General features: G+C 56.1%; 1 protein-coding gene across 1 annotated transcript; it reads right to left on the bottom strand.

Moving 5' to 3' along the window:
* Window positions 1–20,607: 20,607 nt before the first annotated feature.
* On the bottom strand, window positions 20,608–47,215 carry EPHA2 (EPH receptor A2). Its single transcript, XM_029229140.1, has 17 exons — window positions 47,026–47,215; window positions 42,297–42,364; window positions 39,877–40,546; window positions 31,409–31,564; window positions 30,971–31,303; window positions 30,319–30,434; window positions 29,705–29,858; window positions 29,123–29,222; window positions 28,611–28,666; window positions 28,239–28,364; window positions 27,960–28,145; window positions 27,744–27,805; window positions 27,430–27,639; window positions 27,073–27,222; window positions 26,138–26,331; window positions 25,381–25,536; window positions 20,608–20,743 (listed from the first exon to the last, which is right to left on the bottom strand). Exons 1-17 carry the CDS (start codon window positions 47,108–47,110, stop codon window positions 20,638–20,640), a joined length of 2,928 nt encoding a protein of 975 aa, XP_029084973.1. The 5' UTR covers window positions 47,111–47,215; the 3' UTR covers window positions 20,608–20,637.
* Window positions 47,216–69,817: the final 22,602 nt, after the last annotated feature.

Raw genomic sequence — 69,817 nt, 5'->3', positions numbered from 1 at the left:
ACTCCCACTCACGGAGCTGTCCCTCAGTTTGGTCCCTCAGTTTCCTCCCTCGTCGCAACAAGCAGTAAAGCCAACTTTGTTCGGGTGTGTTTCTGGTGGTCTCTGGCTGGGAGGCATTGACAAAGTCTTAGAAAAACTGCACAAGACATGTTTTGCTCAGCCCATTGTGTTGATGGCCCTAGAGCCACAGGCCAGGAACGTGTCAGCCTCTGATGAAGCATGACGGGGTGGGAGAGGAGCCCGTAATCTCCCTCTGTTCCCAGGAGGCCGACTTTCAGGCTCTGGGGCTGGAGAACAGTTAACTCCTTGGTTAATTCCTGCCATCCCAAATGTGAGCCTTGAAACCTCCCCTCCCCACACCCCACCCTGGCAGGTGTCAGACATTTGGGCTGGGGGGGACCGGAGAAGGGAGTGAGTACTGGGCCAGGGGCAGGAGACCTGGGTTCAGCTCTTGCCTCTGCCTCTCATTGGCCATGTGACCTGAGCCTCCGTTTATCCATCTGGACAATAGGGTGGGGCTGGGTCTGAGTGGGATAAAGGAACCCCTCTCCAGGTATGATCAGTTACACAACTCCCTGCTATAACCCTTCAGTGGTCAGGACAGAGATCTCCTAGTCTCCCCTCTCAGCTCCTGGTTCCCTGAGGGTTAACCAAACTTCCCTTCCAGGCTTGATGTCTGGGTGACCTGGGGGCAGGTGAGGGACTGGGGGTCCTATATGTCCCCAGTCACTAGAATTCTGGCTGGATAGAGAAGAGCGTTACTCGTGACCGTTTCTGAGGGCTCAGGGCTTGGCCTCTGCACCCCGTCACACCCATCCCTCCAGGTTCCCTAGATCAGGGACCACATCCAAGCCAAACAGGACGGGAGGATGGAGCCGGAGGTGCCGCAGGAAGGGCCTCGGGGCCTGTACGGAGGACTCTCTGGCAGAGGCCGTGGAGGAAGACAGTCTGTGTAGCTTCATTCAGCTCTATATCCTGCTTCTCTTGCGACAAGGGGATGTGGCCATTCCCCATTCTGCCCCAGGCAGGAGGAGAGGAAGGAGGCCGAAGCTGAGGGATTGGGGCGAGCCAAGGATGGGTGACCTTTCCTGAAAGGGATCGTTTGGTGCGGAAGGTCAAGGGAGTTTGCCTTCCCGCAAGTGTGGGGCCCTCTAATCTTTGCAGCCCCATCTTTGGGAGGGGAAGAGGGTAAAGGAGAATCCATAAAGCAATCAGGGGTGCTGGAGCCACCTCCCAGCTTTACCCTGTCTCCTCCTCCCTCGCACCTCATTCTTTTTTTTTTTTTTTTTGTGGTACGCGGGCCTCTCACTGTTGCGGCCTGTCCCGTTGTGGAGCACAGGCTCTGGACGCGCAGGCTCAGCGGCCATGGCTCACGGGCCCAGCCACTCCGCGGCATGTGGGATCTTCCCGGACCGGGGCACGAACCCGTGTCCCCTGCATCGGCAGGCGGACTCTCAACCACTGCACCACCAGGGAAGCCCTCGCACCCCATTCTGATTCACCAACTCCACTCTGCACCTTCACAGATGATCACTCTGCCTGCAATGCCCTTCCCTGCCCCACTTGTATTTGCTGCGTAATTGCTACACAACCCTCAAGCTTCAGCTTAAATATTACTTCCTCTTGGAAGCCTCCCCTGGTTGAGTCTCCTTGCAATGTACTCCGTGGCTCCCTCTGCTTCTTCCTCCCAACCTTGATCCCACTGGGTTGCGAACAACTGTTTATTACCCTCCTCGAGGGTAAGGGGCAGCCTCTGTGTTGTTCCCCGTTGAATCCCCAGGGCCTAGGATGGGCCTGGCAAACTGTGGGTACCATATAAATGTTCGATGGTAAATAAATACAGTGATGGAGATATGGACTCTGGGTACCAGGGCTGAGAGCAAGTTACCTTGATTTGGGAGAGCCTCTGGTGGCAAAATTCTGGGTAGGGCTTTGAGAGTAAGAGTGCCTGAGATGAGTAGGGAGGGGGTACATCCTGAGCACAGCCTGGGCAAAGGTAAGGAAATGCCAGTGGGAAATTATGGATTTGCAGAGACTTCTGCCTCCAGTGATGGTGGGATATGTCATTTGGACCAACCCTCCTGCTGAAGACACGAGTCCCTAGATCCAATTCAGAAACATCATGTTCTTAAGACCATCGAACAATTAACAAGAATTCCCTAGTAAGAATCTAGGAGAAGGCAAAAATCCAGAGAGGAAAGCCCAGTGCGGAGATCACATTTGCCAATCTGGAAGAAAAAGCTTTGAAACTGAGCTGTGGTTTTGATGGCCTCAAGGGGGGCAGGGAAGGAGGAAGAATAAAAGGTAAGCCTAGCCTTTTGTCCAAGATGGGGAGCCTGATATCCCACACCTTCTTTAACCAGAGACATCCTCAGAATAAGGGTGAACCAGAAGAAAACCAAGCCTTGAGCCCAGTCACCCGGGTGACCCATGAAACTCAAGACTTGAACTTGAATTACAGTGGCCTTAGATTAGCAGTGTCTCCAGGTGCTTGGTAGAAGCAAACAAGACACTTGTCTGGAGGGAGGTGTCATCACCTTAGGCCTCATGTTATTTTCACAAATAATTTTCAAATACAGTGAGCTGAGCACAGTCAAAGATAATTAGGTACATAAGGAACAAGACACCACGAGCAAGAACCAGCACAAACAGAAGACAACAGAAACAATAATTATGTATCATGATAGAGGTGGTAACTAACACTATGGTGGTAATCGTATTGCAATATATAAATGTATCAAACCAACATCCTGTACACCTTAAACTTACACAATGTTATATGTCAAATATATTTCAATAAGCTTGAAAAAATATGACAGAAATAGACCACAATGACTTCATATATTGGAATTATCAAAAATTATGGCCTTAGAATCACAGGTTCAAGGACTTCTTTGGTGGCGCAATGGTTAAGAATCCACCTGCCGGGCTTCCCTGGTGGCGCAGTGGTTGAGAGTCCACCTGCCGATGCAGGGGACGCGGGTTCGTGCCCTGGTCCGGGAAGATCACACATGCCGCGGAGCGGCTGGGCCCGTGAGCCATGGCCGCTGAGCCTGCACGTCCGGAGCCTGTGCTCCGCAATGGGAGAGGCCACAACAGTGAGAGGCCCGCAGAGCAACTAAGCCCGTGCGCCACAACTACTGAGCCTGTTCTCTAGAGCCCGCGAGCCACAACTACTGAGCCCGCATACTGCAACTACTGAAGCCTGCGCACCTAGAGCCCGTATTCCGCAACAAGAGAAGCCACCGCAGTGAGAAGCCCGTGCACCGCAACGAAGAGGAGCCCCTGCTCACCGCAACTAGAGAAAGCTCGTGCGCAGCAACGGAGACCCAATGCAGCCAAAGCTAGGGGAAAAAAAAAAAAAGACCAAGTGTTCTGAAGCCAGACACCCCCCAAAAAAGATTTCTTACAACTCAACAGTAAAAACGACAAACAACCCAATTTAAAAATGAGCAAGGGATTTGAACAAATATTTCTCTAAAAAAGATATATGAATGGCCAATAAGTACATGAAAAGGTGTTCAACATCATTAGTCACAGGAAAATGTAAATCAAACCCACAAGTAGACACCATTCACACCCACTAAGATGGTTACAATAAAAAAGACATTAACAAGTGTTGGCAAGCGTACAGAGAAACTGGAATCCTCATGCATTGCTGGTAGGAATATAAACTGGTGCAACCACTTTGGAAAAGAGTTTGGCAATTCCTCAGAAAGCTAAATGTGATCCAGCAATTCCATTCCAACAGAGATATCCAAGAGAATGAAAAACATATGTTTACATAAAACTTCGACTTGAATGTTTATAACAGCATTATTCATAATAGCCAAAAAGTGGAAACAATCCAAATGTCCATCAACAGATATGGTATGTTCATACAATGGAATATTTTTCAGCCATGTAAAGGAATGTAGTACTGAAACATTGTAAATGAACCTTGAAAACATTATGTTAAGTGAAAGAAGCCAGATACAAAACTGTGTATTCCGTTTATATGAAATGTCCAGGATAGGCTAAGTCATAGAGATAGAAAGTAGATTAGCGGTACGTAAACCGTAGCAATATGTCTTTGGATCTGTTTCCTAAAGCAAAGGGAATAAAAGCAAAAATAAACAAATGGGACCTAATTAAACATAACAGCTTTTGCACAGCAAAGGAAACCATTGACAAAACGAAAAATTCAACCTACTGAATGGGAGAAAATATTTGCAAATGATATGACTGATAAGGGGTTAATATCCAAAATACATAAACAGCTCATACAACTCAACATCAAAAAAAGAAAAGCCTGATTTAACAAATGGGTAGAAGACCTAGATAGACATTTTTCCGAAGAGGAAATGCAGATGGCCAATAGGCACATGAAAAGATGCTCACCATTGCTAAGCATCAGGGAAACGCGAATTGAAACCACAGTGAGACATCACCTCACACCTGTCAGAATGGAGATCATCAAAAGGAGCACAAATAACAAATGTTGGCCAGGATGTGGAGAAAAGGGAACCCTTGTACACTGTTGGTTGGAATGTAGATTGGTGCAGCCACTGTGGAAAATGGTATGGAGGTTTCTCAAAAAACTAAAAATAGAGCTATCAGATGATCCAGTGATTCCAGTCCTAGGTAGATATCTGAAAAAAAACTAAACCACTAATTTGAAAAGATACATGCACCCCAACATTCATAGCAGCATTATTTATAATTGCCAAGATATGGAAGCAACCTAAATGTCCATCAACAGATGAATGGATAAAGAAGATGTGGTGTATATATATATATATATATAATGATGGAATACTACTCAGCCATAAAAAAAGAAAGAAAATTTGCCATTTGCAACAACATAGATGGACTTGGAGGGTATTATGTTAAGTGAAATAAGTCAGACAAGAAAGACAAATACTGTATGATATCACTTATATGTGGAATCTAAAAAATACAACAAACTAGTGAATATAACAAAAAAGAAACAGACCCACAGATATAGAGAACAAACTAGTGGTTACTAGTGGGGAGAGAGGAGGGAAGAGGGGCCAGATAGGAGTAGGAGATTAAGAGGTACAAACTATTATGTATAAAATAAACTACCAGGGTATATTGTACAACATAGGGAATATAGCCAATATTGTATAATGACTGTAAATGGAGTATAACATTTAAAAATCGTAAATCACTATATTGTACACCTATAACATATAATGTTGTAATATAAACTATACTTCAATAAGAAAATTTTTTAAATAAAAAAAGAAGGTAGATTAGTGGTTGCCAGGGGTGGGGGATGGGAGAGAATGGGGAAAAACTGACAGGTACAGGGTTTCATTTTGGGGTGACGAACACGTCTCGGAATTAGAGAGTGTTGATGATTGCACAGTCTTGTGAATATAGTAAAAGTGACTAAATTGTATATTTTAAAAGGGTGAATTTTATAGTATGTAACTTATATCTCAATTTTTAAAAAGATCCTCAGAGATAATGTTAGCTAATAATAAGGGCTAACCTCTGTGAAGCAGTATGTATCAGACCTGTTCTAAGCACTTTACATGTATTAATTCACTTATTCCTCTCAGCATTCCTGTAGGTAGGTACTGTTACTGTTCCATTTTACAGACAAAAACTCAGATGGAGTGAGGTCACTTGCCTAAGGTCATCCAAGTCAACCGGTCACTGTTCAAACAGGGAACCTGAGGCCCAGAGAGGGGCGATGACTCACCCAGGTCACACAGCAATGTAATGGCAAACTCAGAACCAGAACCCAGGGCTCCTGCATGGTTTCCTTCAGGAGGCCTTCAGAATCAGGTCTTGTTTGGGCTGGGGGTTGCCAGTAGGGTTCTGTGTGCCCCTAGAGGCCCCAGGAAAGTTTTTGCAAAGGATTAAAAAAAGGAACAGCTCCTGAGGCTGGAACACTTACCATAAGCCAGGCACTATGCTCAACGCTCTATGCCTCATCCCAGTGAAACCTCCAAAACCCCTGTTTATCTTGCCCCACATTTTTTTTTTTTTTTTTGGCTGTGTTGGGTCTTCGTTGCTGCACGCGGGCTTTCTCTAGTTGCGGTGAGTGGGCTACTCTTTGTTGCAGTGCGCGGGCTTCTCATTGTGGTGGCTTCTCTTGTTGCGGAGCACAGGTGCACGAGCTTCAGTAGTTGTGGCTCACGGGCTCTAGAGCGCAGGCTCTGTAGTTGTGGCGTAGGGGCTTAGTTGGTCTGCAGCATGTGGGATCTCCCCGGACAAGGGCTCGTACCTGTGTCCCCTGCATTGGCAGGAGATTCTTAACTACTGCGCCATCAGGGAAGTCCCACTTCCCCCTTTTCACTGTTGCAAACTGGGGCCTCAGAGAGATGATGGGACTTTCCCAGGATCACACAGCTAGTAAGTGGTGAAGCAAAATATTAACTCAGCCCTTGGGATTAGCATCCATGCTCTAACCACCACACGATGAAAGGATGCATGAATGAACGAATGAATGAATGAGAATTAAGGAGTTCCCTGGCAGATCCCAGGCCCAGAGTGTCACTCGATTGTCATCACAGATGTTGGGGGAGGGGACAGGACCAGGGAAAGAAGTTTTGGGGACATGGGACAGGACCATGCAGCTGCTGGTTGAGTCAAGAGTTACCAGGGCCTGGCAGAGAGGACCCAGCAATATGAAAAGCGGGGCGGTCAGTGGGCTCTGGACTGGGAGGGGCCTCCTGCTAGGAATCTGGGCAGCAAACAGCTCTGGGCAGCCTTCCAAGTTCCCCTCCCCGTCCCTGACAGACCAGGGCACCCACAGCTTGCTGGTGAGAGCTTCTTCCTCTCCCTGCCGCGATGGCCCCTCTAGGTTGTAGTTCTTCATTAGGGGCTGCCAGCTGGGGCAGGGAGGGCCCCAGTGGGGAGCTGAGCACAGCCCTCAGACTCAGCCCGGGCTCAGTCCAACCTGCCCTGCCAGGGAGGCACGAGGAAAGGGGACACCTCCTGTTCAGCGCCCAGGAGTGCCTGGCAGAGTCCACAGTGACTCAGGGTAGTGCATGTGGCCCCCATGTGGTGACTACGGGGGGAGATCACCACAGTGTGGAGCCCTCCTGTCTGGGTTCCCCAAGTCTCCTCATTGTAGGAATCTACAAAGATGAACCTTATCTCCCTGCTGACTTGGAGTGGAAAGAGCGCCCTGACCTCCTCCTTCTCAGAAGCCTCAGCTCCACTGACAGCAGCACCCTAGACCTGGGGTGGGGAGCGAGGGGACGGTGGGGAGCGGGGACGGTGGGGAGCAGGGACGGTGGAGCGAGGGGACGGTGGAGCGAGGGGACGGTGGGGCGAGGGGACGGCGGGGCGAGGGGATGGCGGGGCGAGGGGATGGCGGGGCGAGGGGACGGTGGCGGAGGATTTCTCATGGAGAGACGGGGGTCTGGATTGCTGGGACATGCATCCTGGTGACCAGTTCACACAGCCACTCAGCTCACATCTGCAGAGAGGCTGTAGCCTGGTGCCGTTCAGGGCGTGAACTCTAAAGCCAGACTGCCTGGGGGTTCAAATCCCAGCTCGGGCATTGGCTAGCTGTGTCACTTTGGGCAAGTCACTTGATATCTCCGAGCCTTTGTTTCCCCTTCTGTGAAATGGGCATCACAATGGTGCCTACCTCATAGGACTGAGCTAAGCAAAGTTCTTAAAACAGCCCCTGCTGTTGTAAGTGAGCTTCAATCCTTTCACCCAGTGCTCAGCATCTGGGTCCCGCTGGGAGCCAAAGTCCCCAGCCTTCATGGAGCGCACAGCCAAGTGGAGGGTAGACAAACTATAAATAAGGATTTGAATAAATAAACAAGATCTTCAGGATTTGGGGATAAGTGCTGGGAGGGAAATACTCAGAGGTTTATGATGGAGAGTGCAGGAGGGAATGGGGGTGTCAGGGAAAACCACTCTAAGGAGGGAATATTCAAGCAGATTCTGGAAGGATGAGAAGGCAAGCAGCTATGTGATGTTCTGGGGAGAGTGAATTCCAAGCAGGGCCAACAGCACGTGCAAAGGCCCCGAGGCAGGAACTTTGGCACGCCTGGGAACAGAAGGGTGATGGGTATGCTGGACAATTCTTGGTTGTACAGGCTGTCCTATAGGATGTTTAGCAGCATGCCTGGCCTCTACCACTAGACACCAGTAGCACACACACACACACACACACACACACCCCAATTCTGACAAACAAAAATGTCTTCAGACATTGTCAGATGTCCCGCTGGGGCAAAATCACCATGCTTGAGAACCACTGGGTTAGGGTAAGCACAGTGAGAAGTCAGCCAGGTTGCCGGGCCCATGGTGCCTCATAAGCCACTTAAGGGGTGTTGGATGGTGGGAGAGCCAAAAAGGGACTGGGGATGTGGCTGGTGAGAAGCAGACGCCTGGTCCCTGCCCCAGCCCTGCCAGGGTGTGGCCCAGACCCAGCTTTGCACAGCCTCCTGGATGACCCCCATGCTGTTCCTCCATCTGAATTGCCCCTCCTGTCTCTGCCAGCCTCCCCTCTTTGCCCCCCCATCCTCTCGGGGCACACTCTGGGACCACTCCCTGGCCTCCTCAGCCTCTGAGCTTTTGCTCCTTAAGGTAGACCACACCCTGGCATGCACAGATAAGAGGTCCTCAGAATATCGCCTTAGGCAGAAACAGAGACACAGATGTAGAGAACAAACGCATGGACACCAAGGAGGGAAGGTGGGCGCGGGGTGATGGTGGGATGAATTGGGAGATTGGGATTGACATGTTTACACTAATACGTATAAAATGGATAACTAATAAGAACCTGCTGTATAAAAAATAAGTAAAATAAAATTCAAAATAAAATAAAATAAAAATCATGGCTCTTATAATCCCCCCCAAAAAAATATTGCCTTAGGGACAGGTGATCTTAGACCCACTGACCAGAGCAAAAGCAGACATAAGGGGTCCTCCCTTGGTCCCCCACTCAGGGGAGGCATGGGTGGGAAGCTGCCTAGACTACAGCCCCCTTCCCTCCAGGGGAGCCCCACCCCTCCCCCATCTCTGCTCTCTGGCTCTCTTTCTCCAATTCGCCCTTTTCCTGGGCGAATTGTCTCTCCTCCACCAAACCGACATCCGCCATCATCCTGTCTGTCTGCCTCCCACCCCACCTCATCCCTCTGGCTCTGGCTCTGTCCTTTCCTGTTTCTCTCCTCGATGCCTTGGTCTCTTTCCCTCCCTCAGCACCCTCTACTCCCTGCCTCCCCCCACCCCGAGTCTGTCTCTCTCTCCCCTAGTGGCTCCAGTGGTTTGGACAAGCTCAGCTCCCTTCTACCCAGATGACCTCACTTCCCCACCACACGCAGGCACGCACACACTCACTGTCACACACAAATACAAGCTACACACACACATGCACGCACCCTGGTCCCTGGCTGGGTTTCCCTCAGAATCGGAAGGGCCCCAGCCCCAGCGCTGGTCTACCTGGCCAGGTCCGAGGGTGGTAGAGAACCATTCACGTGCCCTGCACCTGGCCTGCACCCTGCCTGGTCGCTGCACAGCAGTCCCTCAACCCCCGCCCAGCAACCTCCCTCCCATCTCCCCCAGGGGCTGCGGGGGCAGGCTCATGTTTCAGGGTCCCCCCTCCACTCCCCAGGAAGGACTAGCCAACTCCACTCTCCCCCACCCTCCCCTCTGCCTTCTACAAAGGGATCAGCCCTGGCCTGGGAGCTGGAAACCTGGGTCCAGCTGGCTTAGCCTCCAACACCCTGGGGGACTGTGAGCTCGTGCCTCAGTTTCTTCCTCTGTTGAATGGACCTTGACGTCCGTCTTGCAGTACTTCTGGAAGGATCAAATGTGCTAATTCAGCCTCGTGCCTGGCGCACAGCAGGCACTCGCAGACACAGACACGAGGATTCTGGGGACAGACGCCCGCCTGCCTGGCTCCCACCCCAGTCTAAGCCCTGGGCACCTCTGTAGTTAGCCCCCCACCAGCGGTCTGTCTCTAGGAGAACTTCCCGGCAGACTTGAGGGGTCGGAGGGAAGGGGGAGCCAGCCTCCTGCCTTCTAATTTAGATTCCTGGGTTTATGGCAGGAAGCACAGTGAGGCTGACGCTGTAATTAAGGCAATTCCTGAGGCTGTGGCAGGAGGCAGGGAGAGGAGCCCACCGCAGGGCTGGCCCCCTCTTCTCTCTACCCCTCTGCCAGAGGCCCCGGCCTCAGACCTTCAGCAGGCTCCTCGGCCTGCAGTCCCCTGCTCCTGCACTCCACTTTGCAGCCCGGGAAACCAGAGACGGGTAGCTGCATTCCAAGGGTCACACAGCACTCAGGGACACATGCCTGAGCCACCCTCGGGGGTTCCCCTCTGCCAGCTATGGTCCAGCCCAGGGTGCAGGGAGAGTCCAGACACGTGGCTTCTTTGTTCTGTCCACCCCTGGACCCCAGGCCCCATCTTCCCTGAGTCCCCCTCCCCCCACATTCCTGAGGTGTCTGGGCAGAATCTGGCCAGGGCTGTGGCAGGAGGGCAGAGCCCGCCCAGGGGTCAAGACCAGGGCAGCAGCCTGGGCCTGAACACCCGCCTCCCTCCTCCCAGTTGGGCCTGCCCTAGCTGAGGCCTGGGACTGTACTGGGGTCTGCGGTGGCCAGGGAGGGGACCTGGGGGCTCAGCAACTCTGACAATCCACCCCAACCGTAGGGCCCCAGGGCTGCAGCTCAAATCCTCGCTCTGCTCTTGCTGGGTAACCTTGGGCCACTCCCCTCCAAACCTCAGTGCTCTCATCTGTACAAAGGGCGCAGCCATTACCAGGGAGGCCAGTTCTCCCCCCTGCCCCTGGCTAGGCTCAGAATGAGATCCCATCAGAGTGTGTATGGCCTTCCCCGGTCCCTACGCTCCCTCTAGGCCCAGCCCTACAAGGCTCTGTGGCCCTGGGCAAACCTCTTGCCCATCCTGGTCCTCTGCATCCTCCTTGGGAAAAATAAGGGGCTTGAACAGAATCAGGCGCTCAGACCCTGGGATTTCACATGTCAATACCAATTCAAAAAATAAGGGCAGGCGTGGGTGGGGCTGTGACTTTTTGCTTTGCCAAGTTTGGATATTTTTAACAACATCATCAAGTGCAAAGACACAGGAAGAGCAAGGTGAGGCAGGGCGCTCACACTCTGTGGGCCCTTCTTCCTTCGTAGCCTGCTGCAGACATCTTTGCCCCAGACTGCCTCGGATTCTGGACTGGGCTCAGGGCTCCGACCCAAGGGCTGGGCTGTTTGGTGCTCGTGCACATGTATGTGTGTGTGTTTGTGTGTGTGTGTGTGTATGCTCGTGCGAGTGTGTGTGTGTGTGTGTGAGATGGTGGGCAGGGGAGGCTGCTGAGGGGCGGGAGTGGCACTCTCACACTGTAAGGGGCCAGCGCTGCCCAGAGGCTCAGGGCAGAGCCAGTGCCCAGCCTGGGCCCCATGGAGTGAACGCTAGGCCTCGGTAATAGATATTGATGGGGCGGGGGCAGGAGGGGGTGCCGGGCATTCTTCAGGCTGGGGAGAAACAGGACTTTGCTGTCCGAAACCAAGCTACTCCTGGCCTCTTTGCATGTCCAGGCACTCTGCCAAGGATGGAGAAACCCACTTGGGAGGCGGTAGGGATGCTGCCGAGGCCTCTCCTGGAGCTGTACCTACCCCCACCTAGGTGTCCCCAGCCGGCAGTCGAGGCCCCAGACAGGTTCCAGATGCCAGCCTGGAAGAGCTTGGCGGAGGGTTGAAACCCAAGGAGAGATGGAGGTGGGGCAGGGGTGCCAGGCCTAGGGACTCCCTGCCCCCACCTCCAGCTGAGGGTGCGGTGAGGGTGGGTTAATGATTTGGAGGAGAGTTCTGGGTGCTCATACTATCTCGTCCAGCCCTCAGGACAACCCCTGAGAGGGGTACAGTTAGTTCCATTCTATGGATGTGTAAACGGAGGCTCAGTGAGGGAGAGTAAGCAAGTTAGTGGCCGAGGAGGAACTGCAAACCTGGTCCTCTGACCCCAGAGCTTGAGCCTCAGGAGTCCTGCCCCCTCCTCCCTCAGGGACCCCTGAGTCCCTGTCCAAAGTGGCCAGGCCTGGGGTTGGTGCTGGCCACCACCATCCAGGGTTTCAAGGATCAGACGACCAAGCCACAGCACGGACTAGTATGGCTCTCAGTAGGCGTCATATAAATGTTCACAGATGCTGCTGGGCGACAAGCTCTGTCCCTCTCTAGGCCTCGGTCCTCCGTCTGTGCGCAGAGACTGCTCCCCCCAGGTCTGTCTTTCAGGGACTTCTGCCAGCTGACTCCAGCTGACTCTGCTCCTTCGCCCCGCCCGGGGCCCCCTGGAGCCCCCAGGGCCTCCCGTCCTCATCTCAGGGTGACTGTCATGTCAGGCGTCCAGGAGGGTTTTCTGCCTCTAGCCTCCTCCTCACAGGTTCTGGCCCCAGAGCTGAGGGCGACCTGGGGCGGGAGGTGCAGGGCCTGGACTCTCTTTATCTCTGCTGTCCTACTTGCTGGGAGCCCAGTGAGGAGCCCTGGGGACATTGAGGCAGCGGCTGGTGGTGGCAGCAGGGCCTCCAGCCCGACCTGGAGACCCAGCTAGGGGAGGTGGCAGGCTCTGGAATGCACAACCTCTTGCTGTCCCCTCCCTCTGCAGCCAGTGACTCGCTTCAGACAGGGTTAAAGTACAAAGCGCCTTCCTTTGTCCCCAGCCCGTGCTTAATGGGATTGGGCAGGGGGTGGGGAGCGGGCCTCTGGGGGGGGGGGCACCTCCCTCTCCATGGCCACAATGAGGCCCTGTGACATCATGCTGCCCCCCGCCGTGATGTCAGAGGCCACCACAATGGACCTTCCCACACAGATGGCTGGGGATGTGGTGGGAAGGGTGTGGGACCGGGACACCTGCATCCTCCGGGACACAGTCCTGTTCTGGAGAGCAGGCCCTGCAGGGCCAGGCAGGCAGTGGCTCTGGTCTTACAAACGGCAGGCAAAAAATTTTACAAGGGGACAACACAATCCTGAAAAAAAAAAAAGTTGAGATTTTTCTTGCCCAACCCCCTCCCCCCATGTTAAGAATCTGCTCCTTGGTGCCACCCTCGGGATCGAAATTAAATCCCTAGCAGGCCAACGAGACCATCTCAGAAGGCCAGCCACACTGGCTGTCCTTTGGCTTCTGAGATGAACTTACCACCTCATCCTTCAAGTCAGGTTAGAGGCTGCCTCTTCCAGGAAGCCTTCCCTGACCCACCCCAGACTGACCAAGTTGCTCTTTCTCTGGGTCATAGCACACAGCGCTGAACTTTTGAGTATTCTTGTTTCCATGAGTGTCTCTCCCCAGGCAGACTGGGAGGTGGGGGGTTCTGTGAGGGGACCACTTGGATTCTCCCACTACCCACGCTTTCCCTAGTACCAAGAACCATTCACCGATTCCTACATTAAATACGTGAGGGCAGCCCACAGGAGTCAGGTCTGGGGATCCAGGAGCCACAAAACAGGCCTGCCCTTGCCCTCATGGAACTGGCTGGCGGGCAGGAGGTGGCGTCTATGACAGACGATTATCACATCATGTGAGCCTGTAGCTGCAAAGAGTCAAAAGTGCATGAAGGGGGCTTCCCTGGTGGCGCAGTGGTTGAGAATCTGTCTGCCAATGCAGGGGACACAGGTTCGAGCACTGGTCTGGGAAGATCCCACATGCCGCGGAGCAACTGGGCCCGTGAGCCACAGCTACTGAGCCTGCGTGTCTGGAGCCTGTGCTCCGCAACAAGAGAGGCTGCGATAATGAGAGGCCCGCGCACCGCGATGAAGATTGGCCCCCACTTGCTGCAACTAGAGAAAGCCCTCGCACAGAAACGAAGACCCAGCACAGCCAAAAATAAATAAATAAATAAATTAGTTAAAAAAAAAGTGCATGAAGGAGATATGGTGGGGGTCGTGGGTACCTTTAAGTTGGGTGATGGGGGATCCTCTCTGAGGCTGTGATGCATGCGTTGAAAGGTCAGAGGAAGCTGGTGAGTCATGCCAAGGGTGTGTGGGAAAGAGCTCCAGGCAGTGGGTGGCACAGAGTAGGCCCTGGAGAAAGCCTAGTCTCGTTCACTCAGAAACCCATCAGTGAATATGGGGAGGGGGAAGGGTGAGCTGTGACAAAGCAAGAGAGAGGCATGGACATACATACACTACCAAACGTAAAATAGATAGCTAGTGGGAAGCAGCCGCATAGCACAGGGAGATCAGCTCGGTGCTTTGTGACCGCCTGGAGGGGTGGGATAGGGAGGGTGGGAGGGAGGGAGATGCAAGAGGAAAGACATATGGGAACATATGTACATGTAAAACTGGTTCACTTTGTTATAAAGCAGAAACTAACACACCATTGTAAAGCAATTATACTCCAATAAAGATGTAAAAAAAAAAAAAAAGATTCAAAAAGAAAGAAAAGAAACCCATCAGCGGGGAGCAGGGCTCTGGGCCAACGTACCAGGTTCTGATCCTGACTCTGCCACTTGCCAGCTGCGGGGCTTTGGGCGAGCCTTTCCCTTCTGTATACCCCACGGTAGGGTGACCAAGTAAGTTATCATGGGCAAATGGGGTACACAGTCCGCCTGCCCATGGGGTAGATGGTAACAGTTCCAGTTCATGGAGTTCTTGAAGAAAGGGATACGGAGGGAACTTCTGTCCCTCACTTGCTCAGAGGAGCTAGTGAGGGACAGACGGACCCACCTTGAATGTCATTCCAGCCCCATTGTGGTCCATGTGCTGAAGCCGCATGGGAGAATGGGGCTGGTTTTTCCCAAATCAGTTGTAGCAGGAATGGTTCTGGAGGTCTCCTGGAGGATGGAGAACTTGAGTTGGGCCTGGAAGAGTGAGTGCAGTTTCCTCAAGCATAAATAAAGGAGGGGAGTCTGTGCAGAGATGGGGGAGGGCTCAGATGGGGAATTGCGAACAGGTTGGGGTGTCTGGAAGGAGCAATGGCAGAGGTGTGGAGTTTGGGGGAAGAGGCGTGTGGAGACGTCCTGGGGCTTTGGAGTGTAACTGTCTGGGCCCAGATGCTGGGACTGGTTTGCCTGGCCCCGAGGCTTGGTCCCTGGGGGAAGGACCCCTCCGCCCAGCAGGAGACCTGGTCACGCAGCTGCCTGGCTGCCAGACCAGAGTGGAAACTGCATCCGTCCATCCAGGCTGCCGAGGCCGCTGGGGAATGTGATGAGGCTGCGGAAATGGGGCCCCTGGCGGGGTGATGCAGCCGCGGCTTCCCAGAAACCCCGGTCTGGTTCTGCCAACAGAGAATAGCTGATAAGGTTTGCATTAGAAAGCCAGACCCTGAGGGGCTGGAGTGGGGCCGGCTGCCTGGAGCTGCCTGGGGAGAGGGTGCCAGGAGTGGGGGTGGACAATCTGTGGTTGGGGAGCAGGAGCCCCTCAGCCCAGCCTGGATGGACTTCCTCGCACCCTCCATATGACAAATGGAAAAACCGAGATGCAGCGCCCCAAGGGACGCGACCAGGGTCCCACAGCAAGGTCATCAGGAGGTGACAGAGCTCCCTTCTTCTTCTAGTCAAGGGTCTTCCTGCTGCCCTGCTTCCTAAGAACCCCACAAACTCCCAGATGTCACTCAGCAGCAGGCAGTGGGATGAGATAGCCCTTGTCTCATATTCTGCTCTGTCACCTCCTGGCTGTGGGATCTTGGTCTGCTACCATAACCTCGCTGAGCCTCAGTGTCCCCATCTGTATAATGGGGATAATCCATGCCTTGCAGAGTCACTGTGATCTTTCAACAAGACAATGTGGGTCTCGGGCTTAGCACACTGACTGGCACATAGTGGGTGCTCAGAAATGCTCAATCCCTTCTCCTTTACTGCTTGCGTGCGTGGTCCTGGCCAGCCAGCGAGCGCTGAGGCCGTCTGCATAGCCTGCCTCCCGGACACAACCCACACGTGGGGATATTGAATAATCTGGCTCCATATGGCTCCACTGAGCCCCCAGATCCCAAAAGCGTGGCCCCTCTCTCCTTCATTATTCGTTTATTGAGCAAATATTTATTGAGGGCCTAGTGGGTGCCAAACACTGTTCTGGGGAGGGGGCCACGAAGGCATGGCGATCATGCGCAAAGGCACAGAAGACCAGACGTGAGAATACAAGCACTTTATACACCGCAAGCATCCAACCCCTGTTCTAGCGGCATCTGTTGTGTACCAGGCCCTACCCTCAGCCCTGGGCCACAGCTAGAGGCGGGGAATGGGGCGAGGAGGAGGGGCAGAGAGCTTGCCCACTCCTCTATGATTTACTAATTAACTAGAAGACCCAAGGCCGGTACCTGGTGATAGTTTTGACTTGCCACCCAGACCGGGAGCAGAAGAGAAAGAGGGCAACTCCCCACCCAGCGTCCTTGCAGTTGCTGCCTTCGCCTCCTTTAGGGCTTTGTTGGGTGCATCAGAGGGCTGCCAAGGCCCCTGCAGCTCAGAGCCCAGGGAGGGCAGTGGGCTGCAGGCCCACTTCCCAGCTGAGATGACTGAGGCCAGAGATGAAGGTTCTGCTTGGGGTGGGAATGAGAGCAGGGCTGGCGACATAGGGCTGCTCGTGGCGCAAGAGTCAGGGGCCAGGGTGGCCTTGGAACCAGCGCAGGGCTTGTCCTGGTCAAATGAGGGAGACTCAGGCCCCACTCACAAAGGTCTGGAGTATGGAGGGCAGGGACAAGCTCTTCTGGGGACCCTTCTCTCCCCCTCACCTGATGGACTCTCTCTTGACCTTGGCCTCAACTTGGATGGCTTCTCTTCTTGCAAGAAGCCTGCCTGAACCTTCCAGGCTCAGTCAGGTGCCCCCCTCTGGCTCCTATGATACCCAGCTCCTCTCCTTCTTGGCCTGAGTCCTGCTGTGTTGCCACTGCTGGCACTGCCTGGCTAAGAGCTCCTTGAGGGCAGAGAAGGACCTTATTCATCCCTACCGCCCCAATGCCCAGCATGGCCCAGAGCAGGAGGAAGCAGCAAACAGTCTCCAACCTCTCCCCTCCCCACTCCAATCTGGGTGCCTGGGGCATTGGGCCCCTGTGGTATTTGGAGACCTTGGGCAGGTTATGTGGCCTCAGTTTCCGGAGGTGCCCATTATAGCAGAGAGAGGAGAAGGTCCTGTCTTGGCAGTTGAAGGTGGCAAACGGAAAACCATTTTGTCAAGGCCCCAGACTGCCTGGGCTCAACTCCTGCTCCTTCTGTGATTGAGCCAGTGGCTCTGGCGAGTTACTTAACCTCCCTGTGCCTCACTGTTCAAATCTATAAAATGGGATAATGATGGTACCTACCTCGAAGGGTTGTTGGAAAGATTAAATGAGTAAATATGGGCAAAGCAGTTGGAGCAGTGGGTGGCACCTGGTAACTCCTGTGTGTTTGCTGACATCCAATTCAAATTCAAGCAACATATTCCTGGGTTTGTTTGTTTGTTTTTACACTGATGATGTTAACCTAGTTATGGTGGTGTTTGCCAGGTTTCTCTACTGTAAACATTTTTTTCTTTTTCTTTCTTTTTTTTTTTAAACCCTTTTTATACTTCCTTTCTTTGGAGGGTTTCACTAGGTCCAGTCCACACTCAGAGAAGTGGGGGACTAAGCTCCACCTCCTGGAGGGGGAAAACCTACATGAATTATTTGAAATTCTTCTGTAAGGGAGATGTGTCTAGTCTCCCCCATTTATTTATTTCTTCAATCATTATATCAGTACGGACTCATGGATATTTATTTTATACTTTGGATGATAATCTAATTCTGTTATTTGCTCCGTTGCTCATCCTGGTTTAGGTTTGGCCATTGGGATCTCTTTCGGGTTGGCTCCTGTTCTGATATCCCACCACCTGTTTATTTTTTGAGCATTTCCCTACTCTCTAGCACTGCAAGATGCTCCAGACTCATCTTGCATTTTTCCCTGCCTCAGCCCTGGAATCAGCCATTTCTCTAAGGAGCTCTGACTCCTTTTATTAGAGAGTGGTGTTTAGGAACCAAGATCTGGGGGCTGGATGTGCTCATTGCTACCAGGATCTCACAGCTTCTAGGCCCTTTAGAGGGGAGAGCTGGGTTTGCCTTCACTTAAAAAATTAAGTTTCCCCTCTTGCCAATCGTGCGGTCTGTTGGAGGCTCCAGACGGCTGCCCACTGGCCTTTGACCCAGTCTGTAGGCCACAGGCCTGTGCAATGTCATAGGCCCTTAGTAGGCCTTACATCCGCTGTGAGGGAGTGAGCGAGGGAACACAGGCCGCCACCTCCGCAGCACGCGGAGCCACCTCTCGTGTCCACTGGTGCTCACCAGTGGGGCCATTGGGCGGCTGAGTCGCTTTGGGAATGGGACCGAGCCTGGTCTCAGGTGCCCTCACAGCCCAGACCACTGGGGGATTCTAGACTTGCTCCTTGCTGGACCAACAGCTTTGTCAACAGTGGTGGCAGCTGCCACAGCCCAGCAACAGAGCCACGGTGGCCACCTGGGGCACGACAGGCAAGGGTCAGGTCCCAGGAAGGCCTGACTCAGCCACCATGCCCAGCACACCCAGGTGGCCCAGTGCTAACGGGAGAAAGGTCTGGTGAGCTGGTCCCTGTCCTCTCTTACCTTTCCCAACCCCAGCCCCGCCCAACACTTCAGGAAACACTGATGCTCAGTGGGCCGGGACCCAGAGCTCCCCATGGAGGCAGCTCTCCTGCAGCTGTAGGGAGTCAGGGCAGAGTAGGCACCTTGAGGCCCCAAGGCAAGCTGAGCGCCCTCCCAACTTTGCCAGGATGTCTCCTGTCTCCCCATAGCTCTAGGCTGGGAGTCAAGAGGCCCGAGTTCTGGGCCTGCCTCTACCAGTGACTTCTGTTTGGGGCACTGTAATCACATCTCTTCCTATTTAAAATCTTGAGTGTCTCCCCATCGCCCTCAACTTAAATTCCCCACTCCTGGAACTGCCTTACAAGGCCCTGGAGATCTCTTCAGCACCCTACATCACGCCCTAATAACACCAAATTGCTTGTGGTTCCTCCTTACAACATCACTCGGTTTCCTACCTCCACAGTTTACTCTGCCTGCATCACCCTCTCCCAATGCTTCACTGGTTAATTCCTACTTGTCCCTGAGCTCTTAGCTCTGGATCACCTCCTCCAGGAAGGCTTCCTCCTGTGCCCCAGACCACTTCTGCTCATCTGGTCCTGTCTCTGGTCACCCGTGTGTGACACCTTCCTAAGGCCCACTGTGAACAACCTCTGGCATACCGGGCAGCAACCTGGTACAGTGGAGAAGGTTTGGGGTGTAATATCCGGGCTTTGGCTTCCCTCAAAGCCTCTGCTCCTTCCTGCTGTGTGACTTCAGGCAAGTCACTGCACATCTCTGAGTCTCAGTCGCCCCTCTGTGAGAAAAGCATCTAACTGGGATTCAAGGCCCTGCTTCCAAGTCTGGCCTCTGCCTCTAACTCACTGTGTAGCCTTGGGCAAGCCCTGTCACTGGGCCCGGCCTCAGTTTTCTTCTTCTGTAAAATGGGGCTACCCACAAAACTCGGAGTGCTAAGGCTCCAACAAGCCCAAACTTGTGAAAAGTTTTGTAAACCTCAGAGCCCTACATGGATGAAGAATCTATTTCAACAACTCCGTGATGTGTGGGAGGGAGGCTGATGGGTGTTCTCACCGTTCTCCCCCTGCCCCACCCCCACCCCCTACGCCCTCCAGAAGCCTTGAGATCAAAGGTGACAGAGGCCTGTTGGCATGGAAGCCAGACTCGGCAGGGCCCACTCCCTGGCCCTCCGCCCACTTTCCACCCACCCCATTCCCAGGGTTACATGACATGTGCACCTTGCGTAAGAAGCTCTGTTTAAACACTCTGGGTGGGGTGAGCCCTCCCCCACCCACTGCTGACACAAAGCCTCTCCAACCCCACTGTTTGAACAATCTGCAACTTTATTTCAGAGCAGAAATAAGTCATTTCCTAACAATAAATATAAAAAAATAATAATAAATTAAGGTTCGAAGAAAAATACGCAACAGAACAAAATCGTTAATACTGACAGAGTAGAAAATGTTGTCTAAAGGGGTGAGAGGCCGGATGGGCCAGCCCCCAGCCTGGGAATGTCTGACACAGGCCGTTGTCTGCCCCCAGTCCTAGCCGGGCCCCTGTCACACACACATTCTCTCCACAAAGTACAAAATATATATTTAAAAAAAAAAAACCCTCCACACAACCAAGCATCCTGTGAGGGCCCCGAGGAAGCAAGTGTTTGGCCCGTGGGGGCTGAGGATGGGGCCTGGGGGGCTGAGGAAGGCACTAGAGGGACGGGAGAACGGCTGTGGGTCTTGCCCAGCTGACTCTGCTGTTTGTCCTCTTCTCGTGAGGTACCCTGCTCCTGTGACTGCTGCAGGCTGACCGCCCCACCTCCTGAGACGGCGAAGGGGAGGTCAGTTTAGCAATGTCCCACGTGTGTGTCCAAAGGCCTTGGCGGGGCTCCTGCCCCAGGGGATGCTGGGAACACGATGGTGACTGCTAAGTGCTTGGCTGTCTGTCCTTTGTAGGTGAAGAGGCCCCCCTGCCCAAGGTCCCTGAGCATCTCCTCAGCTCAGGCCAAGGTATCGTCCAAGACCCCCCAGCAGAGCCCTCAGGGTGGCATCAATAAAGAAGGACTAGAAATAAATAAGGTCCCTGGTGGCCCAGCATGGAGCTGGCAGGAAAGCCAGTCTGTTTCTTCAAGTATTCTTGGCTGAGGGGGTCACGAGGTCTGTCAGGGCTCAGATGGGGATCCCCACTGTGTTCACCTGGTCCTTGAGGCCCAGCAGGCTGTAGGCAATGCGCTTCTGGTGGCCGGGCAGCCGCACCCCGATCCTCTTGATGTCGCTGTGCGGGGGAGGGAGAGAGGGAGAGTGAGGGGCCTGCTCTGGAGAGGTGGGCAGCCATGGCAGGGAGGTGAGGGGAGAGAAGAGGGAGCGGGGAGGGGGCCTTGGGTGCCTGGGGGGCAGAGCTCGTAAGGCAGAGGTCTGATGAGTGGATGCATATCTGGAAAGCCTGCCGACACCGACAAAATTCAGAAAATGATTGAAGCGCTGAATGCGAGCAGCTTTGTTTTTTTTAAATCAAATCTGCACAAAATCTATGGTAGGTGCTGTTTTTGCCCCCATTTTGCAGACTGGAAAACTGAGGCTCAAAGAGGTGAAGTGACTTGCCCAAAGTGACCCAGGCTAAGAGGTGGAGGAGCTGAATCAAGCCAGCTGTGAACAAAGGCTTCCCTCCCCCACCCTGGGGTCTGTCCCCAGGTAAGGCTCCTCCCCAGGCAGCACTGATGCCATCACCAGATGCCAGGGACCCTCTGGGGGTGTCGCTCAAAGCTCTCTGCCCAAGGTCTCGTCACAGCCATCGCCTTATTTCACCTCCACTCCCTCCAAGTTCTCAAAACGGAGGAAGGACTCAGGAGATCCTTGCTGAGGGACCATCAGAGGTTAAAGTTCTGCTGGTCTTTAATGGGAGGGCCTTTCAGGTGACCAGATCCAGTGACTAGGTTACCCTGAGGTAGGGGTTTTCCCTTTAGGGACCTCAATTTCCTCACCTGTAAAATGGGATAACAGTGCCTAAATGGAGAGTGGGAGATCCCGGATACTGGTGGCAGAGGGGTAAGGTGGCATTAGTACCAGATAGAAAGACGCGCCCAGGAGCCCATAGCCCTTCCCTGCCCCTCCTTTCCATGCCCCTCCATCCCCTTGTAAAACCACTTACACTCCAAGAGCCCTGGAGCGGACCTTACTGCTTACTCTGGGAGTTTCCTCCTTCACCATCCTCGTCCACCAGCCCAAACCCATGAAAACACCCAGGTTTTTACGGGCCCTCTCCTGGCTCTAACTAAAGGGAGCTAACTATATGGTGCAAGCTCCTATTTGCAGTTCCGGAGACATGACTTTCAGGTGTGTGGGAGGGCGGCTCAGGGACTGAAGCAGGAAGGCCAGGAGTCAGACATCTGGGAGAACTTCCTAACCCAACACTACAGCGCCATTTCTAACCTATACAGTTGAGGGTGTTGGAAAAGAAGCACTGTTTTCCCCATACCTGTAGGTGTCTAAGTGTGGCTCCCAGATAAGTATTCAGACCAGCAGGGAAGGAGGCACTTACTGAAAAGGCAGGATCCTGGGCCCAACTCCAGACTCACTGACTTTGAAGTTCTGAAGGCGGGGCAGGGAGTCTGCATTTGATCAGATCCCAAAGACCCTGATGTATGGTTTAAGGACCAGTGGGTTATGTTAGCTATAGCAGAGCAACGGTAGGGCCTAGTGCCCCAGGCTCATCCCCTCACTCCCAGCCCCTCCCAAGGTCCAGGATAGGCCTGGTAAACAGTAGGCCCTCAAGGAGTGTCTGCCGAATGAATGAATGATTGAATGAATGCTTTAGTGGCGACTGAGCCATTGCCCAGGCTGCCTGGGGCCCCTCTCCCAGGTTGGTGAAGTTAACCTGACAGGGAGGGAGCTGAGGGTGCTTCTGAGGTCCAGGTAGGAGGAGGAGTCCTGGGCTGGGAGGCAGGAGGCCGAATTCTAGTCCTGGATTCCACCAGAGCCTCGGGTGGGTCCTGTCCTGTCTTTGGGCCACAGTTTCTTTATACGTAAAATAGGAGGCTCTGATTAGATGCTTCTAAGCCACCTGCCCCAGCCCCAGTCTCTTCCAACACAAAGCCCCCCAAACCTTCCCTGCCTCACTTCCTAACTATAAACAGGGACACACACAGGATGAGGCTCCCAGACCGGCCAATGCCTGCGGCCTCTTGCAAGTCTGTTCCTGCCCCAGCCTCAGTTCCCCACTCTGAGATCCAAGGCAGTCACTTCCTTGGATCAACTCCCATCACAGGGGTGGGGAAGCACATGACTGAGGCCACCTTCTTCCTGAGCACTCGCAAGGCCAGCCCCGGCCGCAGGGAATTCAAAGGCCACGATCTCCCCGGTGAGCACCGACTGTGCTCTGGCCCTTGGTGCAAGGAGAGTGGAGGGAGAGGTGGCCTGATCTTTCATCCTCTCAGCAAACATCCCATCAGCGCCACGCCTGTGCTGAGGGCACTCGGAGACCAGAAGACCCATCAGCCAGTGTCCCCACGCCTTCTCGGGACGCTGTAGCCACAGCCTCGCACACTGGATGGGCCTTTTGTTGAACTGGGTATTTTTCTGGGGTGTAACATCCACTGCTTTCATTAGCTGCTCGAAACACATTTAGAACCACTCACTACTCCAGCTAGAAACTCAAGTGAGTCCAAAATAACACGGTGAATGCTCAAGACGAGAAAAGGTGGTCACTGTGGGACCACAGGGAACCGAGCGGCCAGCCCCCTGGGAGGGGCCAAAGGAAGCAGGGAGGCAAAGGCGGGGGTAAGGGCATTGAAGGCGAAATCCAGACCCCATCCCAGAAGGGCTGAATTCTGAGAGCGGCTCAGAGCCTCGCACTGGGATCCACAGCATGTGTAGACAGAGCTTTCGGAGTGAAAAAGCACTTTGAGAGCCCCCTTTCTTTCATTTAATTGAAGTACTGAAGGAGGCAGTGATGTGAGTCACACAGGCCCCAGATCTGAGCACCAGTGGAGCTGATGGGAGGAGAAGCAGCGTGGAATGACTTCCTGCCTTTATGCAGGCCTTTTCAAAACACAGCACACACACCCTCCACCGATCCAAGACAGCCCCGTCCCTGCTCCTTCCTGCTCGTGGGAAAGGAATTGGCCGAGGAGCACCCCGGGCTATTTCGGGAAGCTTCTACGAACATGTGTTTCCTGTATGCACTTCTCCGTGCCCTCAGCTCTGCTCACCCAGAAGAGACACTGTACTGTCCTCAGTGGGAGCTCCTAGAGGGGCAAAGGGGGCCGTTCCAGGTTCCCAGGTTAGAGGAGGGAGCCGAGGAACCCTGGTATTTGCCTGCAGGCTATGGGTGGAAAGCAAGGGCATGGAGGAAAAGGGAAGAGTGACATGGGTTAAGCCCTCACTGCGTACCAGGCATATCATCTGTATTGCACCCATGCAATCCCCACAATGGGGAAACAGAAACCAAGGTTCAAAGATGGAACCTAATTTGACCAAAACCACCGGCTAGGGAGTGGCCAGTGTGGGCTCGAACCCAGGTGTGACTGCAGAGCCCAAGCTTTGGACCCTGCAGTTGGCTGGAAACAAAATATATCCTGGGGCCCGTCTCTTCTCTCCACATTTCCGTGCTGCCCTCTGGTCAGCTCTGTCCCTGCCTGACTTTCATCCCAGCCTTCCCCTGGGACAGGCCGGGGCCTAGTCTGAGAGGCCTTTAGCAGCAGGTCAGAAGCCCAGTTGAGCAGTTTTCAGAGGCCTTGGAGAATGTTCAGACTCAGGCCCAAATCCCAGAACTGTGACCCAGAACTGTGGGACGCCTGGGTCATCCCTTCCCATGTGATTCCCAAAACCTCTCAGCCCCAAGGCTCATTCCCACCATGACCTTGGACCTTACACAAGCTGGGCTATTGGGAACTAACAGTATTTTTAGAAGCACAAAAAGCTAAGAGGGTAATGTCTTCTCCCTCCGGGGGTGGGAGGAGGTGTCCATGCCAAGTCCATGCCGGGAAGGGTCCCTGATGCTGGAGCTGGGAGGAGAGAAGAGCTCCCATAGGGCAGCCTGACAAAAGGCAGAACCCAGGGCCAGGGTAAGGGGTAACTGCCACTTCTTGCCAAGCTGGACCGCAGAGCTGAGAGTCAACACACAGGGAGAGGTGCCTGGGATGGGCTGGCCTGGTGCCCTCTCTCCCCGGCATCAGCCAGGGAAGTCCAAGGGCTCTGCCCATTTCTTCTCAGCGTCCTGGAGAGGAACGCTGCCCCTAACTGGCTGCGTGACCTCGGGCAACCTATGTAACCTCTCAGCCTCAGTTTTCCTACTTAAATAGGGAAGTAATAATAGCATCTATTCACAAGGCAAATAGGGAATTCAACCAGGTGATGGCTGTGAAGTGAAGCCTTTCTTTTCTCAGCTACAAACTGTGTGACCTGGAGTAAGCCGTGTAACCTCTCTGAGCCTCAGTTTCTCCACTAATGACCTCCATGGTCCCTGAGCTCTGGACCCTGACTGACCAGGGCTGGAATCCCCCAAATGGCCATGGACCCTGGGCTGTACTGTTTCTGACGTGCCCAGTGGGACTACTGACGGGAACCACCTGCCAAGTTATCATGAGGGCTGATTCAAAGTGCTCAGGCACAGAGCTGGCACAGCCCACGATAAACGCTACGGTTATGATCACAATTACTATTATTTTCTCGCTGTGGAAAAAAGATGTAGGAAGAGGACGGAGCCACGAGTAAGTGACCAGAATTGCTGGCTGCCAGCCTGGTTCTGCCCTTCCTGCAAAGCCACCCTCCCCAAAAGAGAAGGAGAGAGAAAGAGAAGAGAGGGGAGCGTTGGGAAGGTAGAGAGAAGAGCAGATGGGTGGTGGAGCCAGAGGCAGCCTGGGGAGGCGGGAGGCGGGAGAGGGCAGGCACGGGCGGGGCCGAGCGCAGACTCACTCGTTGGTCATCTGCACCACCTTCTCGATGGCCGTGTAGCCGGCCGCCAGGAAGTGCTCAGTGTACTGCTGCATCTTGATGGATTCCAGCCACTCGGACACCGTGCGGAAGGGCACACCCTCTGAGCCGCTGGTGCTGGGCAGCCGGATGGACACCCTGCAACAGGAGATACCGGCCCGCGAGTGAGGGGCTGCAGGGTCCAGCCCACGATGCTGCTCCCTAACCCCGGCAATTCGCTCAGCTGCCCTGTGCCTCGGTTCCCTCATCTGGACAACGGGGCAGCCAAGTCAGGTAGGCTTCCGGGAGTCTGCCTGATGTGTCGGGAGCAGTCAGCGTCTATAGCTCCTGCCACCCCTCTGCTTCTACTGAGCACCCCACCACCAGCTACTACAAAAGAACCAAATGTTAAGACAGTCAGGTTTTCAGAGTCACAGTCCCAGCCTGGCCACTTGCCAGCACAAAGACACTTAATCGCCCTACGTCTGTTTCCTCATCTACAAAAGGGGGATGACTACAGGACCCAACTCCTAAGTTGTTTAAATGAGTTAAAACACGTTAAGCGCTGAGTGCCGCGCTGGCACATTTACTGTATGTGCTGATTGGTTCCGTTAGTGCCACCTGAGCCAACCCGGTCCAGTCTAAGTAAAGCCCACGCGTAACTTCTGAGCCCCTTGCCCACCGCCCCTGGCTGCCCATTACGCTGAAGTGGCTCAGGAGTAAAACTGGGGGCCCCCTGGACAGAGGGTATGGAACCCACCGGGGGTCAAAGTCAGCCAGGGTCTTGAGGGATTCGGGGGCTCGGATGAGCTTGTCCAAGATGCTCACAATGTCGGCGAACTTGGGGCGGCGGGCGCGCTCCTGCTGCCAGCACTGCATCATGAGCTGGTAGATGGCGGAGGGGCAGTCCATGGGCGTGGGAAGCCGGAAGCCGTCATTAATGGCCTTCATCACCTGGGGGAGGGGGCGAGCAGGATGGTCAGGGGTGCCTTCACAGCCCCCAAGCTCCCCCATACACAGGGGCTGCTAGAGGAGAGAAGGGGTGCCCCCGAAACAGCGGGGTTGGCCTCCTTCCTTAGGCACGACACACAACCTTCAGCGCTACACAAAGGACAGGTGCTAAGAGGATGTCTCCAGAGGAGGAAGGGTCTCCTGACTTCGTTCCCTCACAGGGTACCCTGGGCAGCAGCCACGCTGTGTGCCCTGCAGCCAGCCTCCCCGCGGTCTCTGGGCGCCTATACTCTCTGCTCCCTTCAGCCAGAGCACTCTTCCCCTCTGTGTTCTCACCTGGCTGCTGCTGCTTTATTGTGCCTTAGTCCTAGCTGAGACGTGACCCCCTCTGGGAAGCCTTCTAGGCCTCTAGGCTGCATGAGGCACCAGGCACTTGCACACACACACACACACACACACACACACACAGATACACACGTGCGTGCACGCACACACTTCCCCCACACCCACTACTTCTTTCCTCGTCCTTCTGCTGAGCGTAAGCAGGGACTGGGTCTGGAGCTCAGCACAAGGCCTGACACATGGTAGGCCCTCAAGAAACATTCACTGAACGAACCAATGAAGGGGTGTACCAGATGAAGATTAGCCCCCAAAACTCTTCTCTGCCCAGCCCCTGGGGCTCGAGGATGAGTAAAGGGTTTCAGTTCAGATCCGGATGGGGCTGGGCAGGGCGAGGGGGCCTACCTCGTGGTTCGACAGCTCCCAGTAGGGCCGCTCGCCGTACGTCATCACTTCCCACATGACGATGCCATAGCTCCACACGTCGCTGGCGGAGGTGAACTTGCGGTAGGAGATGGCCTCCGGAGCCGTCCAGCGGATCGGGATCTTGCCACCCTGTGGGGATCTGGCCAATCACTATTGTCCCCTAGGCCACCCCCAGGACGATCGCAGTCAGGGCCCTTCCTCCATGCTCCCCAGAGGCGTTCTTGCCTCCTGAGGCCCACGCCCCAGGTGGGCAGGGGAGAGGACCCCGGAGCAGAGCGAGGGCTGCTTCACCTCATTGAGACCCCCATCCCAGGTGACAGCCGCCCCAGCCCTTACACTGGTGGTGTAGGTGGCCTCGGGGTCGTCCTCCAGCACACGGGACAGGCCGAAGTCAGACACCTTGCAGACCAGGTTGCTGTTGACGAGGATGTTGCGGGCAGCCAGGTCGCGGTGGACGTAGTTCATGTTGGCCAGGTACTTCATGCCGGCCGCGATGCCCCGCAGCATGCCCACCAGCTGCAGCACGCTGAACTCGCCATCCTTCTCCTGCCAGAGCACAGGCCCTCAGCTGCCAGCCAGCCAGCCCCGCACCCACCAGGGCCCCTAAGCGCCAGCCACAGATCCCGCCCCGCCCCGGCCCACGTCCTTACCCGAAGGAACTTGTCCAGAGCCCCGTTCTCCATGTATTCGGTGATGATCATCATGGGCTTGTCTGCAGGGGTGAGCACAGGTGTGAGGGGATGGCCACAGCTGGAGGGAAGAGGCCCAGGCGGGGCTGGGCACACTCTGAACAGAGACCTACCAGAGGCCCCGGGGCAGCCCCCCCCCCCCCACGTGGGTCTCCCACGCCCACTCTGAAGCCTCACATTTGGAGACCACGCCCTCCAGGCGGATGATGTTGTGGTGGCCGAACTGGCCCATGATGCTGGCCTCGCTGAGAAAGTCCACCCGCTGCTTCTCTGTGTAGCCGGCTTTCAGCGTCTTGATGGCCACGGGGACCTCCTTCTTGCCCGACACCTTCAGCGTGCCCTTGTACACCTCCCCAAACTCTCCTGCAGGCAGGCGATGTGGGAGACGTCCCAGTCAGCCCGGGCGTCGGCTGCTCCCAACCCGTACCAGGCCCCTCGGCGAGCGCTTAACCTCACCTGCTCCGATCACCTTCTGCCGTGTGACACAGGACGGATGGATCTCGGTGGTGAACTTGAGCACAGCCTGGTTGGGGTCCTCGTATGTGTGTGGGTCCACGTACGTCTTCAGGGGCTTCAGTTGTTCTGGGAGGGGAAGGAAGGGCAGGGTCATAGACAGTTTGGGGAGGGGAGGGGTCCCTACGAGGGGCAGCCTTGGGGGAGGGGGAGGGGGAGTAGGCAACAGTCCGGGCACCTCAGGAGCCTCTGGCTCAGCCCTCTGAGCTGCCCGAGGACGCCCGGGGAGTGCTCTGGCTGCCCCCATCTCTACCACAGAGCTGAGGAGGCCCGTGGGGACAGCAGGCCAGGCATGGAGGCGGCGCTGCATCTCACCTGACTTGGAAAAGTAAACGTCTTCCGAGGACTGGCGCGTCCGCAGGCTCTTCCTCCTGAGAGACCCCATGGGAAACCAAACACGCAGGGAGGTCAGTGACCTGCCCCAGCCGGGGAGCCTCCTGACCCTACTCTGGTCCAGGTTGCGGGCTGGCGTGCTTAGCACTCTGCTCAGTCAGGCAGGGGGAGAGGAAGTGAGCAAGCCGGGCTCACTCCTTGGGAGCTACACCCCGTAATGGCCCCTTAAGTGGCTGTAATGAAGGCTCTCCTCATTAGAGCTCCCCAGAGCTTCCTGCCCGCGTGTCCCGAGGAAGTGTGGACGCACTGTCATAATGACCACCGTGCCCTGAGCCTCGCAGGTGCTGTGCTGAGCCCTTTACAGATCATTACATCTTTACAGCCCCCCCGGGAGGCAGGGACGAGATTCCTATCAGCCCCAGTTTCCATACAGGAAGCTGAGGTTCCTGCCCCTGTGTCCCACCTAAGCCCCCGGGGCGTAGGCTCCAACGAACCTGCGGTGGATGAAGAAGCCAATTCCTGCCAGCACCAGAAGCAAGACCACACCAACGGCCAAACCACCAATCACTGCCATGTTGCTAGATCCTTCCATGGCTGCCAGGGAGAGACCAGCAGATGACAAGGGAGCTCCCCCCCGCTTCAAATCATGGTAATACCCCCGGTTGTACTTTAGGGCCCCAAGACACCTGCCAGGTGCCTTTACTAGTGACGGTCCGTGAGGATATTTATTCCCATTTCACAGATGGCAAATGAGAGGGCTTCCCCAGGGAATAGAGCAGGTAGTCTCAGGTGTGTGGGACTCTCTCCACGATGCAGGATTTGAACTTGGCCCGCCAATGCCACAGCCCACATCCTTCCTTCTCACAACACTGCCCTGGATACACAGCTGGTTCCCACACCCCCAGCCCTCAATTCTGCCCCCTCCGCAGTCTTGGGGCTGACCCACACTGGACTGTCCTAGGCCCTGGCCGACCAGGAAGGGGACACTTCTAAGTTCTTTGATCCATTCCCTCCGCCCACGATGTCCCAGTTGTTTCAGGACTCTGGCCTGGCCCACACCCTGGTCCCTGACTCACACAGTGTCTGGAACTCGTGCACCTTGCTGCCAGCACCCTGGCCCTCCTGAGTCAGCGCCTGCACCTGGACCAGGTAGATGGTGTCCGGAGCCAGGTCATCCAGGGTCACGGAGAAGCCTTCAGTGCGGCGCACGTTGTAGCTGTTGGAGTCGCCCTGTGGGTGTTTGGCGGGTGGAGGGACAGACAGTGAGGGCAGGGCCATCAGCTTAGCCCACCAGGGAGCAGCCCCAGCTTCGCGAGGTGACAAGCTATGTTAGCAACCTCGACGCTCACCTTACAGAGGAGGAAGCTGAGGCTCAGAGAAGTGAAGCGACTCACTCCAGGTCATAACCAGCAAATGCGTGACCCAGGACTCAAACCCAGGTCTGTCTGATCCCCAAGACCTGGCTCCCCACCACCCAAGACTATCTCTTCTGGGGATTCCAGAACACTATGTCTTCTTTCCCACAAATCTTTGCTGGGCTGGCCTGGGAGAGGCAACTCTCAGGAAGACCCCAGACCCCACTTTCCTCATTTGCAGAACAGATGGCTGTGTTGTGCAGTGAGCGTCTATGTGACCAGCTGGTCCTCTGTTCGAAGTCCAGCGGGGACAGCCCCAACCCTTTGAGAGTTACCTTCTTGCGGTAGGTGACCTCGTACTTCCACACGCGGCTCTGCTGCGGTGGAGGAATGCTCCAAGAGACGCTCAGCGAGGTGGTGCTGCGGTCCTCCAGCTTCACCTTGGGGGGCTCTGGGCAGGACGGGGGGGGAGGGGAGGGGTGTGAAAAGCCACACAGGGGAAGGGTAGTAGTGGGGATGCACCCAGACGCATTCCCATCCACAGCCCAGGCTCCTTAGATCCCGACCTGGGATTCTCAACTTCCAGCTCCAGAGCACAAAGTCCCAGGCTGGGCCCCACCACAGGCTGGCACATCGGGGGTACCCTGTGAGTACTTATGAGTGCATAAATAATAAAACCAAAACAATATCTGACTCTTGCTATAACCTCTTTATGGACCAGGCACTGTTCTAAGAGCCTTATATACAAGAGTTTATTAAATCCTCTCAAAAGCCCTAGAACGCCCATTTTACAGGTGAGGAAACTGGGGCTCAGAGAGGTTAAGTAACCTGCCCACAGTCACAGAGCTTGGAAGTGATTACAGGGACTGTGTCTTTAACCACTTGCTGCTGTCTCTCTCTGAACCCAGCCGAACCCTGAGTGGCCATCCTCATGAAGCCCCACCTGGGCGGGCCCCAAGGGCACAGCTGCCACCCCTGGGCCCTCACCTGTCTGGTTGATGCTGACGCTGGCAGTGAGGAAGCTGCGGCCTGTCACCAGGTCCGAGACGCCATTGCGGGCCTCTACGGTGAAGGTGTAGTTCATATGGGGCTCCAGGTCGCTGACTGTCACGGTGGTGCGGGTCAGCCCGTGCGGTGGCTCCGAGTAGCGCACGCTGGCCTCGCAGGGACCGCACTCGCCTGACTCGGGCCAGCACTGCTCGCAGGTGACACTGTAGGTGATGTCCTCGCGGCCCCCGTTGTCCTGGGGGGGCGTCCAGCGCAGCTCCACTTTGGCGCCCATGCCCACAGCCGTGAGGTAGTGCGGGGCGGAGGGCGGGCCTGTGCAGAGGGCAGAGGTCAGAGCTCAGATCCAGGTAGGCCTGGACATGTCAACATCACCACGCCCAGCTCTGTCACCCCTCCCTGACCCGCTGTGAGACTCACGCGTGCAGAGCAGTGAAAGTGGGTCCTGCGGGGCCCGGAAATAGCCTTCCTCACACTCGCAGGCGGTGGCCCCCTCGGAGGACGGCAGGGTGTGTGGGGGGCACTCCAGACAGGGGCTCTCGGATGCCTCGGACTTGAAGAATCCCGGTGAGCAGGCTGGCAGGCACAGGGACAGACATCAGCTCAGCCTGTTCTCACCCCAAGCGACTTTTCCCTCCCTGGCCCTGGGACCCCTGGCAAGTCACTAAACCTCTATGGGCCTATTTTGTCATTGGTAAAATGTCTTGTGATGAGAAAATGCGTGGTAAGCACCTAGCTCGGGCCAGACACCCAGGAAGTGCCTTGCCCTCCTGCTCCAAAGCTTTGCAGCCCTCCCCAGTGGCTCTTGCAAGAAGCGCCATGCCCCTGAACCTGGCATTCAAGGCCCACATCTCACCTTCCAGCTTCCTAAGAATCCTATCTCACAGCTGGCTCAGCCTTGGGCAGAGCATGCTGCCCACCTGGAGATATCCTTTAATCCGTGCGGACCAGCCTGGCAGGTCCCCACCTGGACTGAGAGCTGCCCAGGGCAGTGACTGCTTCTTCTTCGCCATTTGTGTTTGCTGACTAACAGATTAGACAGGGGCATCAGGATGCTACCTCTGCAGGTGCGCCCCCCGCCCTGGGACCCGACCGCTTTCCTGTTCCAGGGCTGGCTGACCAGGAAGCAGGAAAGGCCAGGCCCCCAGCATTTTCTCTGGACCTGCTTTCAGGGACCCAGTCATTTCCGCCACTCACAAGGGCGGCCAGAAAGCAGCTCTCCCTCCCCCGGTGGCAGGTCCTGTCCTGGCCAAGCCGGGGGAGCTCAGACACCTGATTCCAGAGGCTCCTTCCTCCCACCACCCTATCCTGCCCCTGCCTGCCCCTGCCCCAAGCCCTTTCCTGGTCCCACAGACAGGAAGCTACCCAGACACTGTGCAGGGCTGTCCAGGGATTGGGCAGCTGCTGAAGTGGCCAAGATGGGGTGGGGTCACCCAGGGACCTCTTACCCAACCCTACAGTTATCGTTCCCGCCCTCAGCTTACTCTGGAGAGGGTCCTGAGATACCTCCTGCCTCAGTGTCACGTTCATCAAACACTGATCCTCAACTCTGCATGCAGCCCAGTGCATGGACCTCGAGATGAGACAAAGCCCCTGACCTCTGGGAGCTAGAGCACGTGACAGTGTCCACCATACAGGGGTGGGCAGCAAGGACCTACTGCACAGCACAGGGAACTCTGCTCGATGTTATGTGGCAGCCTGGATGGGAGGGGAGTCTGGGGGAGAATGGATCCACGTATACGTATGGCTGAGTCGCTTTGCTGTGCACCTGAAACTATCACAACATTGTTAACAGGCTATACTCCAGTATAAAATAAAAAGTTAAAATAAATAAATAAATAAGGGGTGGGCAAAGGGCTAAGGGGGTAGAGACAAGCTTGGCTGGAGGTTTGTGGAGTCATAGAGGAGATATTTCAGCTGGGGTTTAGAGGCTGAGTAGGAGTTCAGCAGGGCAGAAATACTGGGAGGAGGAGTTAGGGGTGAGAAACAGCAAGGCTGACACAGAAAGTATGAGTGCCTTTGTGGTCGGAAATCAGGGAAGCAGCAGGCAATAAGGCTGAGTGATCTCCAGGGACCAGATTGAGAAAGGCCTTTAATGCCAGGTCAAGGACTTTATCCTGGGGGCAGTGAGAGCCATTGAAGGTTTGATGTAGAGAATAATGGCACAGTCAGATCTACGTTATCAAGAAAAATCTGTGGGCAGTCTCCCTCCTTTAGTCCTCTATGCGAGCAGAGAGAGGTGGGGAGTCAAGGGACAGGACTCAAAGGACACCCAGTTCCTAAGGTCTTGGATAGTGACTTCCCGTTAATGACTGCTTGCTGGAGGCCCCAGGGGGACCATCCCAGAAGTCTCTCTCACCTCCTCTGCCTGTCCTGCCACTTCAGAATGTCAGCACAGGCCCTGAAAGAGCTCAGGCACATGCTGTAGGGAAGGGGGCTTGTCCAGGACAGAAGGGACCTGGGACCCGACTCCTGCTCTGTGCAGAGCCTGGAGCCCCAGTCACAAACAGCCACCACTGATCCAGCAGCCGCTGTGTGCAGTTCCTGGGCTACGCACTTGACATTCATTTAGTCCTCACAATAAGTCTGCTATACTAGGCACTGTTATCATTCATCCCACTTTGGAGGTGAGGAAACTGATGCTCAGAGAGGAAAAAGAACTTGGCCAAGGTCAACAAGCTCCTACGACACGAACCCAAAACCTAAACCCAGGATGCCTGACCTCGAACCTCCCTCCTTTCTCACAAACATTTCAGTTTGGAGCAAAGAGAAATCAATATTCTGAAACAAGCCGGAAGAGAGAGGAGAGGAGGTCCGACCTGCTTCAACAGCCAGAAAATCCCCAAACTAATTTCAGAGCAGCTGGGGGGCGGGGCGAGGGGCTGTGCCTCCTCTTAACATACGTCTTCTCATACTGGGCACATTTATGTCCTATGGGGAGAAAAGACTAGAATCAAGCCCGGGGGGTGGGTGGGGGTTTGTTGGGGCCTCCAACACGGCCTCCTACAAGGAAGGCCCAGAGGTCTTTCAAGTCTACTATTGTATTTAAGAAATCCACGTGTAGTTTGCAGTCCTCCTCATAACTTATCTGTTACGATACAAAAATAGCTCTCTCCTCCCCCAAATCATCAAGTAAAAATGAGACTTCAGAAAGCTGGGCTATGTTTATCCTGGGATCTTAACTCCCCCAAATGCCCTGACTTGTCCACCCGAGGGGCTTATACTCTGGGTAAGTGCTGGCTCCAGGTGGTCCAGGCCCCGCGGAGTAGGGGTGCTCAGGGGCCCCTAGAACACTATCGCATCTTCCCGGCTCAGGCTCTCAGGCTGAGGAGGGACCACGAGCGCCCACAAGGTTTTAGCCACCTGCAAAACCCACAATGTCCCCACTCCCCACCACGTGGTTGCTCCCCAGCCCCCAGCCCTATGCCAAGAGGCGGAAGTGGGGGAAGAGGCGGGTTCCATTCTTTGGTCCCAGAGCCCGGGTGGCCCGCCTGCTGCCAGCAGGAAAGAGGGAATTTGGAGAGATTTCCGCTGCGGATGTGCCAGATATTACAGTGGAGAGGCAGCACCAACAAGGCATGTACTTGCCTGACGAGAATGTGGTGCCCCCTCCTCCAACCACAGAACTTCAAGGGGCCCTGCCAGAGTGTGCCCGTGCTCAGGGGCCCCAGAGTTAATGTGTCTGACACCAGCAGGCCCCTGTGTCTTCCTGACTTTGCCTGGTTGGATTTCCTGGCGTGCAGGGCAGGCAAGTGGGGACAGGGGTCACACTTTTGGTGTTCACACATTCTCAAACATACTCACATACACAAACTACCCATGGTCCCTTCGCCAACCAGCAAACTCCTATGCATCCTTCAATACCCAGCTTGAGCTCTTCTACACAGCCCTCCCAGACTGCCCAATTTCTGGTCCCCTTCTGACCATTAGGGCATCTATTACTCAATCTTATGTTTACCAAATAGAAAATTGAGCGTTTCCTACGTGTCTGGCACAGTGCTGGGTGCTGGGAGACCATGGCAAGATAAACACTGTTTCTGCTCCAGGGGAATTCACAGCCTGGCTTTCACGCTCCATTGGAAATGATTTCTGCACATATTAGGATCCTCTATGAGACTGGCAGCTCGTGGGGAGCAAGAGTTATCTGTGTCCCGTGTCCCAGCACAGGGTCTGGCATGCAGTAGGTGCTCAGCTAGTGTTTGCTGACTGGATGGATGAATGAATATGTGAGTAAAGACAAAACCCACGTGCTCATTAAACACGAGCTCTAGGGCCACAGAAATGAGCGGCGTTTCAGTCCCCAGGAAGACCCTGCAGGGACAGTGCACCGGGACACCACCTGCCTGGCACCGGAGGCTGACTCTGACACACCTGTGGAGAACTCCTCTGACCCCGGTCGCCTGGCAGGCCCAGGGCCACTCCGAGCAGGGGAACTAACTGGGGCATGGTGGCTGCACCCAGGGCTGCACCCCAGCTTTTCCAGTTCCCGATGCCCGCCCCTCAGATGGCAGCATGAGGTGTGACTCAGGGACATACACCCTCTGGCATGACGCAAATCCAGCCCCTGGCAGAGCCCCTCCCCCAAGGCCCAACAACCTCCCGGGCTGGTGGTGGTGGCGAGGTCACAGGATCAATCACAGGGTCAAGAGGTCGCAGTGACAATTCCCTGCAGCCAGTCACCTCCCCAAGCCATGCCCAGCTGACGACCACGTGCACCCCCTCAGCCCAAGGATGCGAAGCCTGGACTTTGTCTGGTGCCCTGACGGGCAGCAAACGGCGACCCCGTAAGTTACTGACCCTGCAAATGAGGGGAACTGATAACTCCAGACCCCGGCATCTTCTCAGTCCCCAGCAGGCCCTGTCGCCCCCATGGAAGCAGTTGTCCCGGTGGCCCAGTTGCTGCTAGCACCTTGCCCTTTTCCCACACACCCTGGGGAATTATCTGTGTGCATTCCTCCACCAAGCTGTGATAAGCACAGCCTCTGCTTCCCGCTGTCTCCCTACCACCAGCCTTTTATCTTCTGTTTGCTTTCCCTGCCTCCTTCCTTCCGTTCTGGGGACTCACTCACCTCAGCGAGGGAGGGAGGGGCCGCCCCATGGAGCTGCCAGCGTCTGAATTTGCCCCCAGTGTGAGCTGAGGGCAGGGTGAGCAGGGCACAGAGGTGGGAGCTGCCACCCCCAACCCCCCATTCAGGCCAGAGGAAACTCCACAGAAATAAGGCCCGGTGGCACTCCCCAGGGAGGGGACAAGCCCAAGAGTCACAGCGCACAGAGTTCCCCACCTGGGGATCAGCCCTGTCCAGACTGCCAACAGCCCCTGCCATGGCTCAGGGACACCCTGCCTAAGGCCTCAATCAGCTCCTCCCCTTCAACTCTGGACCCTGGGAGAGGCCTGGGCCACTCAGGATGTCAGCACTAGGACCCGGCTCCTTGCACACATGGTGAGGTCACCCAGTCTGCAGCTTGCCAGAGCAACCCAGGTTCTCAAAAGGAACCACGGCAGAAAGTCACAGGAGGTAGGCTCTGATCGCTAAGTCAGCAAGGCTCCAACCTACCCATTTTACAGGTGGGGAGAATGAGGCCCAGAGGGGACTCACCAAGGTCACACAGCTTGTGGGTAGAAAGATATATGCCAGGGGCACTTGGGGACAGCCCTCCCCATGCCAGGCCCCAGCTCTTTTGGTCACTGTTTCCTCTTTCTGGGCCTCAGTTTCCTCATCTATAAAATGAGGATAAAGTCCTCAGGTTCTCTGGGTAATTTGTGAAGACAGAAGGAAACCTCGCTTGGGAAATGCTCAGCATGGGATGAGGTGTCCATGAACTGGGGGACAGAGAAGCTGCAGGAGCGAGGGGCTGGGCCCCTGGAGGAAGCAGCAGCCTCCAAGGAGGGAATTCCTGACCCTGCAGCCCCACCTCCAGCTCCGGCCTCCCAGCTGCTGGGCTGAGCCTCTGGCCAAAGCCGCTGGCCACCTGCTCACCTGGCCGGCAGTCCCCACGGCTGAGGCACTATCTGGGGCCCCAGCAGCTCAGCTGCCGATGCCAGCACAGGAAGCAGAGACAAACAGGGAGACAAAGCCGCCCCGGGGGAGATGACGGTCAGCCTGAGTGACTCCACTGTCCCCTAGGCAGGCCTAGGGAGGGAGGGCGGGGAGCGGGGGAGCTGGAGAGAAGCTGGCTCATTCCTGACATAGCTCACAAGAGCTCTCTGGGCAGTGTGCCCACCTGTCCGCACAGCACCTGGGAGGTGCCTCTCTTCCGTTGCCCATTTAACTCTTTCTTGGGCTGAGAGCTTCCTGGGGAAAGAACTCTCAGGAGAAACAAACGCTGGGAATAACCTGGACCAGGTGCTGGGTGACCCTGGCCTGCCCAGTGCCCTCTCTGGGCTTGGTTTGTCATCAATAAAAGCCACAATGGGAGAATCTGGGTCCATGGCCCCGTGAAGGGTGAGGCGGTAGCGGGGGGGGGGGGGGGGGGGGCAGACCCTCCATCTCTCTCCATTTCTCCCTTAACATGCTCAGTAAGAGCCCCTCAACTACCTCACATCCTGCGCCAGGACCCACCATCCCGGGGCTGCCCTGAGAGTCTGTCCCAGGGCCAGGAGCTGAGTCAGGGATTCCAAAGGAACTGGTCATTTCCCGCCCCATTTCCTGACCCATCCTCCAGCTTGGACGCTGCTGCATCACCTAGATTCAATCCTGATGCAACTAAATCTTAGCTGTGTGACTCCAGGCAAGTCTCTTCACCTCTCTGAGCCTCAGTTTCCTGTCTGTTAAGTGGGGCTGATAACAGTCCCTGCCTCTCACGAAAGGTGGTACAGATTCAGCAGGAACAAGATAAAGCACTCGCCGAGCTCATGCCTGCCCTGGAAGAGCACTTTTCTTTTCTTTCTTTTTTTTTTTGAAGAGCACTTTTCTACAGGAATTACTGTTATTATCTCCACTGGCATCCTGGTCAGGGGTGCTGGGGAAGGTCTGGAGGGATAAAGAGTAGCCGGGCCGGGGGTTCCCAACCACACAGAGGGTCCCTAAACCGCGTTGAAGGGAATTTTGGGAGAGGGATCCTAAGGAGGAAAAACCAAGGCAACAGGTGGCCGGCAGTGGAGAGGGTCCCACAAGCAAAGTCAAAGATTTCGCTCCTGGAAACCAGTCCTCCCTACCCTGGGGTGGCTCAACTCTTCACAAACAAAACCTGTGAGGTCCTGACCCCCCACTTCCTGGGGAGGGAAGCCTGCCCCCCTTCCTGGAGAGAGACACCCCTCCCCAACCTCAACTGTCCACTTATCTCTGCAGGGTCTGAATCACCAGCCTGTGGAAAGTTTTCAGCTGCCCCTCACCCCGCACCCCTGCATTCTTGTGTGAGGATGTCATGTGGGAGGAGTCTGCTCAACCCACTGGGCTCCCTCGCAACCCCCCCAGTCATTGTCTGAAACTGGGAGTGTGCACTTGAGGTCACCTAAAGCAGGGGCCGCCTGAAGAGCAGAGGAGAGCTGGGAGGACAACAGGGTGGTGGGAAGGGCCACAGCAGAGACTACACCAAAGGCACAGAAAGGCTCTGAGGGGACATCTCATTCAGGGGTTTGCAGACTGTGTTAAGCAGGGTTCTGAGGATTTGTTTTAAGAGGAAAGTGGAGCCCATGAGAAAGGGCTTCAGGCTCCTCCGATACCTGAAACCCTTTCATGGGTTGCAGGATCCATGGCTAAAAACCAAGTATACAGTCTGCTAGTATAGTTGAACTTCTTGTCTTACGGACAAGAAGCCTGAGGCCAGAGATGAAGAGAGATTTACTGAAGGTCACTCAGTCGGTATGTATAGCTGTAGGGCCTAACCCCCCAATTTCTCAACACCCTGCTTATCTCAGCAAAGAAGCTCCCAGAGAGAGGGGATGAGCTGGCCTTCCAAAGGTCAGCCTACATTCCACAAACGCCCTGCCCCACAGCCATTTCCAGAAAAAGTCACCCATTGAAAAAATCCACGTTGCTCTAGAGCTTTCCGCTGTCACAGGTCCTGGCCGGGCCAAGCCACAGCCTCCCAGTGTGAGCTCACTAATGCCCAGGCCCTGTTCCCAGAGAGAGTCTGATCTAATTGGCCCCCTCTCTGGGCTCAGTCTGTCATCAGTAGAAGCCCCGATGGGAGGATCTGAGTCTATGGCCCTGGGGAGGGTCAGGTGGGGAGGGCAGATCCTGAGTATCCCCCCAACGCAGGCATTTTTCAAAAAGCTCCCCAGGTAACTGTCATGTGCAGCCAGGGGATGCGAATCCTGGGTTCAATTCACTCACCTCCATGTACAAAAGAGGAGCCTGAGACCCAGAGAGGTTAAGCGACTTGCCTAAAGTCACAGGGAGTTAACAGAGATGGTACTAGCTCCTGGGACTGTGTTATGTGCCCACAGTGCCGGTATATAATAGATACTCAAGATATACTTGTGGGATGAATCAAAAATAACAATCACACTTAAAAACGCTTATGTGTCAGACGCTGACCTAAGAACTTTACAAGTATTAAGTCATTTGATTATCATAACAATCCTACAAGATGGGCACTATGTTCATCTCCATTTTACAGATGAGGAAACCCGGGCACAGAGAGGTTAAGGAACTGGCTTAAAGTCACACAGCTAAATGTAAACCTGGGATTTGAACCCAGGTATTCTTTCTGAGAGTCTTCACTCGTAACCTCCATACTGTTTCTCAGTGTATTCATTCCCGGTGAATGAGTGAATCCAATCATAAGGCCAGGAAGCCTCCGAGATTTTCACTAACAGAGCCACTGCATGTCTGAGCAGGGACAACCTTACCAAGATCCCCACATCCCAGAGCTGAGACCAGATCCTGGACCACAGCCTCCACCCCAGTACCCCCTTTCTCTGCCACCACAGCACCGTCACTCACCCTGGCAGGCGTCCTCCACCTTCTCGTAGCCTGCTTCGCACAGGCACTGACCAATGAGCACCAGCCACTCGCCATCCACTGCACAGTGCATGCGGGGCTCTTCACCCCCGGGCGGCACCACAGCGTGGTCCAGGCAGGTGCCATCCACGATGGCCAGGGAGGGCGCGTCGGAGCCCGCGATGGTCTCGGGGAAGCGGGCCAGCCCCTTCAGCAGCTTGGGACACTTCTTGTAGTAGACGCGGACAGAGAGCAGTGCCACGCAGGCACCAATGTCCTGAAAGGCCAGGTAGAAGCCCTTGCGGCTGAGCGGCCCCACGGAGCGTTCCTCCACATTCAGCTTCACGTGGCGTGCTTCGAAGTCGCTGCTGACCGTGATCTCGTCGGGCGCGATAGTGTCGATCTTGGTGAACTGGCGCTTCTGGAAGTTGGTGCCATAGTCCACGTCAGACTCGGCGTAGTAGAGGTTGAAGGTTTCCTTGCAGGAGCTGGCACCCCCAGGGAAGCTATTGCAGTCACGCACGGTGAACTTGAGCTCGATGAAGATGCGCTCGGCCTCACCGCGGTATACCCAGTTGGTGCGGAGCCAGTTGTCCTGGTCGCTGGCCACCACGTTGCACACGGAGTACATGTAGATGGGCATGTCGTCCATGATGTTCTGCATGAGGTCCCACTGCACGGGGCCGACAGGTTAGTGTGGGCAGGTGCCTGGGGGAAACTGAGGCCCAGAGGCATCGCCCAGGTAGCAAAGCTGGGCATCAGGAAGCTGCTCTATGGTTCCTGCTGTCCTCATTCTACAGGGAAGGAAACTGAGGCCCAAGGAAGGGCTTCAAGTCACCGTCACACACTACAAGTGGCTGAGCTGGATCTGACCCCCTGGTGTCCCTGACCCCAGTGTTGCAGTGCTGAACCCGTATACTATACAGTGAGCTGAGGGTGGAGGCTGGGGGTCCCATGTGACCTCAGGCAGATCACTTAAACTCTCTGAGCCTCAAAGTCCCCATTGTACAATGGGGGCAAAAACTACCTCACAGAACTGCTGTGAAGATAAATGACAGAATGTCTGTCGAATGCGGAGCATATTGCCTGGTGTGGGTGACAGTCATACAAGGCAGCTGGTATCATTATCATTATTATCCCTATTATTATTATCATTATAATTCACTGTGTAGATGTGTGTGAGTGGCAGGGAAGAGGTTAAGTCAGAATCAATGGATAATCACCCATCACTCCTCAAAACATTGCTCAGCCTCCTCCAGGAAGACTTCCCAGGTTGGGCCAAGATTGGGGCAAGTGCTTCCCCCTGGCTCCCACAGTCTCTGTTACCTTAGCACCTAAGTGGTGACAACTAAACCTGGCTCCCACACGAGATTCTGAGCTCCTTAGGGCAGAGACTGCATCTAGTTCATTTCTGTATCCCCAGGGCCTACCTGAAATGGAGTAGGTACTCAGCAAAGTATTTGTTGAATGAATGAGCAAATGAATGAAAAAACCAGAAGGGGCCAAGGAAAAAGACCTGGGCTGCATTGTGTCACAGGGGCCTCAGATGCCCTTGGGCCTCAGTTTCCCACTCTATATAATGACTGGGCTGCATTAGGTGATCTGTGCTCTCTCCCAGCTGAACATTCCAGGATCTTGGAAATCCACTAGAGTTAAACTCCAGGCCTCCTCGGAGCTAAGGTGACCAGGGACAAGTGCCTGACTCCGCAGATCTGGCCAGCAATAGAAACTGTCCCCAGCTATCCCCCTGGAGACACCGCTCTCCCCAGCTAAGGCCCCAGAACAAATTCAACAAGGGGAAAACTGAGGCCCAGAGAGCAGCAGTATCCTCCCCAAGGCCACACAGTCGTCACAGGCAAAGCCAGGGAGAGGACCCTGGGGTCTGGCCCACCAGCCCAGGTCACAGCAGGGCAGGGCAGAGGGAGGGGAGGGAGTGAACTTGGGTGGGAAGGAGGCAAAACAAACTCAACCCCGAGCAGGAAAGGGAAACAACAGCTGGAGGAGCGGGGAGAGGGCCCAGCAGGAAGGAACCTGATCCGGTTTCCCGGGGCTTTGGGGACCTGGGAGCCCACATTCCCTGTCTCTTCCTCACCCCTCAGTTCCTGGGCTGGGACCTCCAAGGCAGGGGGAGCCTTTAACCCCTTCCCACCCAAGAGGGGAATGAAGGGAGCGAGAGGGGGTCCCTTTTGACCATCAGCCTTCTGGGGCATCCAAGGGTCCTGCTCTGCTAGGGCCTTCAGCGGTCTCCCCAGCTCTTTCCACCTCTCGGGTCCCTTCCCCACCTTCCAACCCCAGCCTGCCCAGTTGGTGTGAGAAGCAGGAACCTGAGTTCGAACCCTGGCTGAGCTGTTTGATCTGGGCCAGGCCCCATCCTCCCTGGGTCTCAGCTTCCTCATGCCCACACCCGCACCCTGAAGGCTTACCCCTTTGCCATATGGGTGTGTGAGCCAGCCGAGTTCCCCTTTAGCTGCGGCAAAGTCCAACAGGACGACTGGAAGAGATGAGAGAGGGCGCTGGGTGAGCTTGGGGGTATCTTCAGGGGTCAGGTCATGGTGGAAAAGGTGAGAGTCCCCCAGGAATCCCAAGAAGCCTTGAAGTCTTCCTCAGCCCTCAGAGAGAGACCCCACCACACAGGGTCACCATGTCCAAGAGACCCGTCTCTCCAGAAACAGGGAAGCAGAGCTCCAGGCAAGGGATGGGACCTAGTCAAAGTCACAGAGCAGGTTGGGTGAGGCCTCACGTCTCCCAGCCCACGCCGCCCCCTCAGCAGCCCCCAGCTGGGCAGAGCAGGACAGAGTTCGGCCCAGCAGGGGAACAACAGCTGGGTAGAGAGCTGGGGCGAGCAGGGCTATTAAGTGACACCACGCTGCCCCATCTGCTTCCTGAAACAGGGCCCCTCCGCAGCACTTCACATGCACGTGGGCCTTGGAGGCACTCTTGTCCGCTCCTGCCACGTCCCCTCCATACACACACAGCACAAAACACCCTCAGCCCCACCCAGGCCACGTAGCACGTGTCTATGCAGCACACGTATGTACATACATGTCTCATGGCCCTCCAAGAGGAGAGAGCTGTTCACAGGTGGGAACAGCTCCAGGGAGGGGAGCAGGATTGGTGGGGGGGTCTGGAAACCGATCTTCCCACCACAAAAGCCACAGAGCAGGCAGGATAAAGCCCTGAACCCATAGGGGCTTTTAGGAGGGACCCAAAGATACACACAGCTGGCGAGGTCCCCTCCCTGGGAAAATCGCTCCCGCTGCCCCCGTCCCTCACACCCTGGCCACTGCCCTGCCAGGGGTGCCTAGGGGACCAGGGATGGAAACCCTTAAAGAGGACTTCCAGGCCCAGAGGGACCAGGTGCCAGGACCACACTATCCCCAGAGAGGCATCTGGAGCCTGAGGGAAGGACATATTGCCAGAGGCTTCCCTAGATCCAGCCCCACCCCCGCTTGGGCACCTCCCACTGGTCCACCCCGGGTTCTGCCAGGCTCAGGGGCTACAGCCAAGACCCAAGACCCCAGTATGGCCCCCTCCTCCATTTCCAAATAAGGTCCAGGTAGCTGCCAATAGAAGCTACCCTCCCTGGAGGATAACGAGATTGGAGAAACTGAGGCATGGACCCTATACAAGGTCCCTGGATTCCAAGAGTAAAGCCCTAAGGTGGAGGGGGTAAGGGACCAAGCGCTTACTTCCTTTGGAGTCTGGAGCATGAGGAATATGGCCTCAGAAGGTGCATTCCTCAAGGCCTAGGCCTGGAAGAATAACTCTAAGGGTGCAACCCCAGGCAGGCAGAGATGGGCCTGATTTAGAGAGATGGGGAGGGAGGGGGAGAGGGGCCTGAGGAGAGTCTGAGAAACCCTTTCCTGAGGACAGACTGCCCTGCTTGCCTGGGCTGGAGGCCCCCAGGCCTAGGGATGAAGCACTGCCACCTGACCACTGCTGACCCGGGCCAAGTCTCTCTAGGAAGGGCCTCACAGCCCAGACAGGGAGAGGAAATCCGATGTGGCACCGGCCCCAAGGCTGAGGGGACAGGGGAGGGTGGCTGGGGGGTGGGTAGGGGCAGGGATTTGTTCGGACATGCCCAAGGCTCAGGCTTGGAAAACTCACTAACCCCACTAGCAAATGGAATGTCCTGGCTACACTGGAAGGAATCTGGGGGCTCCAGCTGGGTGTGTAGGGCGGACAAAGGTGAGTGTCCCTCAAGGTCCTGCACACCCCCCTTCCTTAGAGGCGTGGGAAGCTGCAGTCTGCGCCCCTGGGGAAGGGGGCTCATGGCTCCTAGGCTCTGAAGGGTTAACCTGGCACGGAGGGACCCCCACCACCCCTGCCAGAGCTCGCTCCCCTTCCAGACCCAGGCCTGGCTCTAGAAATATCACAGGGCTCATCAGAGAAGAAAAGAAGCCTTCACACAGGAAGGAGCCCCCTCCCGGGGAAATTCCCTAGAACCAATCACCAGGAACAGGCGCCCAGCCCCGGTCCCTCCACCCTGCCGCACAGGTGCGGTCTCTCCCTGAGCGGCCTCCAGGGTCTGAGGCTCCTGGAAGGGGCAGGGGCCAACAGCCCCTCGGCTGGCCCCCGAAGGCTTCACTGAGAAGCCTGGGCTAAGCAGGGCTCATCCAGGAGTCCCCCGTCCCTCCTCCCACCCCCAGGAAAACCTCCTTCTCAGTCTGAAGTTCCATCATAAATGTCATCCTTCTGGGTCCATATTGTTTCAGGGCTCTTTACTCAAAGGCAGTACGACCACCCACTCCCCTAGTGTCACCTCCCTGCTCCCCCCATCCCTCCTGAACCGAGACCAGCTAATTGCTAAAGAAGCAGGGAGGCAGGGGACTGGGGGGCGGGGAGGGGGAAGAATGAAGAAGAAAAAGGGAAGGGGACAGAGAGCACATTGGGCTCTTACGGAATCAAGAAGCCAAGGACTTTCCAGGCCTCCCGAGCGCTCTCCAGCCCACCTCCCAGCTGCACCTCAAATCAGCAAGCCCTGCACCCCTGCCCAGCTATTCTCCCTTCTCAGAAAAACCCAGCACACACCCGGGTGCAGGGGCCCTGGGCTCTGGCAGCCCAAGAAGCCACATGCTCAGACCTAACCCTCCCTGTACAGAGGGCCCTAGTGAGGGAGGGCTCGGGCCTCCCTGTTTCCCCATTTGTAAAAGGAGGACAGACTCAGTGGCTGTTGAGAATTTAACAGGCTCCATCTGGGTCTCCCAAGGCAGCCTGGCTCCTCCACTCACGGGGAAGGAGAAGGGAAGCGAAAAGCAGCTTCGCTTGAAGGGTTGAAGGGACTCGTGTCTCTGCACCCCCAACCCAGCCCCAGGCAGATCCAGCACATCCAGCCAGCATCCCGGCAGCTGGGCCATCACTCCCCCCCTCCCCACTACAGGCACACCTCCTTAGGGAGTCCTTCACAGGGACTCTTGAAGCCTAAGGAAGAATGTTCCCCTGTCCTTTTCCTCCCCCACCCCGTTCCATGGGGGGCACTAGTCTTCTAGGCTGGGGGGGGGCTCGGCAGAGGGGCGCGAGGACAAGGCTGAAGCACAACAATCGCCCAGTAGCATCCCTCCTGCCTAATCCCCCCACCCCCCATGGGCAGCCTTCAAGAAAGGCCTGTAGTGAATCCAGCTGTCTCTCCCCTTCTCTCCAACCGCAATCCCCCGGGAAGGGGGGAGGACGAAAAGCTGAGGGGGGGGCGGGTATTGAGGATCACAGAAATCCCTGCCACCCACTCCTCCAGCACATTGGGACAAGAAACCCTGAGTGATTCAGGGACGCGGACAGGATGCCACCCCCGCCTCCACCCTCCAAGAGTTCCAGCTCTGGCCTCTTTGCCACCGAACTTGGAACAGCAAAACCTCCAACCCCAGTTTGGGAGGCGGAAAAGGAAGGCAAGGCTCAAGGAAACTTCTCACCGGGCCAGGGCTTCCTCCGCACTTCCCCCTGGTGGAGCCTGCGGAAACCTCCCTCGGCCCCGGCGAGCGGGCAAAACTCTTTCTCAGTCGGAAACTGAAACCGGCCTCGGCTGGATGGACAGGAAGGTCCTCGGCCAAGGGCAAGAGCCCCCATCCTCTCTGCGACCCTAGCCGAGGGGCAACGTCCCCATCCACCACCCGCCCCGCCCAGGGCAAAGTCCGCGGCCCCTCGCGCAGTGCGGCAGCGGGAGCGCTGGGGCGGGGGTGGGTGATGCAGTCCCCCACCCCCGGGCGCTCGGATTCCCTGGTGACCCTGGGGTGACGGCTCCACACCTTGGGCGGCCGCGCCCCCACCTGCCGCATTTCCTCGTTCTGAGTCACCCCTTGCTCAGAACGCTTGACTTTGGGACTTCCTGTCCGCTCTCGCGGCCCCGAGCCTTGCCCCCCGAGCCTGGGAGTGCGGGGAGGGAAGGAGGGAAGGCTGTGCGTGGGCAGATTGGCCCGAAGCTCCCCGCAAGCTCTCCTCCCCGACTGGAGGCATAAGGGGGCGTGGAGAAAATCTCAGGGAGCTGGGGCTTCTGCAGGGGTCTGTCTCCTCGCCTGTCGAAGAGACCCCTCCTCAAAATGAGGGGCCTCCACAGAAACGCCTTCTCCACAAAATCGGCGCAAGCAGGTTAGCGAATTCACCGTGAAGCTGAGCCGGCGGAAAGGCCCCCAGGTAGCCCATTCTCCAAGGGACCCCGAGCCCCCGCCGGGACGCGTTCCTGAAACCGCCACCCTGGCTGCAACCGTGTGGCCGCCCTGAGTCCCCCTTTTCTTTCTTTCTTTTTTAAAATTCTTATTGGAGTACAGTTGCTTTACAACGTGCTAGTTTCTGCTGTACAGCAAAGTGAATCGGCTATAGGTTCATATATACCCTCTTTTTTATATTTCCTTCCATTTAGGTCATCACAGAACATTGAGTATTGTTCCGGGTCCCCTTCTCTGCGGCCTCTGAACCCCGCGCGCCCAGGCCCCAACCTCTTAGTCCCCGGAGCCCCTATAACCCCGGGTGGGGGAGTCCCAAATTCGTCCCGATCGCAGCCAGCAAGTCCTCCCGACCTCAGCACTCCGGGACTGGGCGGCGCCAGGTCAGTTTCCAAAGTTGCGCGCGTCCAGGCGCGCCTGGCTCTGGGAGGAGCGGGGGTCCGGGGGTCCGGCCGCCGCGGCTGGGTCGGGCCGGGTGGCCGTCGGAGCGCACACTCACCTTCCTTGCCCTGCGCCGCGGCAGCCGCGGCCAGCAGGCAGACCCACAGCAGGGCGAGGCAGGCGCGGGGTGCCAGACGCTCCATGTCGCGCTCCTTGCTCTCAGCCCGGTTCTCCGTGCCCGGCTCCCGCACGCCCGCGCGCAGGCCTCGATGTCCTGCTCCCTCCTGCCGCCTGCGCGTAACTTCTGCCCCGAGCGCTTAATGGAAGTTGAGTGAGAACCGGCTCCTGTTCATTCATGTCCCGCGCTGACGTCAGCGAAGCCACGCCCTCAGGAATGTCTTTAAAGGGGCCGGGCTGGCACCCAGCGAGAAGGGAGGGGAAGTCCTGAGGGGGTTGGAGGGGCTCTTTGGGCCCGCTGGACTCGCTGGCGCCCCCCAGGTCCTTCCAAGTTTGAGCGCCTCCAAGCGCCAGTGCAACCAGGGCTAGTCCTCGAGGATCTCTGAGCCGGGAATCCTCGGCCCAGACGTGGGGATGGTTTTGCGCTGAGCCATCCCCCACTCTCACCCTTTGCCCTCTGGGACCGAGCTCAACGTTGGCCCGGTGGCCTGAACTGAAATGGCCTGGAGGGTCAAGAAGCAGTTGCCTGCTTAGCAGCTTGCCTGGAAAGAGAGCTCCAAAATAGACCCAGATGCCCCTCTTCCTGGGATTTCTAAACTGTGCACCAAACCGTCGGAGGTCAGGGAGAGCTTCTCTGCTCAGGGGCCTCTAAGAATACAGTAATCTGAGAGCAACCTCATCTAAAAATGAGTCAGACATGCATGATCTCCTTTAATTCTCATCTGGGAGGTAGATGTCATTATCCCCATTTTACAGACGAGTAAACCGAGGCTCCAACAGCTTAAACAATATGCGCAAAGGTCACACAGCTCAAAGGTAGTAGAGCCAGGATTTGAATCTGGGTAGTCTCTGCTTTAACCGCTGCCCATATTGGGAAAGGTTGGACAAGAGGCTGCTGGGTAGAGCACCCCTATGCCCCAACCCTGGCATGGTAGAATCAGTTGGTCTGTTTTGACACTTTGGAGGACAGGACACCTGCTTCCCACCTGCCCCTTCAAGGGGCCTCTCCCCAACGGTTCCTCAGACATGAGCTCATCTCCCCTCCTGACAGAAGTGGCTGGTGCTAGTGAAACAAACGGGAAATGTCCTCTCTCCTGCCTGCCTGGCCACCCACGGTTGCCTGTTGCCCAATCGCCATTTGGCCAGTCCAGTCCAGGAGGAGCAGCTGTAGCAAGCCTGGCTTCCTGGGAGGCTACAACCCCCTCTGCCCACCTCCTTCTCTTTCACCCCATCCTCTTCTTGACTCTCCTGGACCTGCTCACCAGACAGCCACACTGACTTACTCTGGTACCCAGGTCCTCCCTGCCAGATGTGGACATCTTGGCCCCTCGGCCTTGGCGCCAGCCCTTGGGAAGCGGGTCCAGATATCTCCCTTGGAAGGGGGTGGGAGGGTTAATTACAGGTGTTGGGATAGTATAATTAAAGCCTTTGACCAAGATGATGGGAGGAGAGCCTTGGTCTTCTGAGAGTGTGAGTGTGCAAGTGTCCATGAGATTGAGTGTGTGGACATGTGTGTGTGTGTGTGTGTGTGAGCATGTGTGGACATGAGAGGATCTGTGTGTGATTGTGAGTGTGCCATACTTGGCAGTGGTCAAGACTGTAGGCTGTAGAGTCAGCCTATGAGTTTTCGGACATTTCACTTCTTGGAGGCTCAGTTTGCTCATCTGGAAGATGTATAAACCTACTTCAGAGGGTTACTGTGAAGGTCAAATACGATCATGCATGTTAACTGCAGAAGCCAGGATGACGGAACGTGCTTGTTAAACCTCAGCTGTTATTATGGTCACACGTGGTGCAGCCAGAGGAAGCAGCATCTGTAGCGGGTGGGGCGGGCGGTGTGCACAGGGTGCTGCGCATGGCCGGTGAGGAGTGTGTGTGTGTGTGTGTGTGTGTGTGTAGTACATGGTATGGATAAGTGTTTTGCATTTTGTGTTGGACCCTCTGGGCTATGGACATTGTGTGGTGAGCGTAAGATTTCCTGTATGTTGTATGTAAGACTTTGTACATGTGTGTTACATACCATTGCAGGCTCTGAATGTTGGACGCGTCACTAGAAGACGCGATCCAAGAGGGCAGGGATGTTTGTGGAAAACAGGCAGCATCTGACACATAGTGGGTATTCAGCAAGCCTTTGCTGAAGGTATGAACTGATGAGTGAATGAAGGTGTTGGCAAGTTCGACGTCATGTGAAAGTCATTGTGTGGCATGTGTGGGTTTGCATGTGTGGCCCCGCAAGGTTGAACCCACATGCTGGGGTGCAGGCAGGCCCTGTTGGCTGTGGGCTGAGTGCCTGCAGGATGTGCCCAGCTGTGGGCTGAGAGCCCAGAGCTAAGTGTGGCTCATCTATGACACAGGACATGAGCAGAGGCGTGTGGGAAGCGTGGTGTGTGAGAGGGCAGCAGGGCGTGGAGTGGGGGCAGCTCCTTGGTCTTTAGTCACTCACCTGGTGACAACGCCCTTCCCTCTCTTCCTGTCTCACCCTGAGTCCCTCCCGCTCTGGGTGACTGGATGCTGAGAAGGAAAGTTCTTCGGTGAGTCAGTGAGTCTTATAAAGCGGCACAGAAAAGTGGTATTTATAGTGACATAATAAACCCTAATGGAGATGGAATTACCCCATAAAGGCCCCAAAGAGCCCTCGGGGCCTGAGCAGCAAGTAAGCATTCTGGTACAGGCAGGTGGAGTCTGAGAGAGTGTGTGTGTGTGTGTGTGTGTGTGTGTGTGTGTGTGTGTGTGTGTGGTTGCACGGACCTCACCTCCTAATCCCCACCTCCAGCCCACCAGCCTGCTCAGGTGCCCACCCTTTGCTACGACTTGGCTAGGGGCTGGTGGCAACCAGATGACAAAGATAAACACTGAAACAGTAGTTTCACCCAGGAGGTGAGCACTGTTACTGTGCCCTGTTGCAGAGGATCAGACTTGCTTGTAAAAGCTGGAAAACAACTAGCGTTCTAGCCCAGGCAGCCTGAATGCGGCACACCCCCTCCCAGGTACCTCTTTCCACTGCCTCTCAAAACACTGAATTCCACAGAACCCAAAGCGCCGCCCCAGCCCAGATGCCTGGACTTATGCCCTGCTGGAGTCTTCAAGGCCAGTCCAATGAGTACCTCCGCAGTGAGGTCCCCAGGGATCAGGCCCTCCCTTGAGCCTCTGGAGCCCCTGTACCACATGCCCTCCAGGACCCTGGCCTCAGCCAGCTCAACTCTTTCTTGTCTTCGGAGCCTCTGAACTGTCTCTCAACTAGACTGTAAGCTCCCTGCAGCAAGGAACAAATCCAACACCCCTTTGCAATCCTGGCATCAGCTAGAACAGTGCCCCGTACAAGGAGTCACTCGAGAGGTGCTCACAATTGATGGTGACCCTCTAAATCAGTTCTCTCCATTCTTTCAATTCATTTTCTCGAAGGCCTACTATGCGCCAAGCCACCTTTACCTATGCAAACTCATCTAATCCTCCCAGAAGCCCCGGAAGGATTAATATGGTCCCCATTTTTGCAGGTGAAGAAAGTGAGACTCAGAGAGAACTTGCTTGCCTAGAGTCATACAGCCAGGACATGGCAGAGGTAGAACTAAAAAGTTAAGTGTGTTTCAGTCCAGAGCCTGGTCTAGCTGTGTTTCTTTGAACACACCATGTGTTTTCATGCCTGCATCCCGTTGTCCAAGCTATACCCTCTCCCTGGATGCCCTTTCCACCTCGGCAACTCCTATTCCTTCTTCAAGGCTTACCTTGGAGCAACACAGAAGAGACACTGGAGCCCCCAGATGGAGGCGGGCACCTGGCCTACAGCATGTGCCGAGAGAGATCTGGTGGGTGAATGAATGAATGAATGAGTTATGGGTCCAGTAGACCTGGACTCTGCCATTTAACCACCTGTGTGGCCTTGGGCAAGCCTTATCATCTCAACTGCCACGTCTGTAAAATGGGCATGATAATAATGGTTTCCACCCTCCAGGACTGCTGCTGGGATTAAACGAGATTATATGTTAAACCCTTAGCACGGTGTCTGGTACAGGGTGAGTGAGCGTTACATTTTAGCTACTGTTACCTTTACAATCCGAAGTCACTTCGAAAAGCCAGCTGGGCACTCCCAGGCAAATAAATCATCTCACCCTGGAACAGACCTCAGCTCTCACACTGTGTTATAATTACTTCCTCGCCTTCCCTCCCCTTTAAGCAGGGGGCTCCTTGAGGGATAGAAGCCCAGTTTTATTCCGTCCTGCCATGCCCCATGGAGACTGGCATACAGTAGGTGCTCAGTAAATGTGCCTAGTACCACGCAGCTTCTAGGACTCCATCTTTTTCAAAGGAACACACTCCCCAGTTGCAACCACAGAGTGGGACTTGAAGTTCAGCTTTTCAGGCAAGGTTTTTGGAGTGAACTTGCCTGAGCAGAAGCTCCCCTTCCCCAGTGAGACGGTCAGGGAAGGGGAACTTAAATGTGGGCTCCCTCATTTGGACAGGGGCAGTGTGGGAGGAAGGCCTCCCATAATTGTAGGGCTTCCCCCATCCCCAGAGTTGGGTCAGAGGCTGTGCCGCTTCCTTTGGGACTTGCTCAAGCTTCCTGGGATCCTTTGAAGTGGGTTCCCTGAAAATCCTGCCTGTGGGGCCTGGATAAGGGACAGAGCCTCTGGGTGGGGTGGGGCCTCAGCTGGGAGGAGGGGCGGGAGTGAGGTGTGTCCCTGATCAGTGTCGCTTGGGTGCCCATCTTCTGCCTGCTTTGCACCTGGATTCAGAGCCCCCTTCCTCCTGTGCTTGGCTCCCGGACGACACCCCCCATTCCTCTTGGCCTTCTCTTCTCCATCTGGCCACATCCTCTTCCCCTTCCAAACTGAGCTTAGACCCCCCTACCCCCCACCCCAGAAGCCTTCTCTGATCCCCGGACCACTGGCCTTTCTCCCTTCTCTGAGTGCCAGTCCTTAACCAGGTGTTTAAAAAAATCAAAGTAGGAACTTGGGTTAAGACTCCACGCTCCCAATGCAGGGGGCCCGGGGGCCTGGGTTCGATCCCTGGTCAGGGAACTAGATCCTACGTGCCGCAACTAAGAGCCCGCACATGGCAACGAAAATCCTGCGTGCTGCAGCTAAGACCCGGTGCAGCCAAGTAAATAAACAAATAAATATTAAGAAAAATAAACTATTAAAAAATCTAAGTAAAAGCAGAGCCCATTTGTTGAGCCCCGATTATGTGCCAGGCCCTGATCTAAGAGCTTTGTAGCACCACCTCATATATACACACAAGCACCCCGAGAAGCAGGGATTCTACCCCCATTCTACAGAGAACACTGAGTTTCAGAGAAGTCAGAGTCACTTGCTCAAGGTCAGGAGCCTGAGGGGGCAAAAGTATCTCCAAAGCCCTTGCTGGGACCACCCCGCCTTCCCTGACCGAGTCATAGCATGGCCACTGAAAGGGAGTCTTAGGAGATCAAGTCCAATCTCTGTATTTTACAAAGGAGGAAACTGAGGCCACAGAGGGGAAAGAACTTGCTGGAGGTCACAGAGACTGCGTGAAGACTACAGACCTGGGCTTCTGAGTCCTAGCGCGGTGTAATCACTTCTCTCTTTTTCTGGCGGGGGTGGGGGGGCGGCGCAAGAGGCATGTGGGATCTTAGTTCCCCAGCCTGGGATGGAGCCCGTGTCCCCTGCAGTGGAAGCACGGAGTCCTAACCACTGGACCACCAGGGAAGTCCCACTAATCACTTCCCTTGACCTTCAAAGGCTATCAGCTGCAGGGAAGGTGCCTCAGCAAGACCTCTGGCATAAGTGAATTTGGATACAGGAATAGGGCAGCCCTGCCTCAGGGCTTTTGCACCTACTTCTCCCTCTGCCTGGATCACTCCCTCCCCCCACTCAGTTTTCAGGGCCGGCTCCCTCACCTCCTTTAGCTGACCGCTCTATTTAAAATAAAACAGCAACACGGGCCCCACCCCTGGACTCCCTACTTCCCTTCCTTGCTGTTTTTCTCCATCTCACTTACCACCCGCTGCCATGCTCTACATATTATTGTTTATTTGACTATTGTCTGTCTCCCTCCCCCACCCACCTCCATTAGTGTGTCAGCTCCCAGGGGGCCGGGCTGCTGCCTGCCTTCTTCATGGTGTACCTGCCCCGGCAGCCCGGCCTGGAGCTTTGTGGAATGAAGGAGCCCACAGTGTGGTAGCTTCACGGCACAGTGTGGTCTGGGCTAGCTATTTCTGTTCTCTTTCCCTCACTTTCCACGTGGGTACCTTGCGGGGGAAACAGTGGCTCCCCCACTTAGAGAAGATGGCCCAGGCTACCACCTGGTGCTCAGCCACACCCAGAGGCCCAGGACGCATTCCAGAGACAGGACTAATGGGGGGGTTCCTGCTACTGCAGAAGGTGGGGTGTGTGACCAGGGGCCCCAGTGGAGTTACCTGAGTTCCAGGATCCTCTGCTGTGGCCCTGGGGTGCTCAGACCTGCCAGGTGCTGTTCCTACATTATCTTATTTCACCCTCACAACAGCTCCTGTGAGCGGCATGTTCCCCATTTCACAGACAAGGAAATTGAGGCTTAGACTTAGACAGATGAAGTGACCTGCTCAAGTCACAAAGGCAGGATCCAGATCCAAGCCCGTCGGGCTCCGTGGCCCCCAGTGCTAACCAAGGGTCCGGAGGTCACTCCTGTCCCTGCTCCCTGCTCTGTGTTCTGAGGGTCCCCCTGCCAGCCAGAGTCCCCTGTGCAGATGTGGCGAGGCGGATCCGGCCGTGGCTGGCAAGGGGCTGAGGGTACACTTCTGGCTTTCCACAGCCACCATCTCCTGTGAAGAGCATCACCTCTCGAGCTTCTGTTTTCTCCTTGGTCAACTGGAGATAAAAATAATACAATACCCACCTTGTGGGGGAGCCGTGAAAGTATAAACAACTCTCTCGGCACAATGCCTGGCACATGGCAAGTCCTCCGCAAATGTGAGCAGTGATCATTTTTATTGCTGACACTGTATTTGGGGGCCCAGGTGCACAGTACCTGCCAGGCACCACCCGCCTGCCTGAGTCCTGTCTGTTTGGCCTCAGGCCTGGTGGAGGCTCAGAGGAGGAAGGGAGGAAGGGTAGGAAAGCTGCTCTGTTTGCTTTCTGAAAACCTCCAAGTCTGACCCCAAGCCCCTTTCCGCCCTGACACCACTGACAAGCACACAAGGCTTCATTCACCGGGAACCCTGCCCTAGGTCCCCTTCCCACCATGCCCTGGATAAACCCAGCAGGACCCTACTAGCCCTTGAGGGAAGGGCAGGGACCTCACACTCCAGGCCTCTATTCTCATGCCCATCACCAGGCATGTGTGCTCACAAGTCTACACACACACTGAGAAGTACTGTGAACACAGCCATGGCCCCAATACTGCATATGTCTGAACACACACACACACACACACACACGTCCAGGCACGCATGTCTAGGGGACTCGGTAGGGACAACCTTGGGACAAGACAGGAGCTCCTAACCCACCCCACCCTTGCCCCTGCTTCCTGTCCTGTCTCCCTCCATCTGTCTAGCCGTCTCCATCAACCAGTCCCAGCAGGGCCTTGGTCACTCCTCAGCTATCTTCCCCATCCATCTACCCATCCATCCACGAGTCCATCTGTCTGTCCGCCTGTCTGTAGCCAGCCCAGCAGTGAGCATCCATCCTCACCCAGTCCTATGCATCATCTCTGGAACAACTTCCCCAGCGAGACCCTGTCCCCTCTCTCAGCAGGGTCTCTCATCACTCGTCCACCCCCCACGCACCCCTCCCCCACTCCTCATCTGTCTCCCTCATCTGTCAGCCTGTCTGTCCCTCTATCCATCCTTACTTCCTTCCTTCATTCCCCAATGGGCCCAGCCCCTCACAGCCCTCTCTGTGTCCCATCCATCACTTCCCAGCCAGCCCTTCGCAGCCAGGTAGTCACCTCCTGGCAGCTCCTGTGTGTCTATCTTTCCACCAGCCCATCCATCCATCCATCTGTCTGCCATCCCATCCATCATGCCCCAGCCAGTTGTCCAAACTTGCCACCACTCACATATTCCCTGGTTGGACCCCCTGAGGTGCTCCCAGCAAGCCCTAGGTAGGGTGTGTGTGTGTGTGTGTGTGTACAGACACACACATGCTCCCATCAGTAGATAGCTCTGTGACCTCTGACACGCATTGTGTCGAGTCCTGTGCTGAGCATGAGGGGACCAGAGACTTGGACACAGCCCTGCCTTGAGCAGCGTGTGTGTGTGTGTGTGTGTGCGTGTGTGTGTGGAAACTGGGAACCTTGGTGGGGACCTGGGGGGGGGGCTATTTTACTGTGTATTCTTCCTGTTGCAGTTGACAATTTCACCACATGCATCAGTGACCTATGCAAAAATAAGTACATAATATGAAAAACAATCCAACCTCTATTCTTATCTCTTGATTCCTTAAGAGGTACCTGACCAGTGCCCCAAAGATTGGGGGCCCAGGCACCCGCCGTCCCTGGCGTCCCAGACTGGGGCCACCCATCCATCTCCATCCGAGGGCACTCCCCTTCCTCTCCAGCTTCCGAGAGACAGAGACGCGCTGAGACAGAGGTGGACGCTGCGGGAGAGCCCGGAAAAGCCCGGAAGGAGCCCGGGCCACGTGGAGAGGAGAGAGCCGGAGAGTAGGCCGGAGAGAGGGGAAGGCGGAGCGAGACAATAGCCGGGGGCCGAGGGGGGCGGGGGTTGGACTCCGGTTCCCTGAGGGGCCGGCGCCCACCTGCCCGGGAGCGAGGCAGTGAATTAAGGGGCCCGGGGCAGGGAGCGGGGGTGGGGCGGGGGGCGGTGCGGCCCAGCATCCCCCACCCCCGCGCCCGTCTCGCACCCCGCCCGCCCGGGCTGCCAGCCCCGCAGGTGCAGCCTTTGAGGGTTGCCGCGTGCGCTTTACTGCCGGCCCAAGCCCGTTCCCCGCTGCGAGGAACCGCCTCTGCGCCTCGTAAAGGGGTCGGGGGCCCGGGAGGGGCGGCCCCCGTCGCCATGGAAACAAGGGCGGCCCTGGGGACGGCGACAGGGGACGGGGCATCCGGGCCCACGCGCTCCGGTGCGGTGCGAGCTTTGCTTGTTCTTGCCTTCGAGTCCCAGGCGCTCCTCCTCCCCAAGCCTCATCACCCTAGCCTTTAAAAGTAGCCTAGGAAAATAAAAAATAAAAAGAATAAAAATAAAAGTAGCCTAGGGCCTCACTGGTGCTTCACAACGATAATAATTAGTAATAAATCACAGCGAGATTCGCTGAGTTTTTATCTCTGTGCCAGGCACTAGGTTAGTGCTGCACATCCATTTCCTTTTGTCCTCACACCAGCCCTGTGCCTGAGGCAAAGGAGAAAACTAAGGCTGGCAGAGGTCTGCTCCAGGTCTCACAGCTGGAAAACTACCTCCTGGTTCTGGTCTCAGTTTCCCCATCTGTAAAAAGGGAAGGTGGGATGGGGTTCACCAGCTGACCAGCCAAGGGCAGGAACTAGATCACAGACTTGTCTGGGGGTGGTGGGTCTGGAGGGCTGCCTGTAAAATCTTGACTTCGAAGGTCTTTAGAGGGCATGCAAGCTCCGGTTTGTCCCGGTGCCTACGAGACACACCCACTCTCCGCACGTGCCCCACGTGAGTCGTGCCCCACGTGAGTCCCGCCCCTGTGATCCTGAGTGGGTCTCTCCAGGCCAAGCCCCTGGAGATTCGAGAGAGGTTTGAAGGAACCCCCCAGCTTCGACATTCCGAAGAGACTTAGGTCATCATGAGGGTGACTTGGTATACTGCCTCCCCCCCTCTGACTGGGTGTTGGGGGGAGGGAGGGTAGAGGGGGGGTTCCTGCCTCTCCCATTAGACCAAGTGCTCCTAAGGTCCAGTACGCCTCTGCCACTTCCCCAGGTCTGTGGTCACGAGAAATGTGCAGACCCCAGTGGCTGAGTTGGTTGACTATGTCTGTCCATGGCCAAGCGCATCCCAGGGGTCTGCCCCAGCCCCTCCCCGTGCCCTGAGATCTGGGCTCCACAGGACTGGGTTCCTGGTGAGGAAAGTGCAGGCTCCACCATGGAAACAGACAGCCTCATCCGAGACTCCCAGACCCTTCCCCAGCACAGGCTTGGAAGGGGAGAAAGGGGCCCAGGGGCCGCCTCCCAGGTAGTAATCACCCCAGAATTATCATCCCTTCTGCTTCGTGCCCAGCACGTAACCAACAGTGAGCCGGTTATTTTCACACCCATTTTATGAGCGGGTAAACTGAGTTCAAAAAGGGACAATCACTTGACTAAGGTCACCCCCTGAAAAGTGGCACCCCTACTCTTTCCCCTCACACCCTGCTGCCTCTGTGTTTGTCTCCCAGCACACCTCATACTGACTTGGAACTGACCGTTGACACGTCATCCGTCATCCGCAGTATTGGGTGAGCACCTTGAGGGAAGGAAGGGAACAAGGTTTGGTTTGGTTTTGCTTTGTTTTAAATCTGAGGCCCCAGTGCCCAGCTCAAAGCCTGGAACATAACAGGCTTGTGGATCACACCTGATCATATCTGTTCTCTTCCACATGCCACGTAGGTGCTGCTGCCCCAAGGCAACCCAACCAGGGTTTATGGAGCATCTGCTGTATCCTGGGCACCTTACACATGTCACACTTGGTATAGATCATCTCATGGATGCACCTCCTGCCCTGTGGCCTCTCAATGACCATTTGCACTTCCCCACTTTACAGACGAGGAAGCCAAGGTTCGGGGCAGTTGACATTTGAAGCCAGATCTATGTGTCTCTCACACACAACCTCCCCCTGGCCAAATGGGCATTAACCCAGGAGAGAGAGCAGGGGGCACTGAGCCTGGGCACCCTGCCTGGGGCATGGCTGACTTAGGGGTCCACCCCAGAGACAGAATGCTGCTGGTGGGGGGTGAGGGTTCCCTCTGCGGTCCTGGAGACCCTGCCGCAGTCCCCCAACTGCTTGTACTTGTGAGAAGATTCACAAGCAAGGGTGTGTGGGCACACTGCATGTGAGTTGGGGGGGTTCTGAGCAGGGCCGTGTGGGCTCATGTGGGTGCCCACGTGAGTGTGTAAGGACGCGTATGTGCCCACGTCTGCGTGTCCCAGAGTACGGGTGGGGGAGGGAGGTGCCAGGCATGTGAGCTGTTATGATCCGCATTTCACAGCTGAAGAAACTGAGGCTCAGGGAGGTGAAAGGACTTGCTCAAAATCATACAACTAGCATGTCTGGCTGCGTGTGCGCACAGATGTGCGTGTCTGTGCCCGGGTGTGTGTGTGTGTGTGTGTGCCCGCTTGCGGTGGGCAGGGTGGGGTGGGATGAGGAGGGAGGGCTGCCTGCAGCTCCATCCCTGTAATAGAGCCTCCCTCTCTCACCGGGGCCTAGAGGAGCAGCGGTAATAACTGTTTTGCACAGCGGATCCACCTCATGTCACAGCCCGAACCTGTGCCCCGGGGCCAGTCTGGCAGAGACCCCCCCCCCCCCCAGCCTGGGCCTGACCTCAGGCTGATCCCTGGTGCGGGTGGGGGTGTCTCTGGGCCCTGCCCTGTCTTCCTCGCCTCCAAATTGGCCTGACCAGACCCAGCAGGTGAAGGGGTTGGACTCCACGCAGGCCTGCTCGTTCGCAGCCGTGCCCGCCTGCCTCCCTCTGCCCTCAGACTGTGAATCCCCCAGGGGAAGGGCACAATAGGTCCTCCAGCAGTTGGCGGGATGCTTTTCCAGGAACGGCCTGTGTGCCCTCTCCCGAGACGAGGAGCTCCCTGAGGGCAGGGGCTGTGTCTCTTTCATTGGAGGAGAGATATTCCCAGGGCAGGGGCCAAGCCTTCCCCCATCAGACAGGGACCCCCCCCCAGCCCAGCCCATCAGCTCAGGGCGCACATGTCAGAGGAGGCCCCACAGACACGGCCTCTTTCAGCCCTGGGCCCCCAAATCATTGCCATCTGTTCGAGTCCCCTCCCCCCAAGCCTGAGAGGGGAGGCAGGGCAGGGGGCAGCAGGTCCTCAGACCCAGGTTGAGGCCTCGGGCGGTGGGGCATAAACTGGCAGGCAGGCTGGGAATCAGACCCCCTGCCCCTCTCCCACCCCACCATGTCTCCTGCCCCCACCCCGGCTCCCACGGACTTTGACCACCCCTTCCTTCTCTTATCAAACGCCACCAAAACCAGCCATCGAAACTCCTGGCCTCCTGACCCCACCCCCCACACGCCCCACCCGTCTGTCCCATCCTGTCTCCCATTGCCCACAACCCGCCGGTTCCGTTCCAAGGGAGACCCGGCGGGGAGCAGAGCTGGCACCGTGAGGCCAACGTCCGAGACGCTTCTACGTCCCGGCCCTTCTTGACCCAGGCTCTTCCCACCACCACTCTTGTTTCTCCTGGGTGCGCCCCCCTCTGCCCTCTGGGTGCCAGTGGGGGATGGGGGGAGTGAGGGTGGTGCCCAGGGGCATTGCCCATAAAGATAAAGGGAATCTGAAGGCAGGCACCGCCAGGAGATCAAAGGCTGGCCTGGAGGGTGAGGCCAGCCAGCGGAAGTGACTTGTCCCTAATCAAGAGCAAATAGCACTGAGGAGGACGTGGCGGGCCCCCGCTTTCCCTTCCCCATCAGCGCTTGGACAGACCCTCGCTGATCCCAGCAGAGACGGGGGAAACTGAGGCCCCAGAGCGGGAGGGGCTGGTCCAGGCGCACGAGGCCAGGCCTGGGGGAACAGGGGATCCCTCCCGACCACCCTGCACAGTGAGCAAGGCTCTGAGTCACAGGCCTGGCCCTGCCCTTTGCTCACTAAGGACCTGGCTGCCCCTCAGTTTCCCCATGTGAAAAATGGAGGATAAGGATAGTGAGTCACTTTTATTAGAGGAGATAAGAGACCTGGCAAAGCAGCCGGCATGGAGCCCGGCATATGGAAGGCGATACTGAAAGCCTAGATGCCCCCACTCGGGTCTGAAGTCCTCACTCCGGGCCCTGAGCTCCACTGACCCAACTCCTTTGCAGGGAGCCTCTTAGCTCCCCACGCAGGACTCAGCCCGACTTCCGCCACTAAGGCATCTCCCCCCACCCCCCTCCCCCTGCAAGGGAAGCAGAGCTCCCTCCTCCCCTCCTGCCCCCACCTTCCTGGTGACGGGGGTTTGCTGGGAGTGACAGGGCTGCGCGGCCCGCTGACTCAGCGCCTGGAGCTGGGACTTGCTTAACAACCAGCACAGGCCTCGGGCAAACAGAGCCGCGGGCCGCCACACCCGCACCACAGGAACGCAGCGGCATTCCTGGGGGTGCCTGCAACTGGGGGCAGGGCAGCACCTTGCCCTGCCACCTTGGCACCGGGAGGGAGGAGGGGGCCTCAGACAGAGGCGCAGGGCCTTACAACTGCCCAGGCCCTGGGACCAGCCTGCTGGGATCCCAGCCCAGAGCTTGGCATCTGAGACCGGGGGCCAAAGTGAGGTCGCGAGGCTCTGAAATCTTTATGAGCTGTGTGACCTTGGACAAGGCCTCTCTGAGCCTCAGTTTCCTCATCTGTCAAGTGGGGGGAAAATGATTCTGGTGCAACTGCTGTGAGGATTGGATGAAAGAACGCAGGTCCAGGCCTTAGCACAAGCCTGCCTCACCGGAGGATTCAGTGAAGGGGGCCCTCAGGCATCAAGCCCACATCGCCATGACAGAATGAGGAGGTCTTCTGGCTCTGGGGCCCTAGAAGGAGAATGAGGCCCAGAGAGGGATTTTTACCTCCCTGACGTCACACGGCAGGGCAGAACCTCAGGGTCCAACGGCTCCCCTCATCCTCTACACCCACCCAGAGCCCTCACTGTTGAGACCCGCACTCCCTTCTCTCCCAGGTGAGTCTGAGTCCCAGGTCAGTGAGGACCCCCAGGCCCCACTCCTCACACTGGCCGGGGGCAGACCTGGTACAGGAGGCTCTGGGTGGGGAAGCCCTGGGCTTTCATCTCCCCTCGTCCTGGCACTCCGGCCTCGTGGGGTCCCCTGTCCCTCCTCGGCTCTTCTACCAGACTGGGCACAGTCCAGGCGGCACTGCAGCCCTCGTTCCCCAGCGCCCCCCTCAGGCGCTCAGGAGGGGAAGCTTCCCCTAGGAGAGCCCCTCTCTCCTCCCTTCTGCCAGCTGGTGTGTCCTCTCTCTGCCTGCCTTTGCCCTTTTCTCTGTCTCTGGAAGAGGCCACAGGACAGGGGTGTCTTAAGCACAGAGGAAACTTGTTTCATGAAAAAAGCCCTGCGTGGGAGCTGGGTCACCTGGATTTGAAGCCTGGCTCTGCCTCCGACTTGCTGTGTGAACTTGGGCAAGTCCCTTCCCTCTCTGGCCTTCCAATTCCCATCGTTACCTACACTGCCGCTGGCCATGAGGACTACGTGAGATCAGGGGGTGCCCAGCACATAGTACGGAGTCCCATGTGAGTGTCCCCAGCTCCTCCCCAGCACCCCCAGCCTCTCACTGCCTCCTTTAATCCCCCCAGATTTGCCTGCCTTTGATACTCCTGTCGGTGGCTGAGCCAGGGTTCTGAATAGGAAGCTGAGGGCTCCCAGGCTGTGGGGAAGCAGGCAGGAGCAGAGCCTGCCAGGCCTGCCCACGGGAGGGGCTGCGGGCCCCTCGCCATTCACCACTAAGCCTGGGTCCGGATGCCTTTGTGCCAAGAACAAAACCCCAGGGATCAGTTGTTCTCAGACCTGCCTCTCTCAGCTCCGGAAGGGACAGGAGCCCGGGCCTGAGGGTGGAGGGTGCCCCCTCCACGGGCCCTGGGATGCCAGGGGGTGGCTCCACACCCCAGAAGCTCCCCACTGTCCCAGGGTGTGGGGCTGTGGTGGGTGAGCAAATCCGGGTTCAAATCCCACATTTTACTCATTAAAAGATTTGGGTAAGCGTGTTAACTCCTCTGAGCCTCGGTTTCGTGATCCGTAAAGTGGACGGATGTTATAATGGCTCCAACCTCATGGGGTGTGAGGATTAAATGAGATGCTGCATTCAGCGCTTGGCAGCTTCTGGGGCCCCTTAGGTGCCCTACAAACGCTAGCTGCTCTCAGACTAGCTTCACTCCTGCCTGGGTCCCTGGGGCTTAGGCCAGACCAAAATTTGGGGTCTGAGTGCAAAATATGTGCATGTGAGATGGAGGGGCTCTGAGCAAGCCTGGCCAGGTGTGCTGGGAGACAAGGCCCCCGACCCACCCCGCCTGCTCTTCCTCGCATAATACCCTCCATGGTCCCCATGGCACACGGGTCACTCCCAGCCAGGTGCCCTCGACCCAGGGCTGCAGGGACCCCTGCTGACCAGGCCCCAAGTTAATGCCGAGCCTGAACCTGTCCCTCCTCCTGGCCACACTGCCCCGCCTGGCCCTCGGACTCAGGCCTCATGGTGGTTGGTTGCTCCCAGCCCGGAATGACCGCGAAGCTCTGGCAGGGGCAGCCCCCTTGGGGGGATATCTGGGAGAAGCCTCAGGGGCCCCGCCTGCTCTGGGGTCCCTCCTGGGCCCCTCAGGCCTGAGCGGTGCCAGGGGACGAGGCTCTGTGTCAGAGGTGGCTGAGAGCAGAGCCCCAGGCAGCTATGACTTGAGTTCCCAGGCAGGGGGCCAGGAGGCCCGTGGGTGCGCTCTGCCTAGGGCCTGGGCTCCAGCCAACCGTCAGCAGCAGAGACTGTTGGGTCGGTTTAATTTTAAACAAAAAAGAACTTTGAGTGGAAACATGTGTCTCTTCTTCTCCCCCTCCCCCTCTCTCCCTCTCCTTCTCTCTCCATTTCGTTCTCGAATATTTCTCTTTTGGGGGCCTCCCTTTCTCTGTTTTTCTCTGTCTTGCTCTATTTCACTCTGCCTCCCTGCCTCTGTCTCTGTCTCTGTCTATCTCTGTCTTTCTATCTCTTGACTTCTCTGTCTTTCTCCATCTCTTTCAGGGGTCGAGGGTGGTACCAGACTCCCTCCCTTGCGGTGTGGCCCAAGACCCAGCATCCCACCCCTCCCTACAGGTGCAATCCCCAGGGGGTGCCATGGAGGGCTGAGTCCCCTCCCCTGGTGTCTGAGTAGCTGAGGCTCCAGGACCCCAATCCTCCACCCTCTTGCTGTCGGCCCCTCTTCAAACCCCAGCTTCCCCAGCTCTGTCCCTCTTGTGTCTGTTTTCTATACCAGGCACCTAGACAATCATTCTGCAGCTTAAAACAAGTTTTCAACCACTGGTCTGGTCCGAACCGCCAATTTTGCTGCCAGAGAGACTGGTGTCAAGGGTGGGGGGCGGGGAGGGACCATGAATTGCCCAAGGCCACACAGGGAATTAAGGGCAAAGCTGGGCAGACCCAGGTCCCCACCCGCAGGCAGCAGCATCTACACCTCAGGAAGGGGAGTGTTCCACCCCCAGACTCACCTTCACTCCACTTCTCAGGGCCTGGGGCTTGTAGGAGGGTGGTCACCAGCAAGAGGGAAATTGTAGGCCTTGGCTGGTCACCCTTTCCCCCCAGCACAGCCGTGTTCCTGCGCCACGACCTCCCAGCCCCTTCCACCACTCACCAGGTAGCAAAAAAGAGACTGTCCATCCAGGGACCGGGTCCAGGTCCCAGCTCAGCCTCTGAGTCCTTGTGCAACTATGAACATGACCTTTCCCCTCCCTGGCCTCAGTTTCCCCATCTTTGCAGCAGAAGGCTTGTCTTTGCCATAGGTCCCTTTCTGCCCTAATATTTTGCTGTGTTCTCCTATTCTTTACAAAGAATCTTTTAGAACACCTGGCCGGGAATGCAGTCTTCCCTCCCAAAGTGAGAAGGACCCTTCTCAACATGATCAGCTCCCCTTAGCTGCCAGGCTCACTGCCCCTGGATGCAGGCGCCTTAGATGCCAAAACCAAGAGGAGAGATGCAGAGCGGGGCATGGCACCGTGATCTGGTACCCCATTGTCAAAGGAGGGCTCCCTTGGGTGCCCAGGGTCCTGCCAGCCCTCAGGTAGGGATAGGAGGGGCTGCATGGGTGGCAGAGGGGAATTCCTCCCCCCTCCCATGGTACAGGAATTAAGCCAGGGTAAAAGGAGGGGATTAGCCAGACTCGGGCTGATGAGCCTGTCTTTCCAGGTTTGGGCAAACTCTGTTGTCACCACTGGGCTGCTCTGCCCACCCCCTTGCTCCACCCGCTTCCGGAAGTGGCCCAAACAGAAGGGCGGGGGGCTTCGTGGTCACCTCCACTGGGCAACCCAGGAATCCTTGGGCCGGGAATCAGAAAGGAAGGATAGGCTGCCCAGGAGTCCAGGGGTGGGAAGGGGATGAGGTGCCGGTCTCCCACAGCTGAGGCTCCTGGCTGCCCTCTGGGCCCCCTCAACACGTCCCAGCCAGGGCTGGAAGGTGGGACCTTCCATGGTGCCCCCCTAGACTTGCTGATCTCCCAGCCTCTGGGTTGGAGCGTAGAAACAACCCATTTCATCCTCACGACAGCCCTGCAGGTAGGAGCCATCAGCACCTCCACCTTACAGCCGAGGAAGATGAGGCACGGGAAGGGGAAGAGCCTGGCCTGACGTGCTGGAGCTGTGGCTCCTCTGGCTCAGGGAGAGCGCGTTGTTAACATTTCATGAATTTTGTGAGCCAGCTTTCATTGGTACCTTGAAATAACCGTGAGTGGAAGCATCTACACCATAGCAATCAGCAAATGAGGCAAACCAGAGCATTTATTTTCTCCTTTGAGAGGGCCAGTTGGTAAACATTTACCAGCTCACCACTGGCTGGAGGCCACAGCTTTTATAGTGTCTCAGGAGGGCCCCAAGCTTAGAAAGTTTGAGAGCTCAGCAAGACTGCTCCCTTGTCTCAAGATCTGTGACAGATCTGAGCCTGTCTGACTCCAAAACCAAAGAAATTCCTTCCTTCCTTCATGATGCCAAGAGATAGCTTCTCTTTCTACTCCACCATTATAACTTCCTGTCCAGATCAACAGACTGTCCTGGCTGTCCCTTGGGGGCAGCGATTAAAGGTACTGCAGGGTTCAAGGTGCCTGGCCAGTATGCCCTGCCCTCTGACACTATGCGATCAATTCCATAAACATTTACCAAGCACCTCACTTAACCTCCCTGAGCCTGTTTCTTCAGCTGCAGAACGAGGCTCATCCACCTGACAGCATTCATTCATTCATCCATCCATTCATTCAGTTAGTGGCTCCCATGTGCCAGTCAGGTAGTGTCTTGAAAAGATTAGGATCAGCATTCCTGCTCTGAGCCGTGGCTCTGCCTCTGCCTTCCTATGTGACCTTGGGCCTCAGCCTTCCCATCTGTACTTTGACATCGTCTGTAAGGGTTTATTCCAACTCCCCCCGCATTTCAGGGGGTGTTGCAGGGTCCCAGGACAGCTGTTGGTGAAGCAGCTGAAAGTGACGGTCATCAGGGTAGCTGGCCTGGCTGCGGACACAAAGGCAACAGCGGCTCACGCCCTGGAGACAAAAACACCCATGTCATTCACACCAACAGTGGTCCCTGTTTCTGTCTACTTGAATGGAGAGTTCAGAGAGCAGGGAGTTGTGGGATACTCAGGCAAGACTGCCCGATGGGGCAATAACACAGTAACAGCGAACATTTTTTTTTTTTTTTTTTTTGCGGTACGCAGGCCTCTCACTGTTGTGGCCTCTCCTGTTGCGGAGCACAGGCTCCAGAAGCGCAGGCTCAGCGGCCACGGCTCACAGGCCCAGCCGCTCCGCGGCGTGTGGGATCCTCCCGGACCGGGGCGCGAACCCGCGTCCACTGCATCGGCAGGCGGACTCTCAACCACTGCGCCACCAGGGAAGCCCCAAAAGCGAACATTTAATGAGCACTTAGTCTGCATCAGGGTCTGTGCTAAACACACGCTCTAGATCTCATTTAACCTTTACAGACTTGCAAGATGGGAACTCGTATGACACCCATTCTGCAGGTAAGGAAGCTGAAGCTCAGAGCAGGGAGGTGACCAAGATCACCCATTTATTAAAAAAATATTTATCGATAGCGATTTACTGTTTCATAGGGACAGAGTTTCAGTTGGGATGATGACAAAGTTCTGCAGACGAATAGTGGTGATGGTTGCACAGCGATGTGAATATACTTAATGCCACAGAGCTGAATAAAGATGGGTAAGATGGTCAATTTTTCATCATATGTGGTATATTTTAACACAATAAAAAATCAACTAAAAAAGTATTTATGGATCTCCAACTATGTTCCAGGCACTATGCTGTATATCTTGGACACCAGGGAACAAAGCAAATGATTATCTCTGCCCTCGTGGAGCTGACATTCTGTAACAGTGCCGTCCAAGAGAACTTTCTGTGGATGGAGTGATGGCTGGATGGCAGTGTTCTATATCTGCTCTGTGCCATATGGTGGCCACTAAGCCACACGGGGCTCCTGAGAACTGGAATTGTGGCCAATGCCCCCGAGGAACTGGCTTGAATTTGATTTCATCTCAATTAATTTAAATGTAAATAGCCACCTGTGGCTAGTGCCCACTGAACTGGAAGGTACAGTTCTCAAAGGTCAGTCGTAGGACAGGTAAATGGTAGAGCTGGGGTTAGAACCCATGGTTGTCTGTCTAACCTGGCTTTGTCTTCTTCAAGCTTTTCACCACTGTGTGTCAGCAGTGTGGGCCTCCTGCCTCTGAATCACCAGGGAAGCATGCTCCGAATTCAGATCCCCGGGTTCTCCCTCAGATCCACTGAATCAGAAAGTCAGAGGATGGGGCCCAGGAGTCTGTATTTTTGTCGAGGTTCCTGGGTGATTCTGAGGCACAAGAGTTCAAGTTTGAGACCCACCACACTACTTGTTCAAGACTCCCAGCTGGGGAGGGTTTGAATTAGGTCTGACCTGTGCTGGGCCTCCTCAGCCAGGCCTAGGCCTGCCCAACCCGACTAACCCAGTAACTTGTTCTGGCTACCAGCCTGTGATTCCCTGAAGAGCGAAAAGATTTGGCCTTTCCATACTCTCTGCGGAGGAGCTGGGGAGGGCTCCTGAGCTCCCTGTCTCATGCCCCAATCTCTGGGTTCCCCAGTCAGCCAGTTCAAGGCTCGGGCCCTAGCTGGTGGGCAGCAGGAGAGACAGGCTTGGCCCAGCTCCCCAGGGCAAACCAGCCTGGTCAAGTAAGGGGAGGAAGGAAGCAAAGCCAGGCCAGGGGCCAGTGGGGACAGGGGTGAGAGGTGATGCGGGCCTCAGGAATTTGAAAACAAACATTTAGCCAGCAAAGGAAGAGGCTGCTGTTGGTTGCTGAGCTAGGGCGGGCCCAGTTCCCTCCCTCCCAAGGCAGGGGTGAATCCCACCCCTGCTGATCATGGCCCCTGGCTGGAACCAGTGCCTGGGGAGTTTCCACTCACCAGCAGGATGGGAAAGTCTTTTGGGGGGTGTGCCCAGACACTGGAGCATCCTGGCTGGAGTGAGGAGAGGAAGCAGCAGAGAGCAGGGTGCTGGCAGTGCTCAGGAGGAGGCCCAGCAGCAACAAGTTGCTTCATCAAGCTTTTATTGAGCACCAATGGTATACCAAGAATTCAGAGACTAAAGCACTGCCCTACTAGAGAGGGAAGCAGGCGCAGGGGGAAGATAATACTGAGGGAAGCCCAGGAGCCTCTGCAGAGGAAATCAGAGAAGGCTTCCTGGAGGAGGTGGCACCTGAGCTGAGCCCTGAAGGACACATTTTGCCAGGGCAGAACAGAATCATAATTCTCACCCCTCCTTTTCCCAGAGCTAGCACTCAGTGAATGGATGAGTGAGTGAGTGAGTGGCCAGCAGATATGTGGAATGAATGAATGAACGACCTATGAAATAATGTGAAGTCTGAAGTCTCAAGGTCCAGACTGCAAAATCCAGCTTCCCACCACTCAGCTATGAACTCTCCTCCTAGTCCTGGGGCTGTGCTCCCATTTGGTATCGGGAGACTCTGGAGCCAGCCTGTATGGGTTCAATCCCAACTCAGTCACTTACCATCTGTAAGACTTGGGGTAAGTTACTTAACTTCTCTGTGCCTCCATGAAATGGAGGTAGTAAGACAGCTTACTTTTGTGAAGACTGAGTTAGTACAGACAAGGAAAGGGCTTAGAACAACGCCAGGCATGTAGCGAGAGCTACATAAGTGTTTGCTAATATTGTTTAGGCATTAGCTTATTCATTAATTCACTCACTCACTTATTCATTCAGATTCACTCTGTTCAATCCACCACTCCCTTCCCACTCCTCCCGCTTCACCGGTCATTTGTTGAGCAATCCTGGTCCCCAGGCTCTCTCCCCTTCTTTCCCAGCCCCCCTTGCAAGTCCTGGATGGTGCCCACCACACTGCTAATTACAGAACAACTTCACTAATTCCTCCCAAACCCCAAAAAAACAAGAAGACGCTGTCTGGAGCAGGGGTGCCGTGCTACACCAGAACCAGGGTGTGGGCGCTAAGCCTACAGCATGGGCTCCTTGGCCGGGGGCCATCACCTGGAGCTGCCCCGGAGAGGACCAGGCCTCCCCTCCGAATCCCCCCACAAGGCTTGTCTGCTCTCCTCTTGGACAGGCTGGATTCTTCCAAGTCCTGACCTCGCCCAGATGGTGGCCTCTGGCCGTGTCCATTCCCTGCCCACACCTCAGGCTCTGCTAATGCCAGGAACTCAGAGCCGGCTCAGGTGGGAGACTCAGGTGGGAAGCTCGAACCCATTTCACCAGTGAACCATGGAGCTCTATGATGAGCATGGTGATTGATGCTGATGGATGTGAGGTGGGCGAGCAGAAGATTCCACAGCTCCCTTCTCCCCCACAGGCCCTGGGAAAACAGGTCATGCTGGAGGAGAGTCTGTAAAAGCCATTAATTCCCTGAACACCTCTTGCCCGACGGCACTCTCTGGGCCCCTTCTATCCTTTGAACAGTAAGGTCCAGTGGGGTGACAACCTGCATCTCATCAGTGAGGAAACTGAGGCTCAGAGAGGTAAAAGGACTTGCCCAAGGTTACAGAGCCGGTAGGTGTGGTCCTGGAATTCAAACCCAGGTCTCCTGACACCCCCTCCTACTGCAGAGCGAGCAAGTCTGGCATCTGGGAAGTTGGAGAGAGGCTAGTTTGGGGCATGACGTGATGTTTGGGCTAGAGGTTGGGGCAGGAGAGAAGGAGAGCGAGAGAGGCAGGGCTGGTTGCCAGGTAGGAACAATGGTGCAGGGTGGGTAGCGGGAACCTGGCCAGGTCCGGGGATCCTGGGCAGGCCCTGCTGGGCCCTGGAAGCAACAGGTTCATCTCGTAGAGCTGCCAGGGTGATACCAGCCTCAATCCGTTGACTCAGCGATTGCATCGGCCTTTTCCTGGAAACCAGCAGACTCGGCGGGGGTGTCCAGGAGGGAGGCATCTGTTTGGGAAAAGGGGGTGTCCTTCCCTGTGCTCCTCCCCGAGCCCGTCCACATGTCCTCACCTCCAGGTGCGCTGACTGCACGCTTGGACCCCAAAACCACCCCCAGCAGCCCGAGTGGCTGTAGGGCTGAATCCAGGGTGCCACTGGGGCCCTGGGTGACCAGTGCCACCAGCCACTACCTCAGCCGAGAAATACAGCCTTCCAGCACATGTCCACCCCTGCCTTCGCAAAGCCTTGCTTCACTCCACCCTGCGGGGGGCAGGTGTAGACAGGCATTGAGGCAAGGTGGATGTGACACCATTTGGTGTCACTCTTCTTTGGCGGGTCACAGCTTGAGGAATATCAAAGTCGGGTTCGAGGCATCCCACTGCCCGCTGGGCACAAGATTTACCTGGGGGGCCAGGAGCACGCCCAGTCCACAGGCAGGAGGAGGGAGGGGCGGGGGCCCAGCAGGGCCAGTCACAGGCACTTGTCACGCCCCGGAGGGGATAATAGGGTCAGGGGCACAGCTGCTGAAAC

The sequence above is a fragment of the Monodon monoceros genome, unplaced genomic scaffold (genome assembly GCF_005190385.1).
Source record: "Monodon monoceros isolate NGI ecotype Baffin Bay Population unplaced genomic scaffold, NGI_Narwhal_1 Super_Scaffold_18, whole genome shotgun sequence".
Classification (NCBI taxonomy): Eukaryota; Metazoa; Chordata; class Mammalia; order Artiodactyla; family Monodontidae; genus Monodon; species Monodon monoceros.
Note: the sequence above shows the minus strand (reverse complement) of the source record. Positions and strands in the feature narration are given on the sequence as shown.

Bases quoted from the DNA above. Each gene is read 5' to 3' on its own strand.
- EPHA2 (XM_029229140.1), bottom strand. From the start codon at position 47,110: ATGGAGCGTCTGGCACCCCGCGCCTGCCTCGCCCTGCTGTGGGTCTGC. The intron at 42,365-47,025 runs GTGAGTGTGCGC...CATCTCTTCCAG, and splicing joins CGCGGCGCAGGGCAAGGAAG to TCGTCCTGTTGGACTTTGCC. The intron at 29,859-30,318 runs GTAACTCTCAAA...AAACACCCACAG, and splicing joins AGGTCACCTACCGCAAGAAG to GGCGACTCCAACAGCTACAA.